Source organism: Pleurodeles waltl, chromosome 8 (genome assembly GCF_031143425.1).
Source record: "Pleurodeles waltl isolate 20211129_DDA chromosome 8, aPleWal1.hap1.20221129, whole genome shotgun sequence".
NCBI lineage: Eukaryota > Metazoa > Chordata > Amphibia > Caudata > Salamandridae > Pleurodeles > Pleurodeles waltl.
Window position 1 is genome coordinate 504,808,116 of NC_090447.1, and position 72,089 is coordinate 504,880,204.

Consider the following 72,089-nt stretch of genomic DNA (forward strand, 5'->3'; position numbering starts at 1 on the left):
TCACCTACAGGACTGGTGAGAAACAGATGCAGCCCACACCTGTGATCACCTCCATGCACACAACCCATTTCAAAAAGCACTGCCCCTGATGATGCCTGGAACTGCATAGGAGTTGCCATTATGTCAAATACACCGTCAAGCATTGATACTAATTAAGCCGTGTAACACTGCCCTTGGGTTCATTTGTCACCTTCAAAAACACAGGACATACACAGTTTGACATGTCAACTGTCTAGTTTGTCCTCCAAACAGTCTCAGTCAGACCACTGATTATGTAACTTGTCAAGTAACTGGATCCTGAATCACATTGCATTCTGTCAGCCTGACAGCAAACCTCTCATTCATCAGGGGTCATTCGGCATGGGCTTCTTCCATGCATACACAAATACATTGTATAGCATCATCTGCCTTTTAACTGTACCATTTGAGTTACTTCCTCGTCGAAAAGCAAAATTTATTTCCCATCCCTTGTCTGGGTTGCATTTATGCATGAATGACAAAGTGTGACAGTGTCACAGGGCCGTAGGCAGGGATTGGGTAATGGGCTTTCAGCACAACTAGCAACCACTGATAATGTCCATGAATAATACACAAATGTCAGGACCATGACAGTTCACACACAGAATCACAGTGTGCACAACATAGTGATGGGCCGTGTGTGGTGAATAGCTGCGAGAATAATCGGCACAGAGGCTATGATGTTCCCAGATGCAGTGGTAAGTGCAGAGGCCAACCTGTGTACAAATATTGTAATGACACCTGCCGGATCATGACACCTGAGACATTATCTTACTCAGCACACCAAGGTTGCCCTGTTGACTGTCTCATTATACGTCTTTAGTGACAGGGTGGAACCATCCACATGTAGGTGCACATGTCCATATCCACTTTACTCACATTGATCAACCAAGGATACTCAGTAGATACAGGAATAGCTGCCACTGACTCATGATGAGTCCTGGACCGAACTGTGACAAATTACACCCCAAAAAATATACAGGATCATTATTGGACCACACACATGAACAAGACACCTGTGTGCAATGGATCACTGGAAATAAGTGGACACGTGCTGTCTTCTATGCTGGACCACCACAGCCACTTGATAGTTGGGGCTCACTTCTATGGCCTCAACTGTGGTGTCATCATACATTTGAGATTCACCCTTGTCTGTCTGTGCATACAACATGGTACCCACTTCCTCAATGCATGTGTATGACTCACTGTGGGATTCTCCAAGTAGTGCCTAGGAAGCTCTTAGCAATACTCTAGGACATAGGATGTAGAAAATGTGGACCATTGACATGAACAAGCGTCTACCATGCATCTGGTGCTTGCTATGTCACATGTGGTGTCTACGTGACCCTAAAACTTGGAAGTACACTTTACGGGTGTTGTTACATGTATGACTAACACATGCCCTCGCTCATTTCCAATATGACTTGCATCTAAGTATTGGACACATGGATGTCACATTCATACAACCATATGTACAATTATGCTTCATGTGATACACACACACTTGGTCAACCAACACATTAGTTGCCAAAGCACACAATTTGAGGCAAAGGCATTTAGGTATTGTACATATATGCATCACATTGCTATCCTCTCCTTATGCCAAACATGCACAATTTGTGCAACACAGATATATAGGCCACACTTATGACCATCTATTGCGTCAGCCAACTGTAAAAATACTGTGAAGGGAGTAGTGGATCATGTTCCGCTGCAGCATGATGTCACACATGTGAACATGCACCATCAACACCATACTGTCTTCAATTAGCCAATCTCTGATGTGTCCCAAATGTAACATAACCAAAAAACAAGTAAAAATGCCCCAAACCAGTTAATGCACTGTAATTTTGACGTCCCTAGCGTTGTGCGTCACAACCAAAACTTAGCCCGTATCCAGATATTTGTACAGTCCATGTACCATTATGTGGATGCAGGTTAATATTCACTTCTGTGCGTCAAAAAAAATTACGCAAATACAGTTTTGGTAAACAAAAAATGACGCATAACACGAAAAAGGCGGGACTTTTCATAAAGGAAGTGATGTGATAGGATATCCTGTTTACAGATCATGTACAGTGGTGTACTTTCATTTTCACTTTGCAGTCTGTGATCCTTCTTGACTGTGTGGCTGTGTAGAGAGTGTTGTCCTGAGATTTTGTGCTGTTTTTGTCCTGTGTGCTATTTATATTGTCATTTTGTGAAATAAATATTGTGTATACTTTACTACTGTGTTTTGTCTACATTTGTCCATTTATCTTGTGTTTTTCTTTTTTGTGGGAGTCTGTTGTGGGTAGTATTAATTTGGAGATAGTTGGGCTCTTTTAGTGTTTAGGTTTACTTTTTTTCTGTCTTTGTACCCCTACTTTCCCCCTTTTCCCCTTTCTATTACTTTAACCCTTATTCCATTTCACTTCTAAGTATGTGTGGTAGGCCATGTCTTGGCAGGATGGGGGAAGAGGAGTTGGGGGGGATCATCTGGCTTGTGACAAATTTCTTGCTGCTCATGATCCAGGCAGGGGGCAGGGTGATACAGGGGTTTCCAACAGAGGCACGCAGAATCCGGTGGGGAAAGGTGCTGCATCACATGCAGCGTGTGTATGCCAGCCAGAGGAGTAACCACCAGCTGAAGCACCAGTGGGCTGTCCTCATCACCAGGGAGCAGGATCTCTTGGACCACCTGGCAATCATGATTGGTGGCACTGTTGGTGAGTACGAATTTTGTTAATGTGCACGATTAAATGCTCTCTAGTGACATCAGGGGATTAGTACAATGTCTGCCAGCTAACTTGCTGACTGTGTGTAATGCTGGGGAAATATAAGGGGATCATTGATGCACTATGGCAAGGAGCACAATTGCTAGCTGTCAGGTAGCACGTGCTCAGCAAACTTACAGCTTACTTTTCCATCAAGGAAATTGGTGTGGCCTTTTTGTCAGAACAGCTAACAAAATAGGAGCCAATCATGTCTATATAGGGTACTATTGACAGAGAAGTACAGATGTACCAACATTTAGACCAACTATGTTGACGCAATTGCTAGACTGACTTTAGAATCACTACATGATGCAGAAAATGAGTGTTGCCTTCACGTCAATTGATAATAGCAAAGTGGCTCAGACATATGTCTCATGTGAGTCTGGTGAGTGTAGAAGGAAAGCGTTCACAGAAGTATTATGAATTTGTGGGATTATTGTGTTCCTTGATCTTTTGGATACATGTCAGTTCTTGATTTGAAAACATTGTGAAAAGGTGTAAGGTGCCCTCGGGTAACATCTTAAGATGTTTGTTGGAATTCGTTGAGCCACAATCCAAAAAGTGTATGCACATGGCCTCACATCTCCAAGGTTGGTGCAAATCACCATAGTTAGGCCACATCAATTGAATAAACTGTAACAACAGGATGGCTTACAAAAGTCCCTGTCCCTCCCTCTGTACATTGGACCTATGTGCAATAAATGTGTCATGGCCACAAGGCATGTTTGACTGGTAATGCAGTCCTCAAGTAACCAGGCTTTGGATGTCTCTCTTGTATGCACATGATGAGACGATTACACTCCATATTTTTTAGTGCTCACCAATTACGGGGCATGTTTGCAACCACATGATAGTTAGGGCCAATGTATGTGTGCAGATATGTGTTTAACTGTCACTGGAGACCCATGCTATGCACAAGTTGGCACATGTTTATGAAATTGTTGCACTGTGCACAGATTTTGAGCACATTTCTTCCTTCCATACCTTACAGGTGGACCGGCACCCTACACTGTGGGAGTGGTGGCAACATTTGAGGACCCTGACCACTCCAGTAAGTGTTGATATGTCTGTTATGTGTTGTGTTTGCTGGTTATGGACTCGTGTGAGTTGGACACATAGCAAGGTGTGATGCGTTGGGCAAGCTTTTCTCTTGTTCCATGAGTGGGAATGCAGTTCTCACATGTTTTGAGTTTGCCAATGCGTATCCAATGGTGTCATGTAGGGATTGTAGGACATCCCTGTAGGCCCCACTGTGAGTACAGGGGTTAGTCATGTGTATGACACTTGTATCACCAAGAGTCACAATGGAAGTCAGCCCCAATTTAGTCAGCCTGTCAGACCCACGTTCTCTAAGATTGGTACAGCAAATAGCTTTCCAATAGACATCTCCTTCCCTATTTACATATGTTATTTTGAAACAGTAGGTAGAACCTCCTAGTAGCATGTACTTCATCATGTAGTGCAACAAGTCTGTGGAACCTGAGTGCAATGGCCTAGGTGTGCATGCAATTCATGATCATGGGTGTTCTAGCAACTCTGTTTCTGATGTGAGTCAGGCCTCACTGGAAGTATATGCTGTGTACCAAGTTCTGCATTTCCTGACATGTCTGACCCTATGATTGCTCTAGGGTTTGCTGACTCCTAATTGTAGATAGACCTTACCTGTGGTGTGTATGTAGAGACACACATTTGTGGAGTTTCCTATACACTCCTCGGTGTACATGTTGTTGGCAAATTATAGTAGTGTATACACCCCCCCTCAAACACGGCCATGGGTTTGTGAATGGGGTACCTAGTACTGAGGCTACCAGTATGTTTCACATACATGGGAATAAGAGACAGTTTGGTTGCATACTAGTATACACACTCAGGTTAGGCACTTGGTACTATACTGGTAAGTCCAGTTACAACTTGCAGACCATGGGCCTGATTCTAACTTTGGAGGACGGTGTTAAACCGTCCCAAAAGTGGCGGATATACCACCTACCGTATTACGAGTTCCATAGGATATAATGGACTCGTAATACGGTAGGTGGTATATCCGCCACTTTTGGGACGGTTTAACACCGTCCTCCAAAGTTAGAATCAGGCCCCATGTGTCTTTAGTTTTGCTTTCCGTACACTGACATTTGTAGCCCAGGTTTTGGCGGAGGATATGAAGCATGAATCTTAGATGATAACTGGCAGGACTCAGATTGCAAGTCAAAGCCAGTTATTACCCATCTTGTAGGTTATGGATGTGCTTTGTGTGATGTGACCTTTGTAGTCTGGCCTGCCATATACTTCCTCAGGGACATTCAATGCTCTGTATTGTGATATGAGCTGTTACAAGTACAGTAGATGTAATGTCTGATAAACTTGCTGTGCCATTTCATACAATGCAGTTACTAATGTAGAATATCTGCATTTGTCTTCACAGCTGCTAACATGACTCCAGACCAGGTCCGTGAATTTCACCGCCGGGCCATGCGACATCAGCACATCCTGCTGGTGGAGTCGGGGTTCCGGAGGATGGCCCGGCGATATTGCCATGAACGTGCCTCCGGGGAATGGAGGGTGGGCCTACTTTGCCCACCACAGGCACCACAGCAAAAAACACCAATCCAAGCAAGGTGGCCCCACCTACAGCTGCCACTGTTGGTCAAACATCTGCTGGACTTCCAGGCCCCAGCATTGCCACCGGTGCAGGACAGCCCACTCGGCCTGGTACCACACCCACACAGACCTCCTCCACCGGTACCCAGACTTCCACTGCTCCATCTGTTGACCCTGCAACCTTCAACCGAATGGAACATAAGATGGACAAAGTACTGCGCAATTTGAGCCACCTGCGCCAGGACGTGCGGCACATTAACCGGCGGGTTAAGTCCATTAAGAGGACCCTCTGGAGCGCCAATCTCTAGACACTTTTCTGATGGACATGATTCCCTCCCCTCCCTTCTCCTTGTTCTTATAGTTAGTGGGCTTAGGGGGCTTAGTGTTAGGTTAGTATAGGCTGTTAGTTTAGTAAGTGTTAGTGGCTGTGGGGTGGGGGGGCCTGCTTGTTTCTATTTTTACTTATTACATGTGTGGGTGGCTGGGGGCCTATGTTGGGGTTCTTGTGTGTTAAAAAAAAAAAAAAAAATATATATATATATATATATATATATATATATATATATATATTTGTATAGGATAGTATAGTATGTGTTTAGGTTAGTATGTGTTATCCTCCATGTGTCCCGTCTCATAAGGGGGGTGGGGTGTAGATGTTTAGAACCTTTTGTTACATGCGATAAGTAAGTGTAGCTTAGGTTAGTTAGCGACAGTTATGGGTAATGAGTAGTCAGGGTGGATTAGGGTAGGTAAGATTTTTCCCTCAGTTTCCTCATCTGTGATTAGCATTTAATAAATATTTGGTTACCCCTTAATTGTATGTGTTGAATGGTACTTGATCGTGGGTTTCGATTCAGTGTGCATCAATTTGGTACTATAACATCTGTATCCTATGCTACAAACAAATCCCAACTGAGCTGTACGATTGGCAGCTAGCCCGGAGCTACCTTGCAAAGTGTTGACCCTTCGTTGCAACCACCAATCACAGTTATTATGGATCCCAATGTGTTTCTGTTGATAAGTGTTTTCAAAGCCACTAACAGTGCTTCCAGACTTGGTATTGGGGAAACAGTTTTAGGTCTGACTGCAGTATGATGATCATGCACACCCTTATAAGATGAGTTCTCATTGGCAATTTTGTATTCTTGTCTTCATGACCCTCATGCATCATTTGTGACACAGTTCGGCATGATTACCTATTTGTATTTTAACTCAGACCCCTTCATTTGTGCAGTTTTTTTTTAGTGTTTACTTAGATTAGTGTGGCATGATTATTGTGTTATTTTTGCATGTTTACAACATTTTGAGGCCACTATTTGATGACTTAGTTATACCCTGAGGAAGCATTCTTCTGTCCAACACAGCATGGTGGTGAATGGTTTCTCACTTCATCCGATTTGTCCCTCAGGATGGACAGAGTATGATGCAATCATGGGCACTGTGCAGAATTCTCTGACTACATATTATCAGGACGGTTGTATTGACAAGCTACGTAATTTGACAGTAGGCACATTTCAGTTATCTACTTCACAGTTGATATGTCACATTACCCAGAGACAGATTTGTTGTGTAGGTGCTATTTATTGAAACGTGCTGTAGTGCTATCTGTACATTGTCCATGATTGTGAGTCCATTATAGTGACATCTTAAATTGGGATCCAACACAAGGGGTTACGGAAATGCTTTTGACATGCTGGGGTTGATGTTTCAGGCAGTGCAGAGGGACAGGATTTGGCAATGAGTAGGAGAGAGACAATCACTGGGCTGGGTGACAAGATATAAGGTGGTTTGCAGAACAGTGCTCGAGTAAAGTTGTTGCAAGACTGGCAGGTTAAAATCCGCAGGACCTTAGTAAATGTGGGCCATGTGGCAGGGACTAGTGCTTCCGGGTCATTTTCCTTGTGAATGTGATCTGTTCCATGTCTTCTTCTTCTGATATGTGTGTTGCCTGCTTTGTCCTTGTTGTTGTTGGTTGTGAAGGGGCAACACACACCTCAGTGTTAGAAGACGTGGAGTCAGACATCCCGGTCGCTGCTCCCTGTGATGGTCTTAAGGGCAGTACTGCAGCAAGGAGTGCCTGCTGGTTCTTGAGAATAGCAGCCACATCACAATGGTAGCTAGCCAGATCGGCCCTGAGGGAGTCATGATTGCATTCGTGCATGCAGTGGAAGGTTTGGGGTGCAAGGTGTTGTGGCAACTCCCTCACTGCAGTGGTGAATTCCTTGACAGTTTGTTGTAGTCCTTGCAGCATGGATGTTAGGGCTTGCATAGCTGCTGCCTGATCTGCAGATGACATCATGCACGAAAGCATCCCCTCAAGGCTGGCTGCCATAGTTTGCAACCCCACCGCACCTCCTTGGCAAGCTCCCGCTGTACTCCAACTACAGTTCTCTCAAAACTGGTGCCAGTGTCGTCTGAGTCCTCAGCTGTATTGGAGCTGGCAGGTCTTACAATTGGGGTGGTGGGTGGATCCCCTGCGATGGCTGCTTGTTCCGTGCTCCTCCTTGTGACTGAAGGTGGGGTCTGGAGAGTGTAAAGGAACTTTTGGATAGTCTCCTGGGGAATGTTTATCGGCTCGTCATCCATGTCATCAGGGAAATCTGGGACAGGCATATCGGCAGGAGATCCATCTTCCTCTGCAATGAAACAGGGTACAATTAGTTTGTCTGTGTTGTTGCAATTTTGATGTGACGTGCCTGCCTTTTGATGAATTCACTTTGTGATCTTGTTTTGTGTTAATTTCTCCAGTCCTTCAGATGGGCATTCTTCCATGCCTATGGCCCACCTGTGTGTCACATGTATGTTATTGAGTTATCAAACTTGTCAACCTCATTGCCTCTAGGTGTTGGTTTATGCCAAATAGAGAATTGCCACCTTCTTGTCCTACTCAACCCTCCGTGTACATCCATTCTCATGGTGAGACCTTTCACTGGCTGTGGGTGTTCTGATGGCCCTGGCAGCACACTTAACAATCTGGACCTACCCCAATCTCTGATCTTTCACATCCACTTAAATGTAATTGACATGTGACATATCCTATGCATGGCAATGTTATGATCCGATATGGATGTTGACATTGGTAATGTGTCCTGCTGATGTTGGGGAATGTGTGTTACATTGGATTGCCCTGATAATCGTATCAGTGTCCTATTTCCTCATCTGACTGTGCACGTGTATTTCAGTGACCAGTTACATGTGTGTGTCCCTCAATGCTGTTGTCTGAGCAGTTTGACATTTGGGATGTTGCATTGTTACCCAGGCACAGGATTGACCCTGACATATGCAGCATGGGTGTGTCCTTGGTGCTGTGTCGCTACTATTGTTGTTTGCATTGGCTGATGTTTGCAACAACTATGGGCATTGACATTTGACAGTACTGGGGCCTTTGTCTTGTTTCTGGGGAATGTTGAAGTTGTCATCCTCACCCCCTAATTTAGGTGTGTATGATCCATGGGGAGGTGACTGCCATTGGCTACTTGAGCTGCACACAGAGCAGAGGTGGTAGTGGCAACTGTTGTCACAGTTACATTCCAGCTGTCGGTACGGCTAGAGGTTGTTAAGAGGGCCCTAGTTAATGTAGGGGGTATGTCAACTGATGTGTGCCGGGATGTCAGTTTGACGTAGTGGCCTTCCCTCCTTGTGTGGCTTTCCCTTTGCTCCATTGTTGGCATGACAGCATGCCCCCATAGGACTGTTGTTGGTGTTGTGTAATGGTGTGCCACAGGTCTTCTCAGAACGGGCATGCCCCCATGCCGTGCCACTTTACCTATGCCACTCCATGTATTAGATGACTTCCATACATTTAGTGGTCGGTATCCCCCCCGCTCACAGTTGACATTATTGCATTTTAATTCCCCATGCGACTTACCCTGCATGTGCGTTGTCTCCTGGTAGTCTGCCCTGTCCTGTCCTTGAATCCCTGTGACGGGATCCTCAGGGATGACGGCTGCGACCATCTCCTCCATGTGGCCCAGTGCCTCCTGGTGTGCTGGACTCCCCCCTCCAGTCTGCAGTGCTGCCTTCCTGTTACTGGCCATCTTTTCCTTGGTACTGCGCTTTCAGTCATGCCAGCGTTTCTTGCACTCAGTGACTGTTCTGCGTACTTCAGCCACACTGTTAATCTTGTCGACAATTGTTGCCTTATAGCCTCTCTCCTACTAATTGGCAACTTTGATGTGACAAACAGCTGGTGCTGGTGTTCCGTCACCTCTTTCACCAGAATTTCCTGCTCCTCTGCACTAAAGCAACACTTTATTTTCTTCTTAAAAGTGTCCTGGTTCTTGTGTGGGACATCCTGTCTGGTTCCTGGTCTGCTGTCATCTTCCTGGGGTCTGTAGTAGCATCTGGGATCCATTTTGGCTCTCCTCTGGTGAAATGGCTGTGTTCGCTGTTTTTTTTTACGCTATTGCGTCAAAAGAAACGGCGCATATCCGGTTTGCAGTGTTGTAAATCGACCCACAGTCATTTCCTCCGCGTTAACGTTGTTTTCCTTTACGACTTGACGCCGCGGTGTGCGTCAAAAATAATGACTCCCATCTGTTGTTTGCGCCGCCATGCGTCAAAGTATAAATATGACGCCCGCATGACGCACCAAAATGGCGTTAGCCAGCGGTTATATTTTTGACGCAAAACTGCCCGGCGCAGTTTTGCGTCAAAAAGTATAAATATGGGCCTTAATCTCTCAGGAAGCATATGTGCTTTACAACTTTTATCTTGCAGTTTTCCTTCCAAATCATGCAACCCCTTCCCCACAAATACAGTCCAATAATTTCTCAATCCTCATTCATTCAGTCATTCCAGTCATCCATTCTATAGGCTCATCAAAAACTAACAAGAACAACAGGTAGTTCAGCAAGTAGATTTAAAGCCTCTCTGTGGATTATCATGGGTCTGGCAGTTTCTATTACTACCCAAAAGGGTACTTCTCACAGACCTACTGTGGTTATGGTATTGAGACGGGAAACAAGGAACATGTGTTAGGATTCTTGGGGGATGGTCTCCCCATGATTTCATTGCCCTGTTTGTGGACATGCTATGAGGTGTTACTGCAATGGTTTTTCTAGGCCTCATAACCCCAAAAGAGTGTTTGGCATTTTGGCTATAAGGACACTTGTAAAGTGTATGCTGTTGATGTTCTGGGAAGAGCCTCAGCAACTGTGCACATTTATGCACCAAACATGGCAAATACTTCATCCTGCAAAGCGTCATATTGCACATTGAAACTTTGAGATGGTGTAATTGCATTCCTTTTGGGGTGGATATTCGTCCATGTTTCTCCCACCTGAGGACTGTGGATCTGTTGTTCTTCTTTCACATGTCCCTTCAAAGAGACATATGACACACTCACTTAATCTCTCAGGAAGCATATGTGTTTTACAACTTTTATCTTGCAGTTTTCCTTCCAAATCATGCAACCCCTTCACCACAAATACAGTCCAATCATTTCTTAATCCTCATTCACTCAGTCATTCCAGTCCTCCATTCTATAGGCTCATCAAAAACTGAAAAAGAACAACAGGTAGTTCAGCAAGTAGATTTAAAGCCTCTCTGTGGATTTATGTTCATACTGCTCCCTCTAGTAATGCTAGATGGCAACTGCAGCTTAATCACTGGATTGAGGAAGGGGCAGTCCTATGCAAATACTCTCCTCCCATGCTTACTTCTCTGAACTTCCGTTGTGATACGATGTTAGGACCTTCAACATATGGTCTTCAGCAGATTTCTAAAGTTATCAAATTGTCTTAGGCTAAGGATTGTTCCACTTGAAGGCCTTCAGATAAGTACCCAACCCTCACTTAGCAGGGTCCTGAATTACCTGCAGTAATCCTCTATACAGAACATGGGTGTTTATGGGCTGTAGGAAGATGGGGCCAGATGTAGCAACCAGCATTTCCGACTCGCAAATAGGAAGGGGTGTTCCCTTCCTATTTGCGACTCGCAGTGGTATGCAATTCCATTTGCGACCGCGTACGCGGTCGCAAATGGAGTCGCAGTTACCATCCACTTGAAGTGGATGGTAACCCACTCGCAAATTGGAAGAGGTCCCCATGGGACCCCTTCCCATTTGTGAATGGACCCCACTACCTGCCCTGAAAAAATTCCGAAACAAAAGGTTTCGGATTTTTTTTAAGTGCAGCTCGTTTTCCTTTAAGGAAAACGGGCTACACTTGAAAAAAAAAAAAAATGCTTTATTAACAAGCAGTCACGGACATGGAGGTCTGCTGACTACAGCAGGCCTCCATGTCAGTGAGTGCCCATAGTCGCTATGGGCCCGCAATTTGCATCCCACCTCATTAATATTAATGAGGTGGGTCTTTGCGACCCCATAGCCACTCGCAGACGGTGTCTGAGACACCGTTCTGCATTGCAAATTGCAACTCGCAATTTGCAAAGTACCTACATCTGGCCCATGGTTCTGTATGTACTATTTCAAAGTAAGAAATAACATGCACAGAGTCCAAGGGTTCCCCTTAGAGGTAACATAGTGACAAAAATAGATAATTCTAATGCCCTATTTTGTGGTAGTGTGGTCGAGCAGTAGGGTTCTCAGAGGGTAGTGTTAAGCATTTGTTGTACACACACAGGCAATAAATGAGGAACACACACTCAAAGACAATTCAAGGCCAATAGGTTTTTCTATAGAAAAATATATTTTCTTAGTTTATTTTAAGAACCACAGGTTCAAGATTTACAAGTAATACTTCAAATGAAAGGTATTTCACTTAGGAACTTTAGGAACTTTGAATAAGCAAAATAGCATGTACAGTTTTCACAAAAATGGCAATAAGCTATTTTAAAACTGGACAGGGCAATTTTCAACAGTTCCTGGGGGAGGTAAGTGTTTGTTAGTTTTGCAGGTAAGTAAATCACCTACAGGGTTCAAAGTTGGGTTCAAGGTAGCCCACCGTTGGGGGTTCAGGGCAACCCCAAAGTTACCACACCAGCAGCTCAGGGCCGGTCAGGTGCAGAGGTCAAAGTGGTGCTCAAAACGCATAGGCTTCAAGGGAGTTTTGTAGGGTACTGGGGGGACACAAGTCAGCACAAAAAGTACACCCTCAGCGGCAAGGGGGCGGCCGGGTGCAGAGTGCAAACAGGCGTCGGGTTTGCAGTAGGTTTCAATGGGAGACCCTAGGGTCTCTTCAGCGAAGCAGGCAGACAAGGGGGGGCTCCTCGGGTAGCCACCACCTGGGCAAGGGAGAGGGCCACATGGGGGTCGCTCCTGCACTGGCGGTCGGATCCTTCAGGTCCTGGGAGCTGCGGGTGCAGTGTCTTTACCAGGCGTCGGGTTCTTAGAAACAGGTAGTCGCGGTCAGGGGGAGCCTCTGGATTCCCTCTGCAGGCCTCGCTGGGGGGGCTCAGGGGGTCAACTCTGGCTACTCACAGGGTCGTAGTCACCGGGGAGACCTCCCTGTAGTGTTGTTTCTCCGCAGGTCGAGCCGGGGGCGTCGGGTGCAGAGTGCAAAGTCTCACGCTTCCGGCGGGAAACGTGTGGTCTTTAAAAGTTGCTTCTTTGTTGCAAAGATGTTTCTTCTTTAGAGCAGAGGTGCTGTCCTCTGGAGTTCTTGGTCCTTTTAGATGCAGGGTAGTCCTCTGAGGCTTCAGAGGTCACTGGACCCTGTGGAACGCATCGCTGTTGCAGTTTTTCTTGAAGTGGGGAGACAGGCCGGTAGAGCTGGGGCCAAAGCAGTTGGTGTCTCCGTCTTCTCTGCAGGGCTTTCAGGTCAGCAGTCCTTCTTCGTCTTAGGTTGCAGGAATCTATCTTGCTAGGTTCTGGGAGCCCCTAAATACTCAATTTAGGGGTGTGTATAGGTCTTGGGGGTTTGTAGCCAATGGCTACTAGCCCTGAGGGTGGCTACACCCTCTTTGTGCCTCCTCCCTGAGGGGAGAGGGGCACATCCCTAATCCTATTGGGGGAATCCTCCATCTGCAAGATGGAGGATTTCTAAAAGTCAGAGTCACCTCAGCTCAGGACACCTTAGGAGCTGTCCTGGCTGGCCAGTGACTCCTCCTTGTTTTTTTCATTATCTCCTCCGGCCTTGCCGCCAAAAGTGGGGCCGTGGCCGGAGGGGGTGGGCATCTCCACTAGCTGGAGTGCCCTGGGGCACTGTAACAAAGGGGGTGAGCCTTTGAGGCTCATCGCCAGGTGTTACAGTTCCTGCAGGGGGAGGTGAGAAGCACCTCCACCCAGTGCAGGCTTTGTTACTAGCCACAGAGTGACAAAGGCACTCTCCCCATGTGGCCAGCAACATGTCTGGTGTGTGGCAGGCTGCTAAAACTAATCAGCCCACACTGGAAGTCGGGTATGCTTTCAGGGGGCAACTATAAGATGCCCTCTGGGGTGTATTTCACAATAAAATGTACACTGGCATCAGTGTGCATTTATTATGCTGAGAAGTTTGATACCAAACTTCCCAGTTTTCAGTGTAGCCATTATGGAGCTGTGGAGTTCGTGTATGACAGACTCCCAGACCATATACTCTTATGGCTACCCTGCACTTACAATGTCTAAGGTTTTGCTTAGACACTGTAGGGGCATAGTGCTCATGCACCTATGACCTCACCTATGGAAGAGTGCACCCTGCCTTAGGGTTGTAAGGCCTGCTAGAGGAGTGACTTATCTATGCGATAGGCAGTGTGAGGTTGGCATGGCACCCTGAGGGGAGTGCCATGTCAACTTAGTCATTTTCTCCCCACCAGCACACACAAGCTTGCAAACAGTGTATCTGTGCTGAGTGAGGGGTCTCCAGGGTGGCATAAGACATGCTGCAGCTCTTAGAGACCTTCCCTGGCATCAGGGCCCTTGGTACCAGGGGTACCAGTTACAAGGGACTTACCTGGATGCCAGGGTGTGCCAATTGTGGAAACAAAAGTACAGGTTTAGAGAAAGAACACTGGTGCTGGGGCCTGGTTAGCAGGCCTCAGCACACTTTCAAATCATAACTTGGCATCAGCAAAGGCAAAAAGTCAGGGGGTAACCATGACAAGGAGGCATTTCCTTACACACACCCCCAAACAAAAGAGGATGAGACTAACCTTTCCCAAGAGAGTCTTCATTTTCTAAGTGGAAGAACCTGGAAAGGCCATCTTCATTGGCATGGGCAGTCCCAGGTCTGTGTTCCACTATAAAGTCCATTCCCTGTAGGCAGATGGACCACCTCAACAGTTTTGTATTTCCACCTTTCATTTGCATTAGCCATCTGCGAGGTATGTGGTCAGTTTGAACTACAAAGTGAGTACCAAAGAGGTATGGTCTCAGCTTCTTCAGGGACCAAACCACAGCCAAGGCCTCCCTTTCAATGGCACTCCAACGCTGCTCCCTGGGGAGTAACCTCCTGCTAATGAAAGCAACAGGCTGGTCAAGGCCATCATCATTTGTTTGGGACAAAACTGCCCCTTTCCCATGTTCAGAGGCATCAGCCTGCACAATAAACTGCTTGGAGTAATCTGGAGCTTTGAGAACTGGTGCTGTGCACATAGCTTGTTTCAGGGTGTCAAAGGCCTGCCTGTTGGCATTCTACAGTCCAGTTTACCTTCTTGGGCATTTTCTTGGAACTAAGTTCTGTGAGGGGTGTCAGTATTGATCCATATCCCTTCACAAACCTCCTGTAGTACCCAGTCAAGCCAAGGAATGCCCTGACTTGAGTCTGGGTTTTTGTATCTGCCCAGTCCAGAAGAGTCTGGATCTTGGGCTGGAGTGGCTGAACTTGGCCTCCACCTACAAGGTAAACCACAATTCCCTGCCCTATCTGACATTTGGATGCCTTGATAGAGAGGCCTGATGCTTGCAGGGCCTTCAAAACCTTCTTCAGGTGGACCAGGTGATCCTGCCAGCTGGAGCTAAAGACAGCAAGTTCGTCAAGATAAGCTGCACTAAAGAACTTCAAGCCAGCAAGGACTTGATTCACCAACCTTTGGAAGGTGGCAGGCGCATTCTTTAAACCAAAGGGCATAACAGTGAACTGATAGTGCCCATCAGGTGTGGAGAATGCTGTCTTTTCTTTTGCTCCTGGTGCCATTTTGATTTGCCAGCACCGTGCTGTCAAGTCAAAGGTACTTAAGTATCTGGCAGCACCTAGTTTGTCAATCAATTCATCTGCCCTTGGAATGAGATGGGCATCTGTTTTGGTGACAGAATTAAGACATCTGTAGTCCACACAGAACCTCATCTCTCTCTTTCCATCTTTGGTGTGAGGTTTGGGGACTAAGACCACTGGGCTAGCCCAGGGGCTGTCAGAGTGATCAATGACTCCCAATTCCAGCATCTTGTGGACTTCCACTTTGATGCTTTCCTTAACTTGGTCAGACTGTCTGAAAATGTTGTTTTTGACAGGCATGCTTTCTCCTGTGTCCACATCATGGGTACACAGGTGTGTCTGACCAGGGGTTAGGGAAAAGAGCTCAGCAAACTGTTGCAGGACCTTCCTACAGTCAGATTGTTGTTGGCCAGAGAGGGTGTCTGAATAGATCACTCCATCAACTGAGCCATCGTTAGGGTCTGTGGAGAGGAGATCAGGGAGAGGTTCACTCTCAGCTTCCTGGTCCCCATCTGTTACCATCAACAGATTCACATCTGCCCTGTCATGAAAGAGCTTGAGGCGGTTCACATGGATCACCCTTTTGGGGCTCCTGCTAGTACCTAGGTCTACCAGGTAGGTGACCTGACTCTTTCTTTCTAGCTCTGGGTAAGGGCATCTCCATCCGTCCTGAAGTGCCCTGGGAGCCACAGGCTCCAGAACCCAGACTTTCTCTCCTGGCTAAAACTCAACCATAGCAGCCTTTTGGTCATACCACATTTCTGGAGTTGTTGGCTGGCCTCAAGGTTTTTGCTTGCCTTTTCCATGTACTCTGCCATCCTTTTTTGGGTGGTACTACCCACACTCTTACCTATTGCACCCTTTCTTGGGGTGGCGGGGTACCCCCAAATTTTTGGGTCAACGAGGAAGAGGAGGACTTGGGGATCATGGGTCTGGCAGTTTCTATTAATACCCAAATGGGTGCTTCTCACAGGCCTACTGTGGTTATGGTACTGAGAGGGGAAACAAGTAACTTCTGTTAGGATTCTTGGGGGATGGTCTCCCCATGATTTCATTGCCCTGTTGCTGGACATGCTATAAGGTGTTCCTGGGATAATTTTTCTAGGCCTCATAACCCCAAAATAGTGTTTGGCATTTTGGCTATAAGGACACTTCTAAAGTGTATGCTGTTGATATTCTGGGAAGGGCTTCAGCAACTGTGCACATTTATGCACCAAACATGGCAAATATTTCATCCTGCAAAGCGTAATATTGCACATGCAAACTTTGAGATGGTGTAATTGTATTCATTTTGGGGTGAATATTTGTCCATGTTTCTCCCACTTGAGGACTGTGAATCTGTTGTTCTTCATTCGCATGTCCCTTCAAAGAGACAGATGACACACTCACTTAATCTCTCATGAAGCATCTGTGCTTTACAACTTTTTTCTTGCAGTTTTCCTTCCAAATCACACAACCCCTTCACCACAAATACAGTCCAATACATTCTCAATCCTCATTCACTCAGTCATTCCAGTCCTACATTCTATAAGCTCATCAAAAACCAACAAGAACAACAGGTAGTTTAGCAAGTAGATTTAAAGCCTCTCTGTGGATTTATGTTCCTACTGCTCCCTCTAGTAATGCTGCATGGCAACTGCAGCTTAATCACTGGATTGAGAAAGGAGCAGTCCTAAGCAAATAATCTCCTCCCATGCTTACTTCTCTGAACTTCCGTTGTGATACTGTTGTAGTTTAGCAGCAATTAGATTAAGCATTAGCAGAAGACATCTTGTATTTAGCAATTATTGTGAACATTTTGCGGAATCCATTGCAAAACATGGCAGCCAGACTAGAGGGGGTGCGTTTGTGCATGATGTCATCTGCAGATCAGGCAGCAGCTATGCAAGCCCTAACATCTATCTTGCAGAAGCTGCAGAAAACCCAGAAGATAATCAGCACAGAAGTAATACAGTTGACCCAACACCTACAACAGCAATCCTGTCAGCGTGTGCACGAATGCAACATTGAACCCCTCAGGGCCGACCTGGCTGCTACCATTGTGATGTTTCTGCTATTCTCAAGAACCAGCAGACCCTCCTTGCAGCAGAACTGCCCTTAAGACCTTCACAGGGAGCAGCGATTGGGATGTCTGACTCCACGTCTTCTAACACTGACGTGTGTGTTGCCCCTTCACAACCAACAACAACAAGGACAAAGCAGGCAACACACACATCAGAAGAAGAAGACATGGAACAGATCACATTCACAAGGAAAAGTACCCGGAAGCACTAGTCCCTGCCACATGGCCAACTATTACCAAAGTCCTGCGTTTTGAAACATGACAGTCTTACAACAACTGTAGTCAAGCACTGTTCTGCTAACCACTGTATATCTTGTCACCCAGCCCAGTGATTGTCTGTCTCCTACTCATTGGCTAAGTCTGTCCCTCTGCACTGTCTGAAACAGCAACCCCAGCATGACAAAAGTATTTTGGTAAACCCTGGTGTTGGATCAGAATGCAAGATGTCACTATAATGGACTCACAATCATGGACAATGTACAGATATAACTACAGCACTTTTCAATAAATAGCACTTATACAACAAATCTGTCTCTGGGTAATGTGACATATCAACTGTGCAGTAGATAACTGAAATGTGCCTACTGTCAAATTACGTAGCTTGTCAATACAACTGTCCTGATATTATGTAGTTAGAGAATTCTGCACAGTGACCATGATTGCATCATACTCTGCCCATCTTGAGGGATAAATCTCATGAAGTGAGAAACCATACACCATCATGCTGTGTTGGACAGAAGAATGCTTCCTTAGGGGATAACTAAGTCATCAAATAGTGCCTGCTAAATGTTGTCAACATGCAAAAATAACACAATAAACATGCCACACTAATCTAAGTAAACACTAAAAAAACTGCATAAATGAAGGTGTCTGAGTTAACATACAAATAGGTAATCATGCCAAACTGTCACAATTGATGTATGAGGGTCATAAAGACAAGAATACAAGATTGCCAATGAGAACTCATCTTATAATGGTGTGCATGATCATCACACTGCAGTCAGACCTAAAACTGTTTCCCCAATATCATGTCTGGAAGCACTGTTAGTGACTTTGAAAACACACTTATCAACAAAAACACATTGGGAACCATATTAACTGTGATTGGTGGTTGCAACAAAGGGTAGACACTTTGCAAGGTAGCTCTGGGCTAGCTGCCAATCGTACAGCTCAGTTGGGATTTGTTTGTAGCATAGGACACAGATGTTATAGTACAAAATTGATGTACACTGAATCCAAACCCACGATCAAGTACCATTCAACACATACTATTAAGGGGTAACCAAATATTTATTAAAAGCTAACCATAGATGAGGAAACTGAAGGAAAAATCTTACCTATACTAATCTACCCTGACTACTCATTAGCCCCAACTGTCCCTAACAAACCTAAGCTACACTTACTAATCACATGTAACGTAACGTTCTAAATATCTAACCCCCCACCCCCCTTATGAGACGGGACACATGGAGGACAACACATAGTAACCTAAACACATACTATACTATCCTAAACAAATATATATTTGTTTGGTATTTTTTATTTATTTAATATTTTATTTTTTTATTTTTACACACAAGAACCCCAACATAGCCCCCCACCCACCCACCCACACATGTAATAAGTCAAAAAAGAAACAAGCAGGACCCCCAACCCGCACCCACTAACAATACCTAAACTAACAGCCTATACTAACCTAACACTAAGCCCCCTAAGCCAACTAACTATAAGAACATGGAAAGAGGAGGGAGGGGAGGGTATCATGTCCATCAAATCAACTGTCTAGAGGTTGGCCCTCCGGAGGGTCCTCTTCATATCCTTGCCCCGCCGTTTAATGTGCCGCACGTCCCGGCTCAGGTGGCTCACCTTGCGCAGCACTTTGTCCATCTTATGTTCAAGTCTATTGAAGGCTGCAGGGTCAACAGCTGGAGCAGTGGCAGTCTGGGTACTGGTGGAGGAGGTCTGTGTGGGCTGACCTGCACCGGTGGCAGTGCTGGGGCCAGGAAGTCCAGCAGATGTTGGATCTACAGTGGCAGCTGTAGGTGGGGCCACCTTGCTTGGATTGGTGTTTTTTGCTGTGGTGCCTGTGGTGGGCAAAGTAGGCCCACCCTCTGGGAAGGCTCGCCATGCCCCGGAGGCACGTTCATGGTGATATCGCCGGGCCATCCTCCGGAACCCCGACTCCACCAGCAGGATGTGCTGGTATCGCCTGGCCCAACGCTGAAATTCACAGACCTGGTCTGGAGTCATGTTAGCTGCTGTGAAGATAAATGCAGATATGCTACATTAGTAACTGCATTGTGTGAAACGGCACAGCAAGTTAATCAGACATTACATCTACTGTACTTGTAACAGCTCGTATCACGATACAGAGCATAGAATGTCCCTGAGGAAGTATATGGCAGGCCAGACAACAAAGGTGACATCACACAAAGCACATCCGTAACCCTCAAGATGGGTAACACCTGGCTTTGACTTGCAATCTGAGTTCTGCCAGTTAACATCTAAAAATCATGCTGCATATCCTCCACCAAGAGCTGGGCTACAAATGTCAGTGTACGGAAAGCAAAACTAAAGCCACATGGTGTGCAAGTTGTAACTGGACTTTCCAGTATGGTACCAAGTGCCAAAACTGAGTGTGTATACGAGTATGAAACCAAAATGTCACTTATTCAAAGGTATGTGTAACATACTGGTAGCATCAATGCTAGGTACCCCATTCACAAACCCATGGCCGTGTTTGAGGGGGGGCGGTGGATACACAACTATAATTTGAGAACAACATGTACACCATGGAGTGTATAGGCAACTCCACACATGTTTGTCTCTACAGACACACCACAGGTAAGGTCTTTCTACAATTTGGAGTCAGCAAATCCTAGAGAACTCATAGGGTCAGACATGTCAGGAAATGCAGAACTTAGTACACAACATATACTTCCAGTGAGGCCTGACTTACATCAGACACAGAGGGGGTCATTCTGACTCCCGCCGGCCGCGGTAACAGCGGTGCCGGCGGGAGCCGCCAGAATACCGCTGCGCGGTCAGAAGACCGCCGCGGTTATTCTGTGTTTCCCGCTGGGCTGGCGGGCGACCGCCAGAAGGCCGCCCGCCAGCCCAGCGGGAAACCCCTTCCCACGAGGAAGCCGGCTCCGAATGGAGCCGGCGGAGTGGGAAGGGTGCGACGGGTGCAATTGCACCCGTCGCGATTTTCAATGTCTGCATGGCAGACACTGAAAATCTTTGTGGGGCCCTCTTACGGGGGCCCCTGCAGTGCCCATGCCATTGGCATGGGCACTGCAGGGGCCCCCAGGGGCCCCATGACACCCCTCACCGCCATCCTGTTCCTGGCGGTAAAAACCGCCAGGAACAGGATGGCGGTGAGGGGGTCGTAATCCCCCATGGCGGCGCAGCAAGCTGCGCCGCCATGGAGGATTCCTCAGGGCAGCGGAAAACCGGCGGGACACCGCCGGTTTTCCGTTTCTGACCGCGGCCATACCGCTGCGGTCAGAATGCCCTTAGGAGCACCGCCAGCCTGTTGGCGGTGCTCCCGCGGACCGGAATCACCCCCAGAGTTGCTAGAACACCCATGATCATGAATTGCATGCACACCTAGGCCATTACACTCAGGTTCCACAGACTTGTTGCACTACATGTGGAAGTACATGCTGCTAGGAGTTTCTACCTACGGTTTCAAACTTACGTAGGAAAATAGTGAAGCAGATGTCTATTGGGAAGCTATTAGCTCCACCAATCTTAGAGAATGTGGGTCTGATAGGCTGACTAAATAGGGGCTGACTTCCAGTGCGACTCTTTGTGATACAAGTGTCAGACACATGACTATCCCCTGTACTCACAGTGGGGCCTACAGGGATGTCCTACAATCCCTACATGATACCATTGGATACGCATTAGCAAATTCAAAACATGTGAGAACTGCATTCCCACTCATGGAACAAGTGAAAAACTTGCCCAACGCATCAAACCTTGCTATGCCTCCAACTCACACGAGTCCATAACCAGCAAACACAACACATAACAGACAACAACACTTACTGGAGTGGTCGGGGTCCACAAATGTCGCCACCTCTCCCACACTTTAGGGTGCTTGTCCACCTGTAAGGTATGGAAGGAAGAAATGTGCTCAAAATCTGTGCACAGTGCAACAATTTCATAATCATTTACAATGTGTAGGCTGAATAAGGACATGGCAGCCATTCAGACATGATGGTACTGCGTCTGATATTTCACAGCCAACTTGTACATAGCATGGGTCTCATGTGACAGTTACACACATATATGCACATATACTTACAAAGAAAGGGAGCACACTGCCTACACTCCAGCAACAAAGTCCAACCCCAATGCATCATGGTAAATGCAGTCGAATTCGTAGTCCATTCCGAAAGTAATAAAGTCTTTCACCTCTGTAGGCGCAGCAAGTGCTGTTTATCCCTGTACATGTGTTTCTGGGTTTAGCCCATCATCAGCAGGGAGCAGCATGGTATAGGGGCTTGCTTGAAATGCAGCCAAATGTTTTCTCAGGTTTATGTACCTCTCATGGCGCACAGGTGCTTCCCAAGGCTCGTCAGCCGTGGCTCAAGGGAGCCGTCCAAAGACAAAATTACAAAGAAAGGGAGCACACTGCCTACACTCCAGCAACAAAGTCCAACCCCAATGCATCATGGTAAATGCAGTCGAATTCGTAGTCCATTCCGAAAGTAATAAAGTCTTTCACCTCTGTAGGCGCAGCAAGTGCTGTTTATCCCTGTACACGTGTTTCTGGGTTTAGCCCATCATCAGCAGGGAGCAGCATGGTATAGGGGCTTGCTTGAAATGCCGCCAAATGTTTTCTCAGGTTTATGTACCTCTCATGGTGCACAGGTGCCTCCCAAGGCTCGTCAGCCGTGGCTCAAGTGACTGCTATGCTGATCCAGGCATCATCATGGGCAGTGCTTTTTGAAATGGGTGGTGTGCATGGAGGTGATCACAGGTGTGGGCTGCATCTGTTTCTCACCAGTCCTGTAGGTGAGACTTGTATTCTAAGGGCCAACAGACATTTTCACAAGGGGAAGCAATCTACAAGTGCTAACAGGGCTTTGAAACTAGAAACAGGGTATATATTGACCTGACGATCATGCAGTCAGATGTTATATGACAATGGCATACCTTAGGAAAGGGTGTAGCACAATGGTTTGCTAATGTTGGTCTGTGTTTGTAGAGGAGGTATTATCAGGGTACACATCTTAGTATTCCAGGGACCTCTTCCGACAGGTGGGTTGTGACCAGGTGTATGGGTGTGTCAGGAGTTAGGAAATGGGCTGACATGTGCATGGAATGTCATGTGCGCAATGCATGTCATGTGTGTGGCACTTGTGCTGTCTATGTTCTGCTTCTATGGAACTCTAGTCACAGATATTCCTTGCAAATATTGGATGCAGTTGGACTAACTGCTGTCAAGGGTCTTGTCAGACATTCCTGTTAGTGATGCCAAAGCACATTGACTGCCTCATGTATGAGGCTTGTTTTCCCCTTATTGAGTTATGATGTCATAGTTGTGTGCCATATGCTGTGATGGACCTTGCTTTCAACATGTATGTGTGAAATAGTTGTGGTCCTCTGCTATTGGCCTTCAAAGGAGATATGTACATGATATATGTCATTAGGAGTGTGTGTGTATGTGACCATTGTATGTTAGGCATCACATTAGCTCTGGGATGTTCCGTGTCCTACTCATTATCTCAGCAAACACTCTTATTCTGATAAGTAGAGATGAAGGTGTGCAAAAAGGAATAGCCAGACCATGATATGGTGATTAGAATAGGTGTTTATTTAAATTAGTTAACTAAAGTGGTGAAGGTAAAAATATTCAGAAGAAATTATTTACAATCTGTTTCCGCCTGCGTGTACCAGCAGCTGTGTTCTATAGTTCCCCCTCCTGTTGCAGGCCAGCATCCTCCTCTTCCTCCCCTTCCAGGCATGTGTGGATCTGGTTCCAGGAGGGGAATGTTTCTTCTGATGCAAATGTTGTGCAATATTGCACATGTGAGGATGATCCTACAGACCATCTCAGGGGAATATAGGAGGCTACCACCAGTGATGTCGAGGCAGCGGAACCTTGACTTGAGGATGCCGAAGGTCCACTCGACAATGCTGTGTGTCCTCCTATGGGCCTCGTTGTAGGCACGCTCTGCAGCTGTACTTGGGTTGCCAAATGGTGTCATGATCCATGGCTGGATGCCATACCCCTGATCAGCTGCACAGGAAAATGAATGGGATCATGTTGATGTAGCTGGCACTATTGAAAAGACCTTTCATGGCAGTAGTTGTATTGTGTTGTCTGTGACTCTTGTGTGTACTAATGTGACATCATATGCTTGTAGGCTGTACCATCTGCATTGTGTTGTTTCCTTGGCTGAACGAGTGTTTGTCTGATAACTGTTTGTCAGCAGTGTGTTTTGGGATTTGCAGTACAGTGTGCCCTCCCTAGCATTGTGACTTGTGATACAGGGGTCCGTGTGTCTTCACTGGGGGTGAGATGATAGTTCCATGCACAGTTAAAATTTAGGGCCATATTTATACTCTGGTTGCGCCGAATTTGCGTCGTTTTTTTCGACGCAAATTCGACGCAGAACTAACGCCAACTAACGCCATATTTATACTCTGGCGTTAGACGCTTCGGGCGCCAAAGTGCCTGGAGTGTGCGTCATTTTTTAGCGTGAACCCCTTCCTTGCGTTAATGATATGCAAGGGAGGCGTTCCCGTCTTAAAAAATGACTCCCAGGCCTTTACGTGGTATTTATACTCCCGGGCAAAAGAGACGCCCGGGAGTGGGCGTGGCCAAAAACGGCGCATTTGCGCCGCTTTTTAACGCCTGGGTCAGGGATGGCGTTAAGGGACAAGTGGGCTCAAAATGAGCCCAGAGTGCCCTCCCCTGCCCCCAGGGACCCCCCCTGCCACCCTTGCCCACCCCAGGAGGACACCCAAGGACGGAGGGACCCATCCCATGGACATTAAGGTAAGTTCAGGTAAGTATTATTTTTTTTTTTTTTGAGGCATAGGGGGGCCTGATTTGTGCCCCCCTACATGCCACTATGCCCAATGACCATGCCCAGGGGACAGAAGTCCCCTGGGCATGGCCATTGGGCAAGGGGGCATGACTCCTATCTTTACAATGATAGGAGTCATGTTGATGGGGGATGGGCGTCGAAAATAAATGGCGCAAGTCGGGTTACGATGATTTTTTCGACGTAACCTGACTTGCCCCATTTTAAGACGCCCATGCGCCATTTTCCCCCTACGCCGGCGCTGCCTGGTGTACGTGGTTTTTCTCGCGCACACCAGGCAGCGCCGGTCTGCTTGCGCCGGCTAACGCCATTCAATAAATACGGCGCCCGCATGGCGCTTCAGAATGGCGTTAGCCGGCGCAAAACTTTTTGACGCAAAACTGCGTTAGCGCAGTTTTGCGTCAAAAAGTATAAATACGGCCCTTAAAGTGTTGTTAACACGTTCATATCAAAGTACACTGGACATCCTATACCTTGAAACTTATGCAATGGATTAATGTAAAGGTCACTGGGACACTTACAATTTGCAAGGTGACATTTAGGCAACCAAACTCATTGACGTCTTAACATTAGGCTGTACTGTAATTTCCGATGTGTGACAGGTTCAATGTTGACTTAAGAAACATGGCTAGTGATGTCAGGACCTCAGTCTGTTCCTGTTGACATGTTGCTGTTGTGGTGTATGTGTTGTGTGTCCCAGAGGTTTGCTGTGCAGTGTGTATATAAGTAGTTCTTTGTACTTACCAACAAGTAGTCCATTGCCATACCGTCTATCCTGGAAGTGTTCATTGATGGTGCAGTGACGGAAGATGAATGAGTCATGGACACTCCCAGGATATTTAGCCACGATGTTGGTGATCAACCCCTGGTGATCGACTATGGCCTGCACGTTGATGGAATGTGTGTGCTTCCTGTTGCGGTAGAGGTGTTCAGTTGCAGCAGGTGTACATGTGTGCAGTCGATTGCACCAAGGACGTGTGTGAAGCCACTGATTGCATAGAACCCCTGTTTTGTTTCCTGCTGCTTCTGCAGTGTGTTAGGGAAGCAGATGTGGCGGGGTGTCAGGCGAATGATGGCATCCAGTACTTTGGGCTAAAAGGCAGAGAATGATGGTTGTGATGTTCCGCCAACCAGGGCACCAGTTATTTGGAAAGAACCACTTGCCAGCATGTGAAGTACGGCAAGCAGCTTTGTTTCTGTTGGGATGGTGTGGGGTGTCACCAAAGTGGGGGCCAACTGCTGTTCAATATTTCTCAGCAGCTGCTGAATGGCCTGCCAGTTCAACCGGTACCTCTTTATGATGTTGTGTTCCCTGAAGCCCTGAAGGGTTGTTCTTGGGCGGAATATCCTCTCCTGCCTTCTGCACTGCCTTTGGGGCCCCTACTGGTGTTGTTGTAGCTGCTGTTGTTGCTGCTGGGCTCTGCGTCTGCGTGCACGCTGGATTAGAATCACCTCCATGGCTCCCTGCTGCTGCTCTGCTGTTTGTTCTGATTAAATACAGGTGTGTTTGCCCCATTTTAACACCTGCCCTCACCCAGGCGTTAATTTTTGATGCAAATCAGGCTGTGCGTTATTTTATGGCTCCGCCTCCCGCTGTGCGTCATTTTTGCCCAAAAGCATAAATACGACGCACGGCCCTTTAAGCCGTTTTTGGACGGGAACGCCTACCTTGCATATAATTAACGCAAGTCGGGTTGCCGCATCCAAAAAATGATGCACATGGCGGAATTTTGTCGTCCGTGGGCTTCGGGCGTCAAAGTTTAAATACAGGGCAACGTTTCCGCTGATTGTGCGTCAAAATTTTTGGCGCACAATCAGCGCAGTCGGCGTATAAATATGCCCCTTTTTCTTTTATTTCAGTTTCTGTGCCAACTTCTTTCTATATGGTCTGAGGACTTTGAGCAGAGAAGGGTGACCCCCTTGCACTAGTAGGCTTTGCTGAGGCTTACTTCAACAATACGATGATAGGACCTTCAACATATGGTTTTCAGCAGATTTTTAAAGTTTTCAAATTGGCTTAGGCTAAGGATTGTTCCACTTAAAGGCCTTCAGATAAGTACCCCACCCTCACTTAGCAGGGTCCTGAATTACCTGCAGTAATCCTCTATACAGAACATAGGCGTTTGTGGGCCTACTGTAAAGGCTGCATGCTAAGACTGGGATGTTTAAAGTCCTGTAGCACGGCACGGCACGGCATGGCTAAGTCCAGGCTACATCAGCGGGTGGGAATAGAAAGAGAGGGTGAGTGAGGTGGTAGGGGTGGAGCAAGAAAGACAGGCAGAGAGAGGCCCACATAGAGGAAGTGTAGACAGAGAATAGCGGGTGGTTGGTGGAACTTAGAGGAGAATGGGGAAAATTGAGGGAGCATGGTGGGAGAGCAAGAGTGGGTGGAGTCACAGAGAAAATGCAGGGCCAGGATTCAGGAGAAGAAGCGGTGTAGACCAGAGAGCAAGAGTGAGTGCAGGACAGGAAGCATAGTGGAGTGGTGTCACTGCTGGCAAACAAGCAGAGCCAACCCCCTTGCACGCAAATGGGGTGATTACAAAGAAAGGGTATCAGGTGGTGGACATCATCTTTTTATGCCCCCCCCTCTCACTCTCGGAAGGGTCAAATTTTGGAGAGCTGTGTCAAAAGAGGTATTGGGGTGCATTATTAAAGGGGAGCTAGGAGGCACATAATGAAGCAGTCTGTGTTTTCTGGGGGTACTACCCACACTCTTACTTATTGCTCCCTTTCCTGGAGTGGCGGGGGTACCCCCAAACGTTTGGTTCAAAGAGGAAGAGGAGGACTTGGGGATCATGGGTCTGGCATTTTATATTACTACCTAAAGGGGTGCTTCTCACAGGCCTACTGTGGTTATGCTATTGAGAGGGGAAACAAGGAACAGGTGTTTGGATTCTTGGGGGATGGTCACCCTAGGATTTCATTGCCCTATTACTGGACATGCTATACAGTGTTCCTGGAATGTTTTTTCTAGGCCTCATAACCCCAAAAGAGTGTTTGGCATTTTGGCTATAAGGACACTTCTAAAGCGTGTGTTGTTGCGATTCTGGGAAGAGCCTCAACAACTGTGCACATTTATGCACTAAACATGGCAAATCCTTTATCCTGCAAAGCGTAATATTGCACATGGAAACTTTGAGATGGTGTAATTGTATTCATTTTGGGGTGAATATTCGTCCATGTTTCTCCCACCTGAGGACTGTGAATCTTTTGTTCTTCATTCACATGTCCCTTCAAAGAGACAGATGACACACTCACTTAATCTCTCAGGAAGCATCTGTGCTTTACAACTTTTTTCTTGCAGTTTTCCTTCCAAATCACGCAACCCCTTCACCACAAATACAGTCCAATCATTTCTCAATCCTCATTTACTCAGTCATTCCAGTCCTCCATTCTATAGGCTCATCAAAATCCAACAAGAACAACAGGCATTCCAGCAAGTAGATTGAAAGCCTCTCTGTGTGTTTACGTTCTTACTGCTCTCTCTAGTAATGCTATGTGGCAACTGCAGCTTAATCACTGGATTGAGAAAGGGGCAGTCCTATGCAAATAATCTCCTCCCATGCTTACTTCTCTGAGCTTTCCTTTGTGATACTGAAAAGATACTCCGATGTCATTTTCTGTGTAAAATACTGTATTCTTTTATTCCAGCTTTAGTATTACAACCATCCCTGACAGGTCCTTCATCCCAACTGCCTGCAAGCAGCTCTCAACATTCTAGCTTCTTCCCCACATCACTAGGCAACAACATGTCACCACATTCCACTGTCCAACACATCTCCCCCCTTTACCCAAACAAAAAAAAATAGCTCAACATATATATATATATAGCCTAAACTTTCTCTTTAACAATTTACTCTGCACTATATATTTAACATGCAAAACACATTTAATACATAACTAACCTCACTCTACTTAATATATGCTAAAAAAAAAAAAATCTCATGTTGTGTAGTCCTTCAAATACACAGGTCTCTTCACCAATCTCCTTTCCTTACATTCCTCCTTGCTCACCTCACTCCACTTGCCATCATCCCTCATACTCTTCCACTTTCGCAACTCTGCTTCATTATATTTCGTTATTTTGCTCTCATTCCACCTCTTACCGTCCTCCAGCTCCACACTATATTCATTAACCTTCACGACTTGCTTCGGTATCGACCACTTAGACACACCCTTTTTCCTTTTATCCCACACCCTAGTTCTCACCAAATCCCTGATTTCCAACTTTCCCTTCCTCCAACCCTCCTTGTTTCTTCCATCATACGCTTCCTGCCTCTCCCTCACCCGTCTCAACACTTCCTCCTCATTAACCTTGCCCCTTCCTGCTTTACCCATCCACCCTGGCACAGCCTTGGAGCACAGCTTTCTACCTTTCAACAATACATATGGGGTCTCCAGCGTGAGGGAATGCGGGATAGTGCGATAAATCCACAAAGGATTCTTTATTTCCTTTTTCCAGTTCAGACCATTTTGCACTGACAATTGTATATTTTCACTTAGCACTCTGTTGAACCTTTCCACTATTCCATTTTTCCCTGGGATGGGCTACAGCCATTCTAATGTGTCTTACCCCACACCTTTCCACATAGTCACCAAACTCCCCAGACGTAAATTGTGGACCATTGTCCGTCACAACCACCTCTGGATAACCCTCTCTCCTCCATACCTCTTCACAAAAATCTATTACTGCACTTGATCTTACATCCTTCACTACACTCACTTCAGGCCACTTTGAATGATAATCTATCATTACCACAACAAAAGCTTTGTCATTAGTGTCCAACAAAAAAGGACCACATATGTCCATCCCTACTTTCTGCCAAGGTTTATCCGGAAATCGAAATGGAATAATTGGTGTCTTCCCTCCCACATGGGATTTATCACTGCATGCACACTCAACACAGTTCCTTACAAACCTCTCCACATCTCCGTTCATCCACGGCCACCAAAAATGTTCTCTTGCCTTCTTTCTCATTCCCAACATGCCACCATGACCCTCATGTAATACTTCCAATAATCTCCCTCTCAACTTGTATGGAACAACCAACCTGTCACCACGCCTCAACAACCCATCTTGATTTGACAATTCTGACCATACACTCTTGAAATTTGCCACCTGATTCGCATGAGCTCCCAATTTGGACCACTGCATTCCCAAATTTTCCTTCAGCGCTTGTAACTCCCTATCTTCATTCACTGACTAACGCCACAATTCCTCACTAATCTCATCAGTCCCTACATCTTGGACACTTGCAACCATCCACTCTTCTTCCTCCTCATCTACTTGATTCTCAATTGGCAGTCTGGACAAGAAATCTGCATTCACGTTCTTCACCCCCGGCACATATCTCATTACAAAATCATATTCTTGCAAACTGTATATCCATCTTGCCACTCTGGAAGATGCTCGATATGCACCCTTTGTCGTAAATACATCGCTTAATGGTTTATGGTCTGTTCGCAGTTCAAACTTCCTCCCCCACACATAGGGGGTCATTCTGACCTCGGCGGTAAAAGGCGCTTACCGCCGGTCAGAAGACCTCCATAACACCGCTGCGGCCGCGGTAAACCGCCACGGTCATTCTGACCCGCTACCTGAAAACCTCCAAAAACCCGACAACCACAAAAGTCCGCCACAGCAAAGGTCAGCGAAAAAATGGCGATGACCAAACCTCCACCGCCACGCCAACAGAAATACGCCCATGCCAATACGACCCACGAATCCACGCGGCGTTCTTACAACCGCGGTATTCCATTGGCGGTACACACCGCCGCGGTCAAAATACACACACCCTTACAAAACACAACCACAATGGACAATTTGAAATACACACACCTGAGACACATATACACACCACTCCCACACACCCAATACAATAGAAAACACACACCCACATCACCCACAAACCCCTACAACCACAATTGCGAATCAAGGACAGAGAGAGACAGCACTGCTTACAGTAGACCATCACACAGAGGCAAATCACAACATCACCCACACAATTACCACGCACAAAACACCATACACACATCACACATCACAACACATACAACTTCCCTCACCTCATCCACACCACCCCATGGCACCCCAAAGACACCCCAGGTTCTCTGACGCAGAACTCAGGGTCATGGTAGAGGAAATAGTACGTGTAGAGCCCCAGCTATTCGGGGCACAGGTGAGGCACACCACAATTGCTAGGAAGATGGAGCTATGGCAAAGGATAGTCGACAGGGTCAACGCGGTGGGACATCATCCACGCAATCGGGAGGACATCAGGAAGCGCTGGAACGACCTACGGGGGAAGGTGCGTTCCATGGTATCAAGGCACAACATTGCGGTGCAGAAGACTGGCGGCGGACCCCCACCTACTCCCCCAGAATTTACAGCATGGGAGAAGGAAGTCTTGCACATCCTGCATCCTGACGGCCTCGCAGAAGTAGCTGGAGGAATGGACTCTGGTAAGTCAATTCTAACTACTACTTCCCACCCCCACCCCACCTGCATGCCACCACATACCCCCACCCTCACCCCTACCCCCATCACACCAACTCCTTGCAAATGTCCCACCATCACAACCCACCCATCCCAACACCTAGACCTGCATGCGACCACAAAGCATGGACACCCATCACCAAAGCATGCCCACTGCACACACACATCACCCCCACAAGCCACCCTCACAAAAGCCCCCACAAGGGAATGCCTGCACTTGGGTACACGGACACCCACCCATCACACGAAATGCCACACACAGAAGCAATAACCATACCCTTATACCCCTGCAGGACCCGAACGCCACCACACCGCCACGGAGGGTACAGAGATGTCCATCCCTCCCCCAGAAGAGGCCCCCAGCGATGACAGCAGCTCTGTCTCCCTGGAGCCAGATGACCAGCCCGGCCCATCGGGGACCTCTGGACAGTCGGTTCCCCACAGACAGCCACAGGCTACACCAGACCTAACCCCCTCTGAAAACACCAGCACAGCTCCCACCCAGCGGGCCCATGCCTCTGTCTCCAGGACACATCAATCAGCGGTGTGTCCGCCTCTACAGGGCACCCAGGTTGACCCACTACCCCAACAACAACAGGGACCTGGGGGCAGTGGTAGTGGGCACACCATCCAGGGGACAGAGGCCCAGGGAAACAGGGGAACTGGGAGTGCTGCTGTGCGACAGGGAGGGGACAGGCCCAGGGAACCCACTCTCCAAGAGGCCCTCACAACCATCATGGGAGCATATCACCACTCCCAGGAGACGATGGCGACGGTACTGGCCAGGTTCCAGGAGATCCAGGCACAGCAGGAGGAACGGTACATGGGATTCAGAGAGGAACTGAGGAACATTGGTTCTGCAATGGGGACCATAGTCCTGGCCCTTAACCAGATAGTCACCACATTGCGGGACCATGTGGCACACCAAAGGGCCACTGTCACTAGCCTGGACCACGAACAGCCTACCACGTCCGCCGGCGCTAGTGGACAGGAGGCCCCCACACAACGACAGGCCACCAGAACCCCACCTCCTGCTGAAGAACAACCACCCCGCAAGCGGAACCTGAGATCTCACAAGAAGACAGAGTAGGATTGCAAGACCCCCGCCAGCATAAGATACCCATTGATGTCATCCCACTGTCCCACATTGTCACCCTGTCCAACCTTAAACTGCCCCTGCTCCATCCTTCCACAGGCATATGGACAATGCACCTGTGAAACTGAAAACTGGACTCTGCCATGGACATTACTCCACCCCCCCATCACCGTTTTACTATCATGTACCTATATGTAGCACTTGAAATATATCACTTATTGCACTTACAAGAACAGGAGTCTGCTTGTATTTTTCAAATATGTATTACACATAACGGTGCAACTATGTTCTGTTACATTGTGATGACAACATACCAATGACAATAAGCTGTAGTCCATGGGCAAACAAAGCAGAAGTCACGCAGTTGGTCATACAGCTCTGAAAAGGGAAGGGAAAGTCACAATTCAGTTAAAAGGAACTGGGGGGAAACACAGAAAGTAGAGACGCAGGAGTAAATGTGAAATGGCGTGGGTGATTCTTACCTGTGTGCTACTGAAAATACTGTTGTATGACTGCATCCCTGTTGTCCGTGTCGTCCCCGTCGTCTTCCTCCTCTTCACTCTCCACAGGCTCCACAGCTGCTACAACACCACCATCTGGACCATCCTCCTGCAGAAAAGGCACCTGGCGTCGCAAAGCAAGATTGTGAAGCATACAGCAGGCCACGATGATATGGCACACCTTCTTTGGTGAGTACATTAGGGATCCACCTGTCATATGCAGGCACCTGAACCTGGCCTTCAGGAGGCCGAAGGTCCTTTCAATGATCCTCCTAGTTCGCCCATGGGCCTCATTGTACCGTTCCTCTGCCCTGGTCCGGGGATTCCTCACTGGGGTCAATAGCCAGGAGAGGTTGGGGTAACCAGAGTCACCTAATAACCACACATGGTGTCTCTGTAGCTGTTCCATCACATAAGGGATGCTGCTATTTTGCATAACATGCGCGTCATGCACTGACCCAGGGAACTTGGCATTTACATGGGAGATGTACTGGTCAGCCAAACAGACCATATGGACATTCATAGAATGATAACTTTTTCTGTTTCTGTACACCTGCTCACTTTCTTTGGGGGGAACCAAAGTCACATGGGTCCCATCAATAGCACCAATTATGTTGGGGATATGTCCAAGGGCATATAAATCACCCTTCACTGTAGCCAAATCATCCTCCTCAGGGAAAACAATGTAGCTCTGCATGTATTTCATCAGGGCAGACAACACAATGGACAAAACCTTAGAAAACATAGGCTGAGACATCCCTGATGACATGGCCACTGTTGTCTGAAAAGACCCACTTGCTAGAAAATGGAGTACTGACAGAACCTGCACCAGAGGGGGAATCCCTGTGGGTTGGCGGATGGGGGACATCAGGTCTGGCTCCAGCTGGGCACACAGTTCATGTATAGTGGCTCTGTCAAGTCTGTATCGAAGTATAATATGTCGTTCTTCCATTGTCGACAGGTCTACCAGCGGTCGGTACACGGGAGGATTCATCCTTCTCCTCGCAAGTCCCAGCGGACGGTGCCTAGGAAGGACAACATGGAGTACAGAGTCAAGCAACCCACAGGTTCGTCCACACAGCTTGCACAGTAAAAGAATCGCAATGCAGTTAAAGGCGTGTATGAGTGTCAATGCACGGCCTAGGCCTGTGTGACGCAGTAGAAATTAAGCCATGTGGGCCTTTGAAATGGCGGCTGCCTGACCTGTGAAGTGTGACAATGGGATGTGAGGTCAATGCGCTGGCGTGGCACACCGTGGCGGTAGGCGGTCGAAGACCGCGGTGCGAAGCCGCATTGGTTAATATTGCAACCTATGAGTTTCAGGAGCCAATGACGATGTGCGCCGGCGGTCGCGGTACGCACCGCCGCGGTACGCACCGCCGCGGGCGTGACCGCCATTTTCTATCTGATTAATCACTCGAGACCTGATCATCTACAGGAGAGGACCTATACTGCAAGTGCTGCTGTGACCTCGGTCTGGGAGATACTATGGCTGCTGCGACTGGGGAAAGGGCCCCTGCCTTCACTTCAGAAGAGTTGGAGAAACTTGTTGATGGGGTCCTCCCCCAGTATGCGCTACTCTACGGTCCTCCAGACCAACAGGTAAGTACACTGGGTGCACGTTGAATGGGCTATGCCTGTGTTGAGTGGGGTGGATGTAAGATGGTGGGGAGGGGAGCGAATGAGTAGTGCAACGCACGACAGATGAGAACATGTGCCACATGGCAAGCTTGGGGAGGGGGGGCCACTCACATCTACCATGCAGAAAAGTGATGATATTTCCTTTCCCACCCTGTACATGTCAAATAGGTCAGCGCCCATCAGAAGATCGACATTTGGCGTGCCATCGCCAAGGACGTCCAGGCCCTGGGGGTCCACAACAGACGGGGCACCCGCTGCCAAAAGAGGTGGGAGGACATCCGCCGCGGGACCAGGAAGACCGCCGAGTCTCTGCTGGGGATGGCCTCCCAACGTAGGAGGGGTGCCAGTCATACCTTGACCCCCCTGATGTCCCGGATCCTGGCGGTGGCCTACCCCGATTTGGATGGGCGCGTGAGGACATCACAGCAGACACAAGGGGGTGAGTATCAGCACATTCTGCTATCTTTGCGCGCAGTGGAGGTGTCTGGGTTGGGGAGGAGGGCTGTGGGTGACTCTAGGCCAGGGCGCTTTCTGTAGGCTAGTCCCCTCCGTTAGGCATGGCCCTGTGCCCCCGCCCCCCACCTCTGTAGGGTGCCAAGTACAGCTATCCATGGTCCTGCATCACCCATGTGTGCATTTGTTGTCCATAGACCTATAGGCCTAGTCACAAGTACTGAGTAGTGTACCCCGATTGCGCGGCGTAGTGCAGGGGGCTTCTGTGTCTGTCCTCTCCGACAACGGTGTTGCCAATGCATGCACTCAACCTGTCTTTATTTCTCCCCCCACCCATTTTCTTTTTCTTCATGTGCATGTGTGCATTAGCATCATCAGGCGGAGGAGAATTGGCATCGGAGCACGAGGGAGCTGCAACTCACATGGCCCCGGAGGGCCATGCAACAGACTCCGAGTACACCAGTGATACGGAGGGCGAGGGGAGCTCCAAAACGGGGACCCGTGGAGACGTCAGCGACACCGACACGTCCTCGGAAGGGAGCTCCCTTGCGGTGGCGGCAACATCCGTGCCCACCGCCACAACAGGTACAGCCGCCACCCAGCGCACCAGCCCCGCCCCGCCCTCCCAGCAGCCCCTCAGCCTTCGCTCCGTGCCCGCTCGCCCAGGAAGGCGGGCATCTCCTTCGCCCCAGGCACCTCAGGCCCTGCCCCAGTTACCCCTGCTGCCCTCAGTGAGGAGGTCATTGACCTCTCCAGACCATCATTGTTGGGCAGTCTACCCTTTTGAATGCCATACAGGGTGTAGAAAGGGAGGTGCATCGGAGCAATGCATACCTGGAGGGCATTCATTCGGGTCAGGCTGCCCATCAGCGATCTTTCAACGCTCTGGCCTCAGCACTGACGGCAGCCATTGTCCCTGTTTCCAGCCTCCCTCTTCTAACTGCCTCCAACCAGTCCCAGTCTCCTGTTCCTCTGCCTATCCCATCCACACCATCAGACCAGCCTGCACACACCTCAACACCCAAGGGCAGCTCATCCAGACATAAGCACCACAGATCCCACAAGCATTCACCCAAGCAACATCCAGATGCAGACATGGCAACAGTCACTACCACCTCTGTGTCCCCCTCCTCCTCGTCTCCCTCCTCCCTCCCTGTGACGTCTCCACTCACACCTGCATGCACACAACCATCAGCCAGTAATTCCATCACCAGCACACCCTCCAGTACAGTCCGCACACGTGCAGTCACCACCCCCACTGCCATTTACACGTCCCCTGTGTCCTCTCCCAGTGTGTCTGTCACCCCCTCTTCCAAACCACACAAACGCAGGCAGCCACCCACCCAACAGCCATCCACCTCACGACAGCCTCCGTCACAAGCACCTGCACCCAAAGACAGCACACTTGACTCTCCTACAACCACATCCTCTTCCTCCACTCCCATTCCCACTTCACCTACCCTTCCCATTGCTCCTAAAAAACTTTTCCTCTCAAAACTTAACCTCTTTGCATCACCTGACCCACCCCCTCCATCTGGTAAGAGTCCTAAGAGCACCTCAGCCACCACCAGCCCTGCATCAAGTATGACCATTGTGCACAGGTATTGGAGTCCACCTTTTCCTAGGGCAGAAACATCGGCCAGCAGCAAGGGGACAGCCAGCCCACCCCCTGGGAAGAGAACCAGAAAAACTAAGGGCCGGCGCGAGAAGGCTGAGACGGCTGCCACCAAGGACCGTAGCCTTGGCCCGTCACCTGCCACAACATCAAAGGGAGGCAAGGGCCAGAGAGCTTCATCGAAGGAGGGCAAGGGCAGCAGGGCGGAGAAGTCTGCCAGCAGGCGCGCGGACCAGGAGGACCCCACCAGCCCCATACCGGGTGTGACAGACGACAGCCACGGGTCCAAGACTCCATCACAGGAGGGGCCAGCAACCGCAAGGTCGGAGGGCGACTAAGCGGGGAGTCTTGGCCATGTCTGGCTCCCTAGAAAGACAGGACAGGCACCGCTGAACAGGGCCCCGCCAAGACAGGCACCGCTGAACAGGGCCCCGCCAAGACAGGCACCGCTGAACAGGGCCCTGCCAAGACAGGCACCGCTCCGCTCGGCCCCGCCGTCTCAAGCACCGCTCCGCTGGGCCCTTCCTGTCAAGCACCGCTCCGCTGGGCCCTTCCTGTCAAGCACCGCTCCACTGGGCCCCGCCGTCTCAAGCACCGCTCCGCTGGGCCCTTCCTGTCAAGCACTGCTCCGCTGGGCCCTTCCTGTCAAGCACCGCTCCGCTGGGCCCCGCTGGGCCCCGCCGTCTCAAGCACCGCTCCGCTGGGCCCTTCCTGTCAAGCACCGCTCCGCTGGGCCCTTCCTGTCAAGCACCGTTCCGCTGGGCCCTTCCTGTCAAGCACCGCTCCGCCGGGCCCCGCCGTCTCAAGCACCGCTCCGCTGGGCCCTTCCTGTCAAGCACTGCTCCGCTGGGCCCTTCCTGTCAAGCACCGCTCCGCTGGGCCCCGCAGTCTCAAGCACCGCTCCGCTGGGCCCTTCCTGTCAAGCACCGCTCCGCTGGGCCCCGCCGTCTCAAGCACCGCTCTGCTGGGCCCTTCCTGTCAAGCACCGCTCCGCTGGGCCCCGCCGTCTCAAGCACCACTCCGCTGGGCCCTTCCTGTCAAGCACCGCTCCGCTGGACCCCGCCGTCTCAAGCACCGCTCCGCTGGGCCCTTCCTGTCAAGCACCGCTCCGCTGGGCCCTTCCTGTCAATCACCGCTCCGCTGGGCCCCGCCGTCTCAAGCACCGCTCCGCTGGACCCTTCCTGTCAAGCACCGCTCCGCTGGGCCCCGCCGTCTCAAGCACCGATCCGCCGGGCCCTTCCTGTCAAGCACCGCTCTGCTGGGCCCTTCCTGTCAAGCACCGCTCCGCTGGGCCCCGCCGTCTCAAGCACCGCTCCGCTGGGCCCTTCCTGTCAAGCACCGCTCCACTGGGCCCCGCCGTCTCAAGCACCGCTCCGCTGGGCCCTTCCTGTCAAGCACCGCTCTGCTGGGCCCCGCCGTCTCAAGCACCGCTCCGCTGGGCCCTTCCTGTCAAGCAGCGCTCCGCTGGGCCCTTCTTGTCAAGCACCGCTCCGCTGGGCCCCGCCGTCTCAAGCACCGCTCCGCTGGGCCCTTCCTGTCAAGCACCGCTCCGCTGGGCCCCGCCGTCTCAAGCACCGCTCCGCTGGGCCCTTCCTGTCAAGCACCGCTCCGCTGGGCCCCGCCGTCTCAAGCACTGCTCCGCTGGGCCCTTCCTGTCAAGCACCGCTGGCCCATTGACAGTGCCGGTTCTGTGTCGAGCTGGTGTTCACGCAGCACTCTGGGCACCATGCCTTCTCCAATACCAGTGGAGTCGGTTATCCATCTGATGGACTGTGGCTTTGCACTCCCCAGGATGGCACAGTGGGCAACCTCCCACTTGGGAGACTTGAGAGACTGTGGCTTTGCACTCCCCAGGATGGCACAGTGGGCAACCCTCCCACTTGGGAGACTTGAGAGACTGTGGCTTTGCACTCCCCAGGATGGCACAGTGGGCAACCCTCCCACTTGGGAGACTTGAGAGACTGTGGTTTGCACTCCCCAGGATGGCACAGTGGGCAACCCTCCCACTGTAGAGACTTGAGAGACTGTGGCTTTGCACTCCCCAGGATGGTACAGTGGGCATGGAGGCCCCTCGTGGATCTGGCGTCGTGGACTCCTGTGGCTGAGGTGCCCCGCCTTCTCTTCCCCCTGAGGTGCCTGTAGTTTTATCATCTGATGCCCCTGCAGTGTTCTCTCCAATGGTATCCGGTCTCCTGTGTGGGCTTTGCCCATGTGTTTGTACACATTGGCCCACGGACTATGGAAATTTAACTGACTGTGCAGGACTTATTGCCTATGTTTATAGATTTCGCAATGTTCATTCTTTATTTTTTATATTTCATATTGATAATTTACCATGACTTCAATGAACCTATTTTATACATAAATTTTAAATCTCAATTTAATTATGTCTTTGCATTTTTCCAGGGAGTTTGGGGGGTGTCACTCTGACTTGTTGCTCTGCATTGGTGTGTAGATAGTTGGGGGAGGGGTGGGGGGGGTGTGTCGCATATGTGTGTGCCCGTAACCTTTCCTCCTCCCCCCTCCCCTGTGTCGTAGGTGCAGTACTCACCGTTGTCGTCTGCGCCGGCGTTCGTACTCGTGGTAGATGAGCAGGTAGACAATAGCTGGTAGGATGTTTAATTCGGGTTCCATGCTGTCCTCTGTCCTCGTGGAGTGTGTAGAGGTAAGCGTTTTCCCGTTCGTAGTATGTTTCCGCCGTGTTTTTATCGGCGGGGCTCCCGCCCCGGAAAAGGTGGCGGATTGGTGAGTTGTGATAGGGTGGGCGGTACATTGTCTGCCGCCTGCCTGTTGGCGGTGACCGCCGCGCTGTTTGTTTGTCCCGCCGTGGCGGTCGGAGTGTTAAAGTGGCGGGCTGTGTTGGCGGTTCCCGCAAGGGTCAGAATTCAATTTTTTTGACCGCCTGCCTGTTGGCGGGTTGGCCGCCGCTTTATCACCGGCCGCCAGGGTAGGAATCACCCCCATAGTTCTTAAAGTATTTAACACCCCACCAACAAGCAAGAGCCTCTTTCTCGATGGCGGAGTATGTTGCTTCTGCTCCCTTCAATGTTCTTGAAGCAAATGCTATTACATATTCCTTCCCTTTATGTGATTGCATCAACACTGCTCCAAGGCCATTCATACTTGCATCCGTAGACACAATGGTATGATCTCCTGCTACAAAAGGTTTTAGTTCCACTGTGTTGATAATACACTGCTTTAAAGAAGAATACACTTATTGGCACTACTTAGACCATTCAAATTTCAGATTTTTCTTCATTATAGAGTGCACTGGTTGGGCAATATCAGCAAAATTCTTCACAAATTTTGCGTAATATTCCGCTAAACCCAAGAAAGATCTTAGTTGGTCTTTATCAATTGCTTCCAGTAAGTTCATTTTCGGCTTTATGCCTAATGTGTGACCCAAATACTCAACACTTTTGCATTCAAATTTACACTTCTTCATTTCTACCGTTAGTCCTGCTTTCTCTATTATGGAACATACCTTCCTCATTACCATATTATGTTCCCCTACATCTTTTGCCCATACCAACACATCATCTTGGAAAAATCTTACATTCCCAATTTCACCCATCAAACCTTTCATGACTCTCTGGAACACCGTCGAAGCGGATGCCAATCCAAAAGGCATGCGTATATATCTGAACGCCCCTTCTGGTGTTATGAAAGATGTTAGATGTTTTGAATCAGGAAGTTGCATGATTTGGTGGTACACATTGGACAAATCAATGGTAGAAAAAATCTCACCGCCCTGAATGCCTGCCTGCAGCCCATTTATGTTTGGTATCAGGTGCCTAGCTATCCAGATGGTTTAATTTAGATCCCTCAAGTCCACGCACATACGGATTTTTTTCAAATACGCAGATCTTTCCTTTTTCCCTTTTCATCGGAAAATATGCTGTACAAAATGAATAATGCCCAAAGTCACTCACTTGTTTATTCCGATACAACTCTTTTGTTTTAGTACACCTGCTGGTTCAAAGAGTTCTCCAACACGTAGGTTTATCTTCTGACGGGTTGCTATTTCCACTTCCTCCTCACGCACTTACATGTGCGTGCCGACGCACAAGACCATTCCGCTAAGCACTCCCAGTCTTGTGTATTCGTTGCCTGGGAGACGCTCGATGCTGGATGTTCATATGCCTACGTCAGCGCGCGCATTGAATACGCCTACATCGGCACGCCCGCACGCTGCATAAAAGACATCAGCGCAGGCGTGTGACATCTCCAACGGTCGTTGGTTGTCGCTGAAGGTAAATAAAAAATATTTATTTACCTTACTTGTCTCCGATGGCAGTGAAGCTTCTTTTTAAGCAAGCCTTGCCTACATACGCCGCTGTGCACGCTCTGCACTCCGCACGCTTTCGTAAACGCGCCCGTCCTCCTCTTCGATACCTTCAGCGTTACTGCACTCAATGAGGTGAAAGTTGTTTCCTTTTCCTTTCTCTCATCGCAGTGGCCCCAGTGAAATGAGACTCAAATTGGTCAGGTTCATATACCAGGTCCTCTCCGACACTGCCACACTTCTTTTGCAACCTCTTCACACTGTCAGGGTTGGTTCACTGTTTTTCACGGTTTTCACAGGTATATCATCCTCGTCGCCACTGAAAAGATACTCTGACGTCGTTTTCTGTGTAAAATACTGTATTCTTTTATTCCAGCTTTAGTATTACAACCAACCCTGACAGGTCCTTCATCCCAACTGCCTGCAAGCAGCTCTCAACATTCTAGCTTCTTCCCGACATCACTAGGCAACAACATATCACCACATTCCACTATCCAACGCATACAATGATAGGACCTTCAACATATGGTCTTCAGCAGATTTCTAAAGTTACCAAAGTGTCTTAACCTAAGGATTGTTCCACTTGAAGGCCTTCAGATTAGTACGACACCCTCACTTAGCAGGGTCCTGAATTACCTGCAGTAATCCTCTATACAGAACATGGGCATTCGTGGGCCTACTGTAAAGGCTGTATGCTAAGAGTTGGGATGTTTAAAGCCCCATAGCACAGCAGGGCTAGGTATATGATATATCAGAGGGTGGGACTAGAAAGAGAGGGTGAGTGAAGTAGTGGGGGTGTAGCAATAAGGGCAGGCAGAGAGAGACCAATATAGAGGAAGTGTAGACAGAGAATAACAGGGGTAGTTGGTGGAACTTAGAGGAGAAAGGTGGAAATTGAGGGAGCATGGTGGGAGAGCAAGAGTGGGTGGAGTCACAGAGGAAAGGCAGTGCCAGGATACAGGAGAAGAAGTGGTGTAGACCAGAGAGCAAGAGTGAGTGCAGGACAGGAAGCATAGTGGAGTGGGGTCACTACTGGCAAGCAAGCAGAGCCAACCCCTTTGCACGCAAATGGGGTGATTACAAAGGAAGGGGATTTGGTGGTGGACATCATCTTTTTATGCCCCCCTCTCACTCTTGGAAAGGTCAAATTTTGGGGAGCAGAGTCAAAAGGGGTATTAGGGTGCATTATTAAAGGGGTGATAGGAGGCACATAATGAAGAACTCTGTGTTTTTTGGGGTACTACCCACACTCTTACTTATTGCACCATTCTTTTAGTGGCAGGGGCACCCCCAAAAGTTTGGGTCAATGAGGAAGAGGAGGACTTGGGGATCATGGGTCTGGCAGTTTCTATTACTACCCAAAAGGGTGTTTCTCACAGGCCTACTGTGGTTATGGTATTGAGAGGGGAAACAAGGAACATGTGTTAGGATTCTTGGGGGATGGTCTCCCCATGTTTTCATTGCCCTGTTGCTGGACGTGCTATAAGGTGTTCCTGGGATGTTTTTTCTAGGCCTCAGAACCCCAAAAGAGGGTTTGGCATTTTGGCTTTAATAACACTTCTAAAGTGTATGCTGTTGATATTCTGGGAAGAGCTTCAGTAACTGTGCACATTTATGCACCAAACATGGCAAATACTTCATCCTGCAAAGCGTCATATTACACATGGAAACTTTGAGATGGTGTAATTGTATTAATTTTGGGGTGAATATTGTCCATGTTTCTTCCACCTGAGGACTGTTAGGCCCATATTTATACTTTTTGACGCAAAACTGCGCCAACGCAGTTTTGCCTCAAAAAAATTAGCGCCGGCTAACGCCATTCTGAAGCGCCATGCGGGCGCCGTATTTATTGAATGACGTTAGCCGGCGTTAGCCGCCGGCGCTGTCTGGTGTGCGTTAAAAAAAACGACGTACACCAGGCAGCGGCGGCGTAGGGGGAAAATGGCGTATGGGCGTCCAGAAATGGTGCAAGTCAGGCTGAGGCAAAAAAATCGCCACAACCCGATTTGCGCCATTTTTTTACGACGCCCATCCCCCATTGAAATGACTCCTGTCTTAGCAAAGACAGGAGTCATGCCCCCTTGCCCAATGGCCATGCCCAGGGGACTTCTGTCCCCTGGGCATGGTCATTGGGCATAGTGGCATGTAGGGGGGCACAAATCAGGCCCCCCTATGCCACAAAAAAAAAAAAAATACTTACCTGGACTTACCTTAATGTCCCTGGGGTGGGTCCCTCCATCCTTGGGTGTCCTCCTGGGGTGGGCAAGGGTGGCAGGGGGTGTCCCTGGGGGCAGGGGAGGGCACCTCTGGGCTCATTCTGAGCCCACAGGTCCCTTAACGCCTGCCCTGACCCAGGCGCTAAAATCCAGCCCAAATGCGGGTTTTTTAGTCCCGCCCACTCCCGGGCGTAATTTTCACCCGGGAGTATAAATACGACGCATATGCATCGCAGTCATTTTTTAAGACGGGAACGCCTACCTTGCATATCATTAACGCAAGGAAGGTGTTCACGCCAAAAAATAAAGCTAACTCCATGAACTTTGGCGCTAGACGCGTCTAACGCCAAAGTATAAATATGGAGTTAGTTTTGCGTCGAATTTGCGTCGAAAAAAACGACGCAAATTCGGCGCAAACAGAGTATAAATATGCCCCTTAATCTGTTGTTCTTCATTCACATGTCCCTTCAAAGAGACAGATGACACACTCACTTAAACTCTCAGGAAGCATCTGTGCTTTACAACTTTTATCTTGCAGTTTTCCTTCCAAAACACACAACCCCTTCACCACAAATACAGTCCAATCATTTCTTAATCCTCATTCACTTAGGGCCATATTTATACTTTTTGATGCACAACTGTGCCAACGCAGTTGTGCGTCAAAAAATTTAACGCCGGCTAACGCCATTCTGAAGCGCCATGCGGGCGCCGTATTTATACAATGACGTTAGCCGGCGGAGCTGCCTGGTGTGCGTAAAAAAAAATGACTTACACCAGGCAGCGCCGGCGTAGGGGAACATGGAGCTTGGGCGTCAAAAAATGGGGCAAGTCAGGCTGAGGCAAAATTTTCGCCTCAACCCGAATTGCACCGTTTTTTTAAACTCCCAACCCCCATTTAAATGACTCCTGTCTTAGCAAAGACAGGAGTCATGCCCCCTTGCCCAATGGCCATGCCCAGGGGACTTATGTCCCCTGGGCATGGTCATTGGGCATAGTGGCATGTAGGGGGGCACAAATCAGGACCCCTATGCCACATAAAATAAAATACAAATTACTTACCTGAACTTACCTTAAGTTCCCTGGGATGGGTCCCTCCATCCTTGGGCGTCCTCCTGGGGTGGGCAAGGGTGGCAGGGGGTGTCCCTGGGGGCATTGGAGGGCACCTCTGGGCTCCTTCCGAGCCCACAGGTCCCTTAACGCCTGCCCTGAGCAGGCGTTAAAAAATTACGCTAACGAGGGTAGACGTCATTTTTTTTGACCCGCCCACTCCCGGGCGTCATTTTTGCCCAGGAGTATAAATACGACGCACATGCCTCAGAGTAATTTTTTAGTAGGGAACGCCTACCTTGCATATCATTAACGCAAGGAAGGTGTCCACGCTAAAAAATGATGCAAACTCCATGAACTTTAACGCTAGACGCGTCTAACGCCAAAGTATTTGCGTTAAAAAAAACGACGCAAATCCGGCGCAAAGAGAGTATAAATATGCCCCTGAGTCATTCCAGTCCTCCATTCTATAGGTTCATCAAAAAACCAACAAGAACAACAGGTAGTTCAGCAAGTAGATTTAACGCCTCTCTGTGGATTTATGTTCATACTGCTCCCTCTAGTAATGCTGCATGGAAACTGCATCTTAATCACTGGATTGAGAAAAGGGCAGTCCTATGCAAATAATCTCCTCCCATGCTTAATTCTCTGAACTTCCGTTGTGGTACGATGATAGGACTTTCAACATATGGTCTTCGGCAGATTTCTAAAGTTACCAAATTGTCTTAGGCTAAGGATTGTTCCACTTGAAGGCCTTCAGATAAGTACCCCACCCTCACTTAGCAGGGTCCTAAATTACCAGCAGTAATCCTCTATACAGAGCATGGGCATTCGCTGGCCTACTGAAAAGGCTGTATGCTAAGACTGGGATGCTTAAAGTCCCACGGCACAGTCAAGGCTACATCAGCGGGTGAGAATAGAAAGAGGGGGTGAGTCAGGTGGTAGGGGTGGAGTAAGACGGACAGGCAGAGAAAGGGCCACATAAAGGAGGTGTAGACAGAGAATAGCAGGGGTGGTTGGTGGAACTTAGAGAAGGAAGGGACACATTGAGGGAGCATGGTGGGAGAGCAAGAGTGGGTGGAGTCACAGAGGAAAGGCAGTGCCAGGATGCAGGAGAAGAAGTGGTGTAGGCCAGAGAACAAGAGTGAGTGCAGACAAGAAGCATAGTGGAGTGGGGTCACTGCTGGCAAGCAATCAGAGCCCACCCCTTAGCACGCAAATGGGGTGATTGGAAAGGAAGGGGATTTGGTGGTGGACATCATCTTTTTATTCCCCCCCCCCCTCGCTCTCAGAAGGGGTCAAATTTTGGGGAGCAGTGTCAAAAGGGGTATCGGGGTGTATTATTAAAGGGGTACTAGGAGGCACATAATGAAGCAGTCTGTGTTTTTTGGGGGTACTACCCACACTCTTACTTATTGCACCCTTTTTAGGGGTGTCAGGGGCACCCCAAAAGTTTGGGTCAATGAGGAAGAGGAGGACTTGGGGATCATGGGTCTGGAAGTTTCTATTACTACCCAAAAGGGTGCTTCTCACAGGCCTACTGTGGTTATGGTATTGAGAGGGGAAACAAGGAACATGTGTTAGGATTCTTGGGGGATGGTCTCCCCATGATTTCATTGCCTTGTTGATGGACATGCTATAAGGTGTTCCTGGAATGGTTTTTCTAGGCCTCATAACCCCAAAAGAGTGTTTGGCATTTTGGCTATAAGGACACGTCTAAAGAGTATGCTGGTGCGATTCTTGGAAGAGCTATGCACCAAACATGGCAAATCCTTCATCCTGCAAAGCATCATATTGCACATGGAAACTTTGAGATGGTGTAATGGTATTCATTTTGGAGTGAATATTCATCCATGTTTCTCCCACCTGAGGACTGTGGATCTGTTGTTCTTCATTCACATGGAATTGTGGCCCTTCCATCTGGTCAGGCTGTAATTCTGACCGTAATGCAGGATTAGCCATTTTACTTTGCAGTTCTGACTTTGCTGTTCACCAAGTACAACATGTGGTTAAGGGGAGACTATTATGTGTGAATGTTACTTGGAATGGCCACGATTTACGCCTTATTAATGTGTACTGCCCTACATCATTGTCCTGCAGAAAGAATGTTTTGAGCTTCCTGCCTCAGCTCCTTTTATGCAACAGGAATGTTTTTCTAGGTGGTGATTTCAACTGTTTACTGGCTGTGGAAGACAGATCCTCTTCTTCTGCAGTACATCCAGGTTACACTTGGGTTAGTTCCAACTCTCCCACTAAATCACGCATAGAATTAATTTTTGCAAGTCCCTCAGAAAAGATAGTTTCAGCCACTCTCAGTCCGGTTTTCTTTTCCGATCATTACCTCATTTCAGTTGGCGTCTCCATAGCAGATATACCTCTTAGAGGGAAGGGTCTGTGGAAACTCAATATTCTTTTGCTCAATGACAAGGCTACCCGGGATAAGTTTAGTTACCATTACCAAAATTTGCAGTCCCTGAAAATTCTTTTCCCCTCAGTCAGTGAGTGGTGGGAGGATATTAAGATTTGTATACTGTCCTTCTTTATTCGGGAGGGAACTAGAGTGGTTAGAGTCCGACGTTGGAAAATCAATCATTTGCAAATCCAGCTCCAGAATTTGTCCAAGCTATTGGAGCACGGTTTTGATGTACAGGCAGACATTCTATTGTGCAAGCAGGGGTTATCCTCCTTGTACCATGATTTTACTAAAGGGTTGATTCTCCACAGTAGGGTTCAATTCCTGGAGAACAATGAGACTTGCTCTAGGTTTTTCATTCTTAAAGCGAGGGCTACTGGGAGAATTATAGATGCCATGATGGACTCCCACGGTACCACTCATACCACTACTGAAGGTATCCGAGACAATGTGCATGATTGCTATAGCGACTTATATGAGCCCAAAGTTTCAGACAATGCAACTGGGAATTTTTTCATGCAACATCTGCAGTTGTCTTTGTCTGAAGAGGATAAGGAAGTTCTTCAAGGGGACTTGGTGCTTGCAGACCTCAAAAGGGCTATGCTCAGCTTGCCTAAGGGGAGATCCCCCCGGTTCTGATGGCATACCTGCCGAGTTCTATGCTATATTTTGGGACTTAGTGGGCTCCGCCTTGCTTGAAGTCTTTTGTTGTTCTATGAGGGAAGGATTGCTCCCCAATTCCTTGAGAGGTGGTTGCATGAGACTTATCTATAAGAAGAAAGGTGATAGAGCTGATGTAAAGAACTGGCGTCCAATCAGCCTTCTTAATGAAGACTTAAAAATATTGTCTAAAACTTTGTTCCTTTGGTTGTTGCCTGTTGTTTCCACAGTCGTTGAATCTGACCAAACGTGTGGCATACCTGGGCGTATGATATCTGACAATTTATGTTTGGTTAGGGATGTGTTATCGTATGTTAAAGACTGTGGGTTATCTATGTGTTTGTTGAACCTGAATCAGGAAAAGGCTTTTGATAGGCTAAACCACTCTTTTATGTTTCAGGTTTTAGAACATTTGAATTTTGGTCCAACTTTTAGGTCCTGGATTTCTTTATTGTATACCAATTGTTACAGCAGGATCATGGTCAATGGCACGTTGACTGCCTCTTTTCCTGTTTTGTCAGGTGTACGGCAGGGATGTCCTTTGTGCCCCCTCTTGTTCAAACCTTTTCTTGCAACTCTGAGGGCTGATAAACTGATTAAAGGGATCCTTGTCCCTGGAGGTATGGGGGTTTCTGTCACTGCCTCTGCTTATATGGACGATGTATCTGTTTTTTGTTCAGATAATATTTCCATCTGCCAGGTTTTATGGTATTGTAGTAGGTTTTCCTTTGCTTCATCATCAAGGATTAACCTGGCAAAGAGTGAGTGTTTGTACATCAACTGGAAGGAAGATAAGATGGATTGGGGCCTTAAGGTAGTGCAAGATCGATTCAAAGTTCTTGGTCTGTTCTTTGGTGAGGGTGGTAGCTTGCGGAGCTGGTCTGAATGCATGTCCAAGGTGAAGCAGAAGATTGCACTTTGGGGTTTGCAGACACTTACTATAACTGGTAAAATTCTTGTTGCAAAGCAGATTTTCTATCGTGCCTTCTGTATACTGCAGTGGTTTACCCCGTCCCCCGACACTGCCTTACACTACTACAGAGGTGGGTTTTTCAGTTCATTTGGGGAGGAAAGCAAGAACGAGTGGCCCGCGTGACCATGTTTAAGCCTGTGGTTTTGGGTGGCAAGAGTGCTCCAAACATTGGTCTTGCTTTGCAATCTTTGTTTATTTGCACCATGATCAGAGGGAGTATTTGTTGGATAAGGAAGAAAGGAAGTGGTCTTTTTTTGCCAGTATTTGGTTGAATTTCCTTGTGTGCAGAACATGGGGCATGGTTGTCTCTAATTGCATGCCTCATTCAGAATCCTGTCCATTAGCTTACTTTTATGCCAGGAAATTCATTCGGACTCACAATTTACACGCAATTCCTTTGGGCCTGATCTCACCTAGGCTCATTCGCAAATCTGTTACTGGGGACCAGCAGCAGGTCCAGACAGGGGGTTTTCAGACCTGGCTCCTGAGGCTATTTGGGAAAATGTTTCTGTACGGTACCTTCATAATATCCATTGTGACCTGGATGGTCCACAGTACATGGTTGCCTGCCTCTCTGCCTTTTTTTGTTTAGGAGACGATGTTCTAGGGCCCCCTTTTGTGTCAGGAAGGGGTTGTTGGCGGAAAAATACCGTGACCACCTCTTTTGGTACTGCTCCATGGCACAACAGGTGTGGGCTTTGGCTGAAGTATGGCTTTCATCCCTGAATTCTGATGTGGTTTTGTCTAGAGAGAGTGTGATCTTTGGCCTGTACGTTTCCAGCTCCCCATGTCAGAAATATTGGATAGTGGTGAAATTGTTTGAAGGATGCTCTGTGGAGGGCTAGAAATCTTCTGCTTTTCAAAGGGGTTGATCTCTCTCCACAAGTGGTCTATGCTCTTGGTTGTTCTTTGGTCCACAATTACTTGTGTAAAGATATATGTCTGAAGGGTAAGGTGCCTACCTATTTGGAATGGTGTTGGAGTGATCATGGGTGATGGATGGTTTATTTTTGGGTTTGGTCTTTTTTCTAACACAGGAGTTGCTGTGTTCTGTGGGATTGATCTTTGACTAGATGTTAACCTGGTGTTGGCCTTGGCACTGTGTGCAGTTTTTCACCTGGTCCAGTGTCGTGCCACCTGAAACATGGATTGGCTAACATGTATTCTGTCTTTTATAGTTGAATAAAGGTTTTTGAAACTTAAAAAAAAAGAGACAGTACTCACTTTATCTCTCAGCTATTATCTGTGCTTTAACACTTTTATCTTGTAGTTTTCCTTCCAAGTCTTGCACCCCTTTTATAAATAAAACAGGCCAATCATTTCTCAGTACCCATTCCCTCAGTCATTCCAGTCCTCCAATCTATAGGTTCATAAAAAACCAACAAGAGGTAGTTCAGCAAGCACTTTTAAAGCCTCTCTGTGGATTTGTGTTCAAGTGCTTCCCTCTAGTAGTGCTACATGGAAACTGCAGAATAATAATAGGATTGAAAAAGGGGCTGTCCTATGTAAATTATATACTCCCATGATTACTTCGCCAAGCTTTCGCTATGATTCCACCTGCAACATATGGTCTTCAGTAGATTTCTAAAGTTGCTAAATTGCCTTAGGCTAAGGCTTTTTCCAATCGAATGCCTTCTGATAAGTATCCCACCCTCATTTAGCAGGGTACAGAATTACCTGCAGTAATCCTCGATATAGAACCTCGGCATTTGTTGGCTTACTGTAATGTTTTCAAACTATGACTGGGATGTTTAAAGTCCTAATGTTATAGCATAGCATAGCTTAAAAGACTAGATAGCACTCCCTTTATCTCACAGCTATTATCTGTGCTTTAACACTTTTATCTTGTTGTTTTCCTTCCAATCTTGCACTAATTTTATCAATAAAACAGGCCAATCATTTCTGAATACTCATTCCCTCAGTGATTCCAATCTATAGGTTCATAAAAAAACCAACAAGAGGTAGTTCAGCAAGCACTTTTAAAGCCTCTCTGTGGATTTGTGTTCAAGTGCTGCCCTCTAGTAGTGCTACATGGAAACTACAGAATAATAATAGGATTCAAAAAGGGGCTGTCCTATGCAAATTATATACTCCCATGCTTACTTCGCCAAGCTTTCGCTATGATTCCACCTGCAACATATGGTCTTCAGCACATTTCTAAAGTTGACAAATCTTCTTAGGCTAAGGATTTTTCCACTCAAAGGCCTTCTGATAAGTACCCCACCCTCATTTAGCAGGGTACAGAATTACCTCTAGTAATCCTTTATAGAACATGGTCGTTCGTGGGCTTACTTTAAAGAGTGAAAACTTAAACTGGGATATTTAAACTCCTAGACTTAAAGTCCTGGCATAGCTCAACATGTCAGACCAGCCCACAGTAGACTCACTTTACCTTTAAGCTAATATCTGTGCTTTAACACTTTTATTTTGCAGTTTTCTTCCAAAACTTACACCCCTTTCATCATAAAAACAGGCCAATCATTCCTCAGTACTAATTCCCTCAGTCATTCCAGTCCTCCAATGTATAGGTTCATAAAAAAACAAGAGGTAGGTCAGGAACTACTTTTAAAGCCTTTCTGTGGATTTGTGTTCATAGTGCTGCCCTCTAGTAGTGCCACATCGAAACTGCAGAATAATAATAGGATTGAAAAAGGGGCTGTCCTATGCAAATTATATACTCCCATGCTTACTTCACAAAGCATTCGCTGTGATTCCACCTGCAGCATATGGTCTTCAGCAGATTTCTAAAGTTGCCAAATTGTCTTAGGACAAGGATTTTTCCACTGGAAGGCCTTCTGATAAGTACCCACCCGCATTTAGCAGGCTACAGAATTACCTGTAGTAATCCTCTATATAGAACCTGGGCATGTGTGGGCTTACTGTCAAGTTTGCAAACTATGACTGGCCTGTTTAAAGTTCTAGGGCCATATTTATACTTTTTTGATGCAAAACTGTGCCGGCGCAGAAAAATATTATCGCTGGTTAATGCCATTTTGGTGCCCCATGTGGGTGTCAAATTTATACTTTGACGCACGGCGGCGCAAACCACAGGTGGGAGTCATTATTTTTGACGCACACTGCATAATCAAGTCGTAAAGCAAACCGACGTTAACACGGCGGAAATGACTGTGGGTTGATTCACGACCCCGCAAACCGGATATTTGCCGTTGTTTGACGCAAGAGCGGAAAAAAAACGCGAACACTGCCAGTTCACCAGAGGAGAGCCAAAATGGATCCCAGATGCCACTACAGACCCCAGGAAGATGACAGCAGACCAGGAACCAGCCAGGAGGATCCATACAAGAACCAGGACATTTATAGAAAGAAAAGAAAGTGTCGCTTCAGTGCAGAGGAGCAAGAAATCCTGGTTAAAGAGGTGACAGAACACCAGCACCAACTGTTTGTCACCTCAAAGTTGCCAATCAGTAGGAGAGAGGCTATATGGCAACAAATTGTTGACAAGATTAACAGTGTGGCAGAAGTACGCAGAACAGTCACCGAGTGCAAGAAACGCTGGCATGACTGCAAACGCAGGACCAAGGAAAAGATGGCCAGGAACAGGAAAGCAGCACTGCAGGCTGGAGGGGGGAGTCCAGCACACCAGGAGGCCCTGGACCACATGGAGGAGATGGTCGCAGCCGTCATCCCCGAGGAGATCATCACAGGGATTCAAGGACAGGACAGCGCAGACTACCATGAGACAACACACATGCAGGGTAAGTCGCATGGGGAATTATAATGCAAGAATGTCAACTGTGAGCAGGGGGGGAAATACCTACTACACATTGCATGTAAGTCATCATATACATGGATTGGCATGGGTAAAGGGGCACGGCAGGGGGGCATGGCCTGCACAAACATAAGCGTGGGCACACCATTACACTACACCAACAACAGTCCCATGGGGGCATGCTGTCATGCCAATGATGGAGCAAAGGGAAAGCCACAACAGGAGGGAAGGCCACTACGTCAAAGTGACATCCTGGCACTCGTCAGCCAACATATCTCCTACATTAACTAGGTCCCTATTAGCAATCCTCTAGCCAAACCAACAACTGCAATGCAACTGCAACAACAGTTGCCACTACCACCTCTGATCTGTGTGCAGCTCAAGTAGCCAATGGCAGTAACCTCCCCATAGAACATACATACCTAAATTAGGGAGTGAGGATGACAACTGCAACAATCTCCAGAAACAAGACAAAGGCCCCAGTACACTCAAATGTCAATGCCCATAGTTGTCACAAACATCAGCCAATGTAAACAACAATAGGAGTGACACAGCACTAAGGACACGCCCATGCTGCATATGTCAGGGTCCATCCTGTGCCTGGCTAACAAAGCAACATCACAAATGTCATACTGCTCAGACAACAACATTGAGGAGGGGGACACATGTAACTGGTCACTGAAATACACCTGCACAGTCAGAGGACGAAATAAGACACTGATACGACTATCAGGGCAATCCAATGTAACACACATTACCCAACAGCAGCAGGACACATCAACAATGTCAACATCCATATCACATCATAACATTGCCATGCATAGGATATGCTACATATCAATTACAATTAAGTCGATGTGAAAGATCAGGGATTGGGGCAGGTCCTGATAGTTAAGTGTGCTGCCAGGGCCATCAGAACACCCACAGCCAGTGAAAGGTTTCACCATGAGAATGGATATACACAGAGGGTCGAGTAGGACAAAAAGGTGGCTATTCTTTGTTTGGCATAAAGCAACACCTAGAGGCAATGAGGCTGACAAGTCTGATAACTCAATAACATACATGTAACACACAGGTGGGCCATAGGCCTGAACTAATGACCATCTGAAGGTCTGCAGATATTAATACAAAACAAGATCACAAAGTGAATTCATCAAAAGGCTGGCATGTCACATCAAAATTGGCACAACACAGACACACTAATTGTACCCTGTTTCATTGCAGAGGAAGATGGATCTCCTGCCGATATGCCTGTCCCAGATTTCCCTGATGACATGGATGACGAGCCAATAAACATTCCCCAGGAGACCATCCAAAAGGTCCTTGAAACCCTCCAGACTCCACCTTCAGTCACAAGGAGGAGCACAGAACAAGCAGCCATCGCAGAGGATCCACCCACCACCCCAAGAGTAAGACCTGCCAGCCTTGAGAGGGTGCGTTCGTGCATGATGTCATCTGCAGATCAGGCAGCAGCTATGCAAGCCCTAACATCCATACTGCAAGGACTACAAGAAACTGTCAAGGAATTCACCACTGCAGTGAGGGAGTTGCCACAACTCCTTGCACCCCAAACATTCCACTGCATGCACGAATGCAATCATGACTCCCTCAGGGCCGACCTGGCTGCCTACCATCGTGATGTGGCTGCTATTCTCAAAAACCAGCAGACCCTCCTTGCTGCAGTACTGCCCTTAAGACCTTCACAGGGAGCAGCGACCGGGATGTATGACTCCACGTCTTCTAACACTGAGGTGTGTGTTGCCCCTTCACAACCAACAACATCAAGGACAAAGCAGGCAACACACACATCAGAAGAAGACATGGAACAGATCACATTCACACGGAAGAGTGCCTGGAAGCACTAGTTCCTGCACCATGGACTACTTTGACCAAGGTCCTACGTTTTGTCAAATGCCAGTCTTACAAAAACTCTACTCAATGACTGTTCTGCTAACCACTGTATATCTTGTCAGCATGCCCAGTTAATGTCTCTCTCCTCCTAATTGGCAAATCCCGTCCCTCTGCACTGTCTGTAACATCACCCCAGCATGTCAGTAGCATTACCTACACCCCTTCTGTAGGATCACAATGTAAGATTTCACTAGAACTGACTCATCAAACATGGACAATGTACATATTGCACTACAGCACTTTTCAATAAATAAATAGCACTTGCACAACAAATATGTCTCTGTGTAATTTGACACATCAATTGTGCAGTAGATAACACAAATGTGCCTGTGTTCCAATCATATAGCTTGTCAATACAACTGTCCTGACATCATGTAGTCAGATACATCTGCACAGTGCCCAGGATTGCATCATTGCCTGCCCATCCTGAGGAGAATTACTGATGAATTGAGAAACCACGCACCATCATGCTGTGTTGGACAGAATAATGCTTCCTCAAGGGATATCAAAGTCAACTAATAGTGGCTGATAAATGTTGTCACCATGCAATACTAACACATAGAACTGTGCAGTCAAATCTAAGCAAATACTACAAAACACAGCATGAATCAATCTTTCTGAGTTAACATCCAAATAGGTAATCATGCTGAATATTGACACAAATGATCTATGTCAGTTATGAAGACAAGAAGACAAGAGTGTTTACAAGAACTCATCGTAGAAGGGGTCACTGAACATCACACTGCAGTCAGACCTAAAACTGTCCCCCCAATACCAAGTCTGGTAGCACACTTTGTGATGTAGAAAACATACTCATCAACAAAAATCCTTTGTGATCCATGTCAACTCCGATTGGTGGTTCAACCAAATGGTGGATTCTTACCAAGGTAGCTCTGGAGTAGCTGCCATTTTACACCGCAGTTTGTATTTGTTTGTAGCATAGGACACAAATGTCATAGAACAACAGTCATCTACACTGATGCCAAGGCCATGATCAAGTAGCAGTTAACACATAATGTAAAGGGTTATCTATATATTTATTCAAAATTAATCACACAGGAGGAAACAAAGGGAAAAGTCATACCTACCCTAATCTAACCTGACTACTCATTACCCACAACTGTCCCTAACTAACCTAAGCTAAACTTACTCATAACATATAACGAATCATTTGAAACATCAACCCCTCACCCCCCATTATGAGACAGGACACATGGAGGACAACACATACTAACCTACACACATACTATACTATCCTAAACAATCATATATTTTTTTGTATTCTTTTTTTCATATTTTGTTTTTTTAAATGTTTTTTTTTGTTTTTGTTTTTTTAATTGAAACACACAGGAACCCCAACATTGCCCCCCACCCACCCACACACTTAGGGCCGTATTTATACTTTTTGACGCTAAACTGCGCTAACGCAGTTTAGCGTCAAAAAATTTTGCGCAAGCAGACCGGCGCTGCCTGGTGTGCGTGGAAAAAAACCACGTACACCAGGCAGCGCCGGCGTAGGGAAAAATGGCGTTAGGGCGTCTTAAAAATGGTGCAAGTCAGGTTGACGCAAAAAAATCGCCTCCACCCGATTTGCGCCATTTTTAACGACGCCCAGACGCCATTTACATGACTCCTGTCTTAGTAAAGACAGGAGTCATGCCCCCTTGCCCAATGGCCATGCCCAGGGGACTTATGTACCCTGGGCATGGTCATTGGGCATTGTGGCATGTAGGGGGGCACAAATCAGGCCCCCCTATGCCAAAAAAAAAATATAAAAACATTTTTTTTATACTTACCTGAACTTACCTGAATGTCCCTGGGGTGGGTCCCTCCATCCTTGGGTGTCCTCCTGGGGTGGGCAAGGGTGGCAGGGGGGGGTCCCTGGGGGCATGGGAGGGCAGCTGTGGGCTCATTTTGAGCCCACAGGTCCCTTAACGCCTGCCCTGACCCAGGCGTTAAAAAGAGGCGCAAATGCGGGGTTTTTTGCCCCGCCCACTCCCGGGCGTGATTTTTGCCCGGGAGTATAAATACGACGCATTTGCGGCGCAGTCATTTTTTTGGACGGGAACGCCTACCTTGCATCTCATTAACGCAAGGAAGGCGTTCACGCCAAAAAATGACGCTCTTTACTCATACTTTGGCGCTAGACGCGTCTAACGCCAAAGTATAAATATGGCGTTAGTTTTGCGCCGAATTTGCGTCGAAAAAAACGACGCAAATTTGGCACAAACGGAGTATAAATATGCCCCTTAATAAGTAAAAGTAGAAAGAATCAGAACCCTACACCCCCCTCCCTAACACTAACTAAACTAACAATCTATACTAACCTAACACTAATCCCCCAAGCCCACTAATCATGAGAACAAGGAAAGAGGAGGGAGGGGAGGGAATCATGTCCATTGCAAAAATATATTTCTAGAGGTTGGCCCTCCGAAGGGTCCGCCTGACCGATTTGACCCGCTTCTTTATGTAGCTGACATTCTGGCTAAGATTGTTCACCCTCTTCAAAACTCGGTCCATCTTATGTTCCAAAGCCAGGAATGCCGCTGGGTCGACTGTTGGTGCTGGTGCCGTTTGTGTCCCGGCCGAGGTGCTCTGTGGCCGTGTGGATCCTAGCCCACTGGACTGTCCTGCAGGTGTCACACTGCTGGGGCCTGGGTGTGCTGCAGATGTAGGGACAACTGTCCCCGCTGTGGGTGGGGCCACCTGGGGAGAACCGGTGGTTGTGGTGGCTGTAGTGGGCAACGTTGGGCCACCCTGTGGTGAAGCCCACCATGCTCCGGAGGCCCGATCTGAGTGGTATGTACGGGCCATCCTTTGGAACACCAACGGCACCTGCAGGATGTGTCTGTACCTCATGGCCCGCCTCTCAAATTCATGCTTCTGGGCGGGTGTCATGTTTGCAGCTGTGAAGACAAAGGGCAACTATTTACCATAGGAACTGCATTGTGTGAAATAGCACAAGTGGTCAATCTGACAATACATCTACTGTCCTTGTAACAGCTCATATCACCATACAGATCATTGAAAGTCTCAGAGGAAGTACTTGGAAAGCCTGCCTACAAAGGTCATCTCACACATAGCACATCCAAAACCTACATGATGGGTAACAACTGGCAATAACTTGTCATCAAAGTACTGACAGTTGTCAGCTAACAATCATGCTGCACATCCTCCTCCTATTGCCTGGACTACATATGTCAGTGTATGTGATGATAATCACAAACCACAAGGTCTGCTATTTGTAATAGGATTTGTTAGTACAGTACTCATGTGCCATACCTGAGTGTGTACACTAGGTTCAAAACAAACTTTCAAATAGTCACAAGTATGTACAGTACTCATGTGCCATACCTGAGTGTGTACACTAGGTTCAAAACAAACTTTCAAATAGTCACAAGTATGTGTAACATACTGGTTGCTTCAGTCCTAGGTACCCTATTCACAAACCCATGCCTGTGTTTGAGGGTGGGGGGAAGAACACCAAACAATTCCAAACTACATGCACACCCAGGAGTGTATAGAAAGCTCAACATATGTTTGGCTCTACACACACACCACCAGTAAGGGCTATCAACAAATCGGAGTCAGCTAAACCTTGTCCTATCCAAGGCCCACACATGTCAGAATGTACTGACCTAGGTCAACATCATACTTCCAGTGAGGCACTATTTTCAACAGACCCAGAGTAGCAAGAACACCCATGATCATGAATAGCATGCACACCTAGGCCTTTGCACTCTAGTTCCTCACACTTGTAGTAAAACATGTGGAAGTACATGCTCCAAGAAGGTTCAACCTACAGTGTACTCAGTACATCGGTGAATAGGGAAGCAGCAGTCTTCAGAAAAGCCATTTGCAGAAGCTATCTGGGAGAATGTGAGTCTGACATGCAGACTCAGTCCGAGACGAGTCCCAGTGCAACTCTTATTGTAACTAGTGTATTGCACATGACTCACCCCAGTTCTCATAGCGGGCCCTACAGGAATGGCCTACAAACCCTAGATCAGACAGATGGATAAGCATTGGCCAACTCAACATTTTCTAAGAACTGAAATCCCACTAATGGAACAAGACTAATGATTGGGCAGCGCATCACACCTTGCAATTTGTTCAACACACAGGTGTCCATCACACATCACACATCACCAGCAAACACAAAACATAACACACATGTCAACACTCACTGTAGGTGTCGGGGTCCTCAAAACGAGCCACCTCTCCCACTGTGTACGGTGCAGGTCCACCTGTAAAGCATGGATGGAAGAATGTGCTCAGAATCAGTGCACTGACAAACAATTTCAATTACAAAAACAATGTGTAAGCTGACATAAGTAATGAAACCCTTTCAGACATGCTCATACTGCATGGAATATTTCACGGCCAACAATTACATAAGATGGGTCTCCTGCTACAGTTACACACACTTCTACACACATGCAGTGGCCCTGACTGTCATGTGGTGGCAAACATGCACCTCCATTAGTGAGCAGCAACAATATTGGTGTGTATTCGTCTCATCATGTGCATCTAAGAGAGACATCCAAAGGCTGGTTACTTGAGGACTGCATGACCTGTCAAACAGCCTATGTGGTCATGACACATTTATGACAGATGGGTACATTGTACAGAGGGGCAGGGACTTTGGCAATACCTCATGTTGTTAAAGTTTCATAAATTGATGTGTCCCAACAATGGTGATTGGCACCAAACATAGATGTTTGTAACCTAGTCAATACCTTTAGACTGCCATCCCTAATCGGTTTTTGGCACAAGAAACAAAAAATACCTGTCTAAGATGTTAGCTGAGGGCACCTGACTCCTTTCCAAAAATGGTTCATGTTCAGATCTGGCATGAATCAATAAAATATGAAGGAGCACCTTAATCCCTAACAGGCATAGCACTTTCGTGAACACTTTCGTTACACACTCACCAGACACACATGAGACATATGTCTGGGCCACATTGCTATCATCAATTGACGTGAAGGCAGCACTCATTTTCAGCATCACGTAGGGTTTCCAATGTCAGTCTAGCTATAGCGTCAACATATGTAGGTATGATGTTAGTACATCCATACTTCACTGGCAATTGTGACCTGTAGAGTCATGATTGCCTCATTAATGTTTAGCTTGTCTGACACAAAGGTGGCACTAAATTACATTAAGCAACAAGCAACCTCTAAGTTTGCAGAGCATGAGCTGCCTGACTGCTAGCATTTGTCATCCTTCACATAGTGCATCAATTACCCTGTATTTTTCCTCAGCATTACACACAGTCAGCAACTTATCTGGCAGATTGTGTACCAATCATCTCATGTCACTACCCAGCTTTTAATTGTGCACATTTACATGATCTGTACTCACAATCAGGGCTCCCAATCATGATTCCCAGGTGGTCCAGCAGATCTTGCTCCCTGGAGATCAGGTCAGCCCAGCGGTGCTTCAGCTGGTGGTCATAGTGTTGGCTTCCATACAGACGCACCAAGTGATGGTGCACCTTCCCCCACCGGACTTTTCGGGCCTCAGTGTGATACCCCTGTATCACCCTACCCCCAGCCTCGAGCATCAGTGGGAGGAAATGGCACACCAGCCATATGAACCCCCCCAATTCCTCCTCACCCATCCTGGAAAGACGTGGCCTACCCGACATTTCTGCACAGAAAAGGGGAAAATGTAGTGCAAAAAAAGAAGAAAAGCGAAAATGGGGAAAGTAGGAGTAAGGAAATACAGAGTAAACTTAACAATTAGAAGAGCCCACAGACAATAAATACAAAACTGGACTGGACAAATGTAAACAACACACACTCAGACAGTATTCTACAACAATATTTAAATGACAAAACAACAAGTAAGATTGCACTCAGGACACAAAAGCACCAAATCATAGGACAACACTCTGCACACAGCCACACAGTCTAGAATAATCACAGACTGCAAAGTGAAAGTGAAAGTACACCCACTGTACAGAATCTGTAAACAGGATATCCTATTACATCACATCCTGCATAACATGGCCGCCGTTTTTTTTTCATTATGCGCCATACTTTCATGCATACAGCTTGTGCGTCATATTTTTTGACGCACAGGAGTGAAATTAATGCCGCCTCCAAATATTATTAATAAATGGTAAGTATATTTTGGATGCAGCATAATTTTCACTTCCAGAGGTGAAAAATATGCCGCATCCAAGAATGATTTACCAATTATTAATAATATTTGGATGCAGCATTATTTTCACTCCTGTGCGTCAAAAAATATGACGCACAAGCTGAATGCATGTAAGTATGACGCATAATGCAAATTATGTATTTTTTATGTCCATATGAGTCATGCAAATCTGCTTTACCTAACGGTGCTAAATGCTAAATACTGGGCTTAGCGAAAGCATATGTGCCTTACAGGATGTATGGAAGGCATTCACAGTGCAATAGTAGGGATTGGCCAAAATGGAGATTACTCATAATTGCGCACACATGTAGATAATTGCTAATTGCGACTCTCCAAATATGAAAGAGCTAACAGGATGTCTTTATTAGCTAATTTGTGAGCACATGTATCAAGTTTTTCCAAATTGCAAAATGGGCATTCAGGTAATGCAATTGACGCCTAAACAATTTTTGGTGGTAACCGTGTGCTAATTACCAGTTAATTTAGCAAAAAAATGTTTTACTATAGACATGTAGCGCACACATGCCCCTTAAGCATGTGTGTGCTTCACGTGTCCGTAAAAAGTGTTTAATTGGGCTGCAGCAGAGGGGGACTTAGGCCCCCAGCACCCTGGGATTTGCTGTTCCTGACTTGCGAATTAATCAACGGTTTTCCCAATTTCTGTAATGCTAAACCATTGGCAGCAGACCCATAGATGCAAATTGAGTATGATTCTCGTTTTGCAAACCAGTAATATCATTTGCCCATTTGACGTTTGCCCTATTACTTCTTTAGAAAAATCAGACATACTATTTAGCATTGATTAAATAGCAAATTATTAAAGTTCCATATGTTATAATAGCAAATAGGTTTTTGATGCATGTGCCCCTTAATGCATTACCTGGTTTAGTGGCATGTTTCAATCTTTATGCTAGGTTACTATTGGGACACTACTGTGATAGGCTGCTTGCAACCACTTTGGTGATTGGTGATACATGTACATTTGTGTGGTCCAATGTTGATCCTGTATCAACTGTTAAGGTGTATGTTGTCACTGTTACGTCCAGGTCTCATCATGAGTTAGTGGCAGCTAATCGTGTATCTAATGAGTATCCTTTGGAGATAAATGTGAGTAAAATCATTGAGGACATGGTAACCTACACGTGGATGGTCCCACCCTGTCATTGAAGACGTGTAATGAGACTTTCAACAGGGCAACCTTGGTGTGCTGAGTGAGAAAATCTCTCAGGTGTCAGCATCCGGCATGTGTCATTGCAACATTTGTACTCAAGTTGGCCTCTGTGGATGCAAATGCATCTGGGAACATCATAGCCTCTGTGCAGAATAATATGGCTGGTATTCACCACACACGGGCCATCTCTATTATTTGGACAATGTTACTCAGCGTGTGAACTGTCAGGGTCCTAAAATGTGTAGACATTTCATGGACATTATCTGAGGTTGCTGGTTCTGCTGGAGGCCACGTACACCATCCCAGGCTATGGCTATGGCCCAGGTACACTGTCACACTTTGTAGTTTAGGCATTAATGAGGCCCAGACAACGGATGGGACATGATTTAGCTATTCAAGGGCACTGTAACAAATATGATACAAATAAAAGTCAGATGATGCAATACAATGTATTTGAGTATACATTGACGAGGCAAATGACAAATTAGCCTCTGAGGAAAGAGAGGTTTTCAACAGCAAGTGTGGTCCATATGTGGCCACCGGGAATCTTTAGGGTGACCCACGGACAGGTGCCAGTCAGGGTGACAGGATGCAGGGTCAATCAGGATCTAGCTCTTTCACAATTGACATGATCAGTGGTCTGACTAAGACTGGTCGGAGGGAGCAGTAGACAGTTGACATGTCAAACTGTGTATGTCCTGTGTTGTTTTGAAGTTGACACATGAACCCAGTTACACGGCTACATTAGTAGCAATGCTTAACGCTGTATTTGCCAAAATGACAACATCTATGCTGAAGGAGGCATCAGCAGGGACGGTGCATGTAAATGTGGGTGGTGTGCATGGAGGTGATCACTGGTGTGGCCTCCATCAGTGTCTCACAAGTCCTGTTGGATGAGACTTGCTTTCAAATTGCCTACAGTACCTTTCACACGGGAAGCAATCTACAGGTGATACCAGGCCTTATAAACTCCAAGCCAGTGTAATATTTGAACTGACGTCCATGCAGTCAGATAGTACTATGACAATGGTATACCATAGGAAAGGGTGTGTCACACTGGATGACTCTTGTTAGTGTCTGTGTGTAGATGAGGGAATATCAGGGTACACATATTTGCATTCCAGGGACCTCTTCAGACAGGTGGGGTGTGACCAGGCGCATGGGTGTGTCAGGATTTTAGAAAAGGGCTAACATGTAGATGGGATGTAATGTGCTGGATGCTTGTCATATGTGTGGCACTTGTGCTGTGTATGTTCTGCTTATGTGTAACTCTAGTGACAGATAGTCTTTGCAAAGATTGTGGGCCATATTTATACTTTTTGACGCAAAACTGCGCTAACGCAGTTTTGCGTCAAAAAAAATTGCGCCTTTCGAAGCGCCGTGCGGGCGTCAAATTTATACTTTGACGTACAGCGGCGCAACCAACAGGTGGGAGTCATTATTTCGTGACGCACACAGCGGCGTTACGTCGTAAAGGAAACCAACGTTAACGCGACGCAAATGACTGTGGGTCGATTTACGACAGCGCAACCCGGAAAGCGTTGTTTTTTTTTATGATATTGGGTCAAATTCTAGCGCGAAAACTGCCCTTTCAGCAGAAGAGAGCCAAAATAGATCCCAGATGCCACTACAGACACCAGGAGGATGACAGCAGACCAGGAGCCAGCCAGGAGGATCCATACCGGAACCAGGACATTTTTAGAAAAAAAAGTAAGTGTCGCTTCAGTGTAGAGGAGCAGGAAATCCTGGTGAAAGATGTGACGGAACACCAGCACCAATTGTTCATCACCTCTAAATTGCCACTCAGTAGGAGAGAGGCCATATGGAAACAAATTGTGGACAAGATCAACAGTGTGGCTGAAGAACGCCGCACAGTCACAGAGTGTAAGAAACGCTGGCATGACTGCAAACGTAGGACAAAAGAAAAAATGGCCAAGAACAGGAAGGCAGCAATGCAGACTGGAGGGGGGAGTCCAGCACAACAGGAGGCCCTGGACCACATGGAGGAGATGGTCGCAGCCGTCATCCCGGAGGAGATCGTCCCAGGGATTCAAGGACAGGACAGCGCAGACTACCACGACACAACGCAAATGCAGGGTAAGTCGCATGGGGAATTAAAATGCAATAATGGGGACTGTAAGCAGGGGGGGTGATACCTACTACACAATGCATGTAAGTCAGCACATATATGAAGTGGCATGTGTAAAGGGGCATGGCAAGGGGGGCATGGCCAGCACAGACTGAATCTGGGGCACGACAAAATACAGCACCAACAACAGTCCCATGGGGCCATCCTGTAAGTACAACAATAGAGCCAAGGGAAAGCAGCGACAGGTGGGAAGGCCACTACGTCAAACTCACATCCAGGCACTTGTCTTGCAAAATCTATCCTACATCAACTAGGTCCCTATCAGTAATGCAGTAGCCAAAACAACAACTGCAATGTAACTGCCACAACAGTTGACAATAACACCTCTCATCTCTGTGCAGCTATAGTACCAAATGGCAGGAACCTCCCCATGGAACATACATACCTAAATTAGGGGGTGAGGATGACATCTGCAACTATTCATAGAAATAAGACAAAGGCACCAGTACACTCAAATGCCGAATGTCCATACTTGACACATACATAAGCCAAAGTAAACAGCAATAGGAGCCACACAGCACTAAGGACACACACATGCTGCATACGTCAGGGTCTCTCACGTGCCTGGCTAACAAAGCTACATCACTAATGTCATTCTGCTCAGACAACAACATTGAGGAGGGGACACAGGCAACTGGTCACTGAAACACACCTGCACAGTCTGACAACCAAATAGAACCTTCATATGATAAACAGGCCAATCCAATTAAACACACATGACCCAACATCATCTTCAAACATCAACAATGTTTACATCCATACCACATCCTAACATTGACATGCATAGGATATGGCACGGCACATGTACATTTCAGGCAATGTGAATAAAAAGTGTTTGGGGCAGGTCCTGAGAGGCAAGTGTGCTGCCAGGGCATTCACAACACCCACAGTCAGTCAAAGTGTAGTGTTGTAAGTGTAACGTAAACTTTGCGCATTAGCTTCAGCCTTTAGGCATTTGTGCACCTTACCCTGAATGTACTTTTACTCATTTGCTCACATCTAAGAGCCTCAGAGCACTTTGCACTAAATGTTTTTTATTGGCCTTCCTATCAGTTAATTTAGCAAATAGCCAGTCCTACATTGTTGTTAATCAGTCAAATCACACTGTTTTGCCTACTTCTGCACTGGAGTTTGCCAGAACATATTCACTCTGTGCCCCAGTCAAGGATACAGTCTGGTACATTGCCGATAGACGTGGTAGGGGTTAAGATTTGGCATTCCTGCGTAGGGACACTTTGTCATCATGATGACATATGACTTATAAAATCACTTCCTTGTCCCAAGACACGCAAGAGGGAGTTTCCAAACAGAGAACCACAACTAGACGCTGCCTGCCTTGCTGCAGATGCAGAACCAGATCACAGGCCATTGCACTGATATGAGGGATGATGTCTCCCCAGTGATTCAGACAGGCAAGCTCCAAGCTTAACATGCTGTGCTATAAATAGAACAAGCAGAGGGATAGTAGAAACAGTTAGGCACCATGATAGCTTTGTACTAATGTTTTACTCTCCTGCTGACTATTTCAATTCTAACAGTTTGTATTGTTTGGGTTATTGTGGCTCACACCTAAATATGTACAAGTCAGTTGTACAATGAAACCATCATATTAAACAAATACTGTCTTTGTCATTTGTGTATGAGAACATACTGGAAAAGAGAGAATTGTGTAGGATCTGAGTGACCACGACTTCCCTGAGAAGTTCCAAAGATGTCATGCGCTCGGATGTCTAAACATTCCTTTGCTGTGGGAGACCAGAGGCACTGCTAGTTAGCCAGAGCAAAAAGAAAGAATCAGGGTGACAGAGTTAATTACAAGTGTGTCAGACTTAGTCCCCCACACCATTAGCTATCCTGCTGCCTAGAAAGCCAGTAATCTCATGTAGGATAATGAGAGCCCACCCAACAAAATGTCCCTCCATAAGAATAGTTAAACACGGAGGGAGGAGTAGGACAAAAACATGCCCATTCCTAAATTTTTACAAAGCAACACCTAGAGGCGATCAGGCAGACAAGTCTGATAGCTCCATATCATACATGTGACACACAGGTGGGCCATAGGCCTACAACAATGCCCATATGAAGGACAGCAGATACCAAGACAAAAACAGAGCACAAAGATAAGGCATCCAAAGGCTTGTATCTTAGTGCAAAATTTTCACAACACAGACACACTAATTGTACCCTGTTTCATTGCAGAGGAACATGGATCTCCTGCCAAAATGCCTGTCCCTGATTTCCCTGATGACATGGATGACGAGCCCATAAACATCCCACAGGAGACCATCCAAATGGTCCTTGAAAGCCTCCAAACCCCACCTTCAGTCACAAGGAGGAGCACAGAAGAAGCAGCCACCACAGAAGAACCACCCGCCACCCCAATTGTAAGACCTGCCAGCTCCAATACAGCTGAGGACTCTGACGACACTGGCACCAGCTTCGAAAGAACCGTCGTTGGGGTACAGCGGGAGCTGGCCAAGGAGGTGCGGGTGGGGATGTAAACTATGGCAGCCAGCCTTGAGGGGGTGCGTTCGTGCATGATGTCTTCTGCTGATCAGGCAGCTGCTATGCAAGCCCGAACATCTCTCTTGCAGGAACTTGTCAAAACACAGAAGGAAATCTGCACAGCTGTCATCCAGTTGACACAACAACTACAACTGCAATCCAGTCAACGTGTGCACGAATGCAACATAGAACCCCTCAGGGCCGACCTGGCTGCATACCATCGTGATGTGGCTGCCATTCTCAAAAACCAGCAGGCCCTCCTTGCTGCAGTACTGCCCTTCATAACTCCACAGGGAGCAGCCCCCGGGATGTCTGCCTCCATGTCTTCTAACACTGAGGTGTGTGTTGCCCCTTCACAACCAACAACAACAAGGACAAACCAGGCAACATACACATCAGAAGAAGAAGACATGGAACAGATAACATTCACACTGAAGAGTACCCGGAAGCACTAGTCCCTGCACCATGGCCTACTTTGACCAAGGTCCTACGTTTTGTCAAATGCCAGTCTCACTACAACTACACTCAATGACTGTTCGGCAATCCACTGTATGACTTGTCCCCATTGCCAGTGAATGTCTCTCTCCTACTATTTGCCAATTCCTGTCCCTCTGCACTGTCTGTGACATCACCCCAGCATGTCAGGAGCATCATCCACACCCCTTCTGTAGGATCAGCATGTAAGAATGCACCAGAACGGACTCAGCAAACATGGTGAATGGACATTTTGCACTACAGCACCTATAAATAAATAGCACTTGCACACCTATTCTGTCTCTGTGTTATTTCACACTTCAACTGTGCAGTACCTAACTCCAAAGTGCCTGTGTGGCAACCATTTAGATTATCGATACTACTGTCCTGATTTCATGTATACTGAAACATCTGTGCAGTGGGCATGATTGCATCATAGCCTTACCATACTAAGGAAAATAACTGATGAAGGGAGTAACCACACACAATCATGCTGTGTTGGACAGAATGACGCACCATCTATAGCTATCCTAGACAACCAATGGTGGCTGAGAAATGTAGGCACCATGCAATACTTAAATAAGAAATAATGACGCAAAATGTAAGGAATCATGAACAAATTACACTGCATCAATCACCCTTACGGAGTATACTTCCATGAAGGAAAGTCATGCAGAATCAGTACACACATGATGTAGGTCAGCAATGAAAGCAACAAGACAAGAGTGTGAACAACTCCTCATCCATAAAGATCTCCTTGAACTTCACACTGCTGTCCGACCTATCAATTTACCCACAATAACAAGTCTGGAAGCACTCTTTGTGAAGTAGGATACATACCAACACAAAACCTTGGTGATCAATGCACACTACCAATGGTGGGTCTCCCAAATGGTGGATACTTACCAAGTTAGCACACGGGTAGCTGGCATGTTAAACCTCAATTTCCTGGGGATGGCGAGCATAGGACACAAATGTCATACTAAAACATTCAGCTACACTGATGTCAAGGCCATGATAAAGTAGCACCTAACGCATCATGTAAAGGGTTAACTATATATTTATTTCTATTGAGTAACACAAGAGGCAACTAAGGGAAAGGTAAACCTACACTAATCTAACCTGACTACTACTAACCCACAACTGTCCCTAACTAACCTAAACTCACCATGTCCTAACAGGTCAACGCAGTCTCATCCTCCTGTTTCAACACCCTCCGATTACTCCGCAGGATCTTCAAGTGGATCCCAACAGGAACCAGAAAGACGGTAACCCAAGCCCTCGTCAGTAGCAGACTCGACTACGGCAACGCACTCTACACAGGCATCCCAACAAAAGACATCAAACGACTCCAACGCATCCAGAACGCATCCACCCGCCTGATCCTCGACATACCCCGCCGATGTCACATCTCCCCTCACCTGAAGGACCTCCACTGGCTCCCCGTGGACAGGAGGATCACCTTTAAGCTCCTCACCCACGCACACAAGGCTCTACACGACACCGGACCCGCCTACCTGAACACCAAACTCAACTTCTACATTCCCTCACGACAACCAGCTCTGCCAACCTTGCCCTCGCCATCGTCCCCCGAATCCAGCGCAAGACCTCAGGCGGCAGATCCTTCTCCTACCTTGCCGCCAAAACCTGGAACTCACTCCTGACCTCACTGCGCCAGACCCAGGACCTCCTCACCTTCAGGAGACTCCTCAAGACATGGCTCTTCGAACGATAGCAGCGCACCCCCCCACCCCCCTCCCCAGCGCCTCGAAACCCTAACGGGTACATAGCGCGCTTTATAAATTATTGATTGATTGATTGATTAAGCTAAACTTACTCTACACATGTAACGAAACAATCTAAACATCAACCCCCCACCCACCATTATGAGACAGGACACATGCAGGACAACACTTACTAACCTACACACATACTATACTATCCTAAACAAACATATATTTTTTTGTAATTTTTTGAAAGTTTTTTGGATTTTTTATTTTATTTTTTAACAGGAATCCCAACATTGCCCCCCACCCACCCACCCACCCAAAAAATAAAGACAGAAAGAATAAGGACCCCCCACCCTCTTCCCTAACACTAACTAAGCTAATTACCTATACTTACCTAATACTAATCCCCAAAACCCAACTAACAGGAGAAAATAGGAAAGAGGAGAGAGGGGAGGGGTAAAAGTTCTACAGGGCAAAAGTCCTACAGGTTCGCCCTCCGTAGTGTCCGCCTGATGGAGCGGACCCTCTTTTTAATATAGCCCATATCCTGCCTCAGGTTGTCCACCTTCTTGACGAGCTTGTCCATTTTTCTTGTTAATGCCAGGAAGGCAGCTGGGTCCACAGGAGGGTCTGAGGTTGTTTGTGTGCCGGCGGAGGTTGAGGTTGTGGCAGTAGTTGGTTCCCCACTGGACTGTCCTGGCATCACAACACGGCTGGGTCCAGGTCTGGAGGAAGAGCCAGGGTCTATTGTTCCACGCCCCGGAGGCCCGATCCGAATGGTATTTGCGGGCCATCCTCCGGTACCCACACTGCACCTGCAGGATGTGCCTGTATCTCATGGCACACCTCTCAAAATGGTGGCGATCTGCGGCACTCATGTTTGCAGCTGTGAAGAGAAAAGGCAAATATTTACCTTTGGAATTGCGTTGGGTGGAATAGCACAATGGGTTATTTGTACATTACTAGAAATGTATTGGTTGCAGCAATTGTCACAACATAGTTCACTGAAAGGCTCAGAGGAAGTACATGTGAAGCATGCATACATAAGGACATATCACACCTAGCATATCCATGTCTCTACATGATGGATGACATCACCCTAAACTACTCATCCAAATTATACATAAGGCATCTGACATTATGGCTGCACCTCTTCCGCATACTGACTTCACTACATATGTCACTCTATGTGATAACTATCACAATCCTCACTCAATGCCATTTGTAATTAGTTGTGTGCTAATATTGAACCCATGGGCCATAACCGAATGTGTACACTAGGGGCCAGATGTAGGAAGATTGAAAATTGCGACTAGCAATTTGCAATGCATAACGGTGTCTCCGACACCGTCTGCGAGTCGCTATGGGATCGCTAAGACCCACCTCATTAACATCAATGAGGTGGGTTCCAAATTGCGCCCCCTTAGCGACTATGGGCACTCATGGGGATGGAGGCCTGCTGGGAACAGCAGACCTCCATGGCCGTGACTGCTTTTAAATAAAGCAGGTTATTTTTTCCCAAGTGTATGCCGTTTACCTGAAAGGAAAACGAGCTGCACTTAGAAAAAAATACAAAATCTTCAATCTTGGATTATTTCAGGGCAGTTAGTGGTCCCTTGGACCACTGGCTGTTTTGTACATGATTATTTAGGTCCACTCACAAAGGGGAAGGGTTCCTATGGGGACCCCTTCCAGTTAGCAAGTGGGTTACCATCCACTTCAAGTGGATGATAACTGCGACTCCCTTTGCGACCACGTACTCGGTTGCAAATGGAATTGCATACCACTGCGAGTCGCAAATAGGACGGGAAAACACCTTCCTATTTGCGAGTTGGAAAAGCATTTTGCAAGTATGTTCAGAATCACAAAATACATTTCTGAATAGCAAACAGACGTTTGCAACTCACAAGGAGCAATTTATAACATTTGCAACTTGTAAACAGTTTGCTACATCTGGCTCTAGGTTCTAACTCAAGTCGCAAAATGTCGCAAGTACGTGTAACATACTGGTTGCTACAGTCCTAGGTACCCTGTTTCACATTAACATGGCGTTCTTTGAGGGTGGTGTGGGAAGAACAACCAACAATCCCATGTTCAATGCACACCCAGGAGTGTATAGAAAGTTCAACAAGTATGTGCCTTCACACACAACACCTATGAAGGGCTAGCAACACGTTGGAGTCAGCCAAACATTGTCACATCCAAGGTCCACACATGTCAAAATGCTATGACTTAGGCCAACATCACATACTATCAGTGAGGCATGTTTTACAACACACACAGAGGAGCAAGAACACCCATTATCATGAGTCAACAGAACACCTAGGCCATTGCACTCAAGTCACACACACTTCTAGTTCACCTTGTGGAAGTACATGCCCCCGGAAGATCCAACCTACAGTGTACACAGTCCATCCTCAACTAGGAAGATGCACTTTACATCAAAGCCATTTGCCAAAGCTATATGGGAGAATGTCAGTCTGATATGCAGACTCAGTTCATGCCAAGTCCCTGACCAAGTCTTACATTGACCAGTGTATTCCAAATGACTCATCCCATTCCCCATTGCGGCCCAACTGGAATGACCTACAGCCCCTAAATCTGAGAGATGGCTAGGTATTGCTTTACAGAAACAGAAGTGCTAATTGATATCCCACTAAAGCAACAATGCCAATGAACGGCCAGCGCATCAAATCATGAATTCTGTTGAACACACAGTAGTCCATCATGCATCACTAGCAAACAATAAAAATAGCACTCAGGCCACACTCACTGTAGGTATCGGGGTCCTCAAAATGTGCCACCTCTCCCACGGTGTACGGTGCTGGTCCACCTGTAAAGCATGAAAGGAAGAATATACTCAGACTGGGTGCACTGACAAATAATTGCAGTTACAATGACACTGTGTGAATATGACATGGTAATGATACACTTTCCCACATGCTCATACTGCATGGATGAATTTGTATTCAACATTAACATTGGATGAGTCTCCTGCTACAGTTACACACCCTACTACACACATGCAGTGGCCAGGACAGTCAGGTGTTGTCAAAGTTACCCCTCCATTAGTATGCCCCAACAATAATGTATTCCATACATCTCAGCATGTGCATCCCAGAGAGGCATCCAAAAGCTGGTTACTTGAGGACTGCATGACCCCTCACAATCAAACAGGCTAGGTGGACATGTTCAACACACAGCAACCAGACACACATGTGACATATGTGTGGACAACATATCTAACTTCATGTGACATGAAGGCAACACACATTTATAGCATCATCATGGGTTTCAAATTTTCTGTCTAGCTATGGCGTCAACATATGTAGGTATGTTGTTTCTACATGACTTACTCACTGGCCAATATGACCTGTAGAGTACAAATAGAGGCATTAACGTGTTGCTTGTCTGACACAAATGCAACACTACATTACATACAGCTACAGGCATCTGGTATGTGTTGAAAACATGAGCCATCTGACTGCTAGCATTGGTCATCCTACACATTGTGCAACAAATACACATTAGGGCACATATGTATACTTTTGTAGCGCAGCATTTGCATCATTTTTTGACGCAGAGACGGGGCAAACTAGCAAAATACAAATATATTTTGTAAGTTGCCGCCGTTTTTGTGTGAAAATGTGGTGCAAAATCGGGGTTAGAAATGTATAAACATGGGCCTAGGTTTCCCTAGCATTACACACAGTCAGCTACTTATCTAGCAGATTGGGTAACTATCATCACATGTCCCCACACAGATTTCTTTAATTCCCATGTAATTGATTTGTACTCACCAACATGGCCACCAATCCTGATTCCCAGGTGGTCCAGCAGGTCCTGTTCCCTGGATATCAGATCTGCCCAGCGGTGCTTTAATTGATGGTCATTGCGCATGCTCCCATACACCCGGACCAGGTGATGGCGCACCTTCCCCCACCGGACTTTCCGTGCCTCCGTGTGATACCCCTGTATCACACGGCCCCCAGCCTCCAGCATCAGTGGGAGGAAATGGCAAACTAGCCAAATGAATCCCCCCAATTCATCCTCACCCATCCTGGAAAGGCGAGGCCTACCTGACATATTACAGAAAAAAATAGACAAATGAAATAATAAAGTAAACGTGGGAAATGGGGAAAGGTAGAGTTGTGAAGGAAAAAGAAAAATGAGAAAAATAGCCCAACTAACCCCAAAATTATGCTACCCAGAACAGACTCCCACAGACAATAGAAACAAAAACAGGATTAGACAAAACTAGACTAAACAGACTGAGACAATATTATGCAACAAGACTAGGATCACAAAAAGACAAAAT